General features: G+C 32.3%; 1 protein-coding gene across 1 annotated transcript; it reads right to left on the bottom strand.

Annotated features, from left to right (window-relative positions):
* Nucleotides 1-15,130: 15,130 nt before the first annotated feature.
* LOC127724312 (IgGFc-binding protein-like) lies at nt 15,131-20,064 on the bottom strand. Its single transcript, XM_052231243.1, has 3 exons — nt 19,951-20,064; nt 18,459-18,761; nt 15,131-17,918 (listed from the first exon to the last, which is right to left on the bottom strand). Exon 3 carries the CDS (start codon nt 17,869-17,871, stop codon nt 16,693-16,695), a length of 1,179 nt encoding a protein of 392 aa, XP_052087203.1. The 5' UTR covers nt 17,872-17,918; nt 18,459-18,761; nt 19,951-20,064; the 3' UTR covers nt 15,131-16,692.
* Nucleotides 20,065-72,089: the final 52,025 nt, after the last annotated feature.

The following is a 72,089-nucleotide window of genomic DNA, read 5'->3' as shown; positions in this document are numbered from 1 at the left end:
GGTCAGACGGTTTTTGCAAAGTCTGGCCTGAAGTCACAGGCTGTGAAAAAAACTAAATCTAGAGCAGAGCAAAAAGCCAAAAGCTTTTACAAAGATAAATTTGGACACCCTGGTATCACAAAGTTAAGTGGTGTGCTTGGAGGTTCTCTGAATCTGAATTGAGCTTCCAGACTCATCTGAAATTTATTTCATCATTAAAATGAAGACCCTACATTTTCATTCAAATGTCAAGAAAGGGTGGTTTGTTTACTGTTGAAACAAGTGGAGTTCCAGTGTCTCTGACTGTGGCTCACACCGATGGCGATGAGCTTATAAATTGAAGAAATCTGAAAATAAAATGAATCGGACGTCAGTTATACTTTTTGTTATAAAAGTCTTCAAGCTGGCCCCATTCTGTGGCCACATCCCCAGTAGCTTTTCTTTGTTGATCGGCTAAATAAGCACCAACGTCTCTTGGCATGACTATATGTTTTTGAACAAACGTGAAACGAAAAAGATTTATACAAAGGGAGATAATTCACCAATTTCGTACTTTTGTATGGTACGCATGTTTACTATAATTATATTTATGCCATTTTTTCAATCATTTTTCTACACGTTTCCCATTTTAAAAAAAGTTTTAATTCTTTATTTATTTAAAGAGGATTGCCAACAGCCAGAGGCTACGTGTGGGTCTCCTCAACATAGATATATACAGATTCACAATTAACAATTTTTTTTTTTTTTTTTTTTTAAGTTTACAAACATGTTAAACACAAGACAAGACAATATGTACAGGACAAGACATACGAATGTAATTTGACTACACACCCATCCAATAACTCGCTCATTCTTACTCACATGTACACGACTTTACAGACATGTTGGATTCAGTAATATAGAATAATAATTATGGATAGGCGATTTTGAGTACAATCAGGTCAAATGAAAGAAAAAAAGATAATATAAGTGTATGTATGTGTTTCATACATAATATGTTTTTATTACAAGGAAAAATATAGTACAAATAAGTTATTGAGCTATCGAGAAAATCTTTTGAAGATTTAACATATACGAAACACACACTCAAACAGCTTTTAATTAGTATCATCAGACAAATTGTCACTACCTTCTATTAAAATTTTGCTTAGATAGTTGGGACATAGATCCCGCAACATTGCTATATTTATATCTGGACAAATCAGATTCTTTATATCAAGTAGAAGAGTAATCCGATAGTTCGTGTAACGGACGCAATGAATTGAATAGTGCTCAGTGCTTTCAATACGGATACCTTGGCAGAAATCGCAAAACCTATTAAATGTAAGATTCTTTTGTACAAGTGGTCATTAAGGGCACTAAGCCCTAAGCGTAATCTAGTATGAATCTTTTTCTCATAACCATGCCCTCATGAATATATTTTTTTACTACACAAATTGAGATTCTTCTTTAACAACCTTTTGAAACTCGCCAAAGATGTTGCTGAAATTAGTTCAGCTGACAAGCTATTCCAGTCTCTAATCGTAGCTAGAAGAAAAGAATTATAGTATGCTACTGTTCTTGACCTGATAGGTATCAAGTTGGCATATCGTCTTATATAGTTTTCGGTGTTATGATGGGATAATGGATGAAAATTACATAGATAATCTTGGACAAGATGATTTTTAATTTTGTACAGGTATGTAAGTCTATGAACTTTACGGCGTGTTTTAAGAAGTTCAAGGCCAACCTCTTTCAATAAAGTGACATGTTTTGTGACCATGATTGCTCTAATAGATATAATGCAGGCACATCTCTGTACATGTTCAATGTTTTCAGAATCAGCGCTAGAGCAGTTATCGTAGATGACATCTGCATCGTCTAGCAATGAACGAACAAATGTTTTATATAACTTTTCAATGCATAATATAGGTTTTAAATGTCGCATCCTCAAGATAGTGTTCATTTTACTATGACATTTCTTACAAATATCAGCAATATGATCGGCCCGAGAAAGTTTCCCATTAAAAATAAGACCTAAATGTTTATGGTGTGTAACTCTCTTTATGTTTACATTATGTAAGATCAATGGAGGGTAATGAGGTATATCTTTCTTCTTAGAAATAATAAGATACTCAGTTTTTTGTGTATTGAAAGTTACACACCATTGATGGGACCATGTGTTCAACGTGTTGAGGTCACTGTTCAGAGTTTGAAAACAATCAGACAATCAGAGATGTCATCAATTTGTTTGACAAGAGAAGTATCATCAGCAAACAGTTTAATATTGCTGATAATTCCATCTTTGATATCATTAACATAGATAAGAAAAAACAGAGGACCGAGTATAGAGCCCTGGGGTACACCAGCATAGGTGTTTTGACTCGATGATGTCTGACCATTAATAACGACTCTTTGCGTACGACCTGAAAGGTAATTCTCTATAAGAGACAAAAGTGAACCACATATGCCAAATAGTTTAAGTTTGAAAATTAGGCCTCTGTGCCAAACTTTATCAAAGGCCTTTGACACATCTAAAAAGATTGTACATACATCTTTGCCGTTTTCTAATGACTTGTAAATTTTATGAGTAATAGTAATTAGTTGATTCACTGTTGAATCGTTTTTCTTAAATCCTGAATTTTCAGTGATAGTGAATCATGAAATTCACAGAACTCATAGATAGCCTTGTAGATAATTTTTTCAAGGATCTTGAACACAGATGATAGTAGAGCAATTGGTCGATAATTAGACATCATATTTTTATCGCCTTTATTTTTGTACACTGGGCACACATTGGATACTTTCCAGAGAGATGGATATACTCCAGAACGAAGTGAGAAATTGAACAGTTTAGTGAGTGGTTTATACAGAGATTGAACACAGTACTTTAGAATATGGTTTGATTTACCATCTGGGCTACATGACTTACGTGGGTTTGATTGGCGTAAATATTTAAGAACATCTGATTCAACAGCCACTATCTCCTGAAGACGCTCTACGGTAAGAAAAGATAATGGCGGTAGAGCGGGCAAATCATTTTCATGTTGACCTAAGTGCATCTGAGCAGAAAAATAAAAATTAAGAAGTTCTGCCTTTTCAAGATCATCAGATAACAGATTCACGTTATCTTTCAAAGGGGGGATAGCTCTATCTGAATTGTAACCTAAAACAGATTTACTAAGGGACCAACATTTCCTAGGATTAAGGTTTTCTCTAGAACATGAGCGAATGATATTAATTTCATATCTTTGCTTTGTGTCTCTTTTTAAGCGATTGACCTCTCTCCTAGCAACTATGTGATATAACTTGTCTTCGTCTCTCCGGGTCCGTTGATATTTTTTGAAGCAACGATCACGCTTACGAATCGCTCGCCTAACCTCGTTACTCATCTATGGTTTATCCTTATGACGAGTAGTTACTATTTTATTCGGTATAAATTCAGAACAAGCGGAGTTGATAAGGTCAATCGTATAACTAGCAATGTCGTTTACGTCGTCAAAAATTTCATATGCGGAATCAAAGGGAGCGTTATATAATGCAGTATTCAGACTATTAAAATCAGCTGACTTGTAATCCAAGACACGACGCTGAAAGGCACGTGGTTTACTGACTTTGAGGGATAGTTTACAGAAAATATTGTAATGGTTGAGATTAAGTAAGGGGGGACTAACCCCGAAGTTCGATACATTGTCAGTAAATATAAGGTCTAACAGTGTCGCACTGCTATCCGTATACCTGGTCGGTTCATCAATTACTTGTGATAGACCATACCTATGTGCCAGATTAAAAAGAGATAGACCGAGCTCGCTGTGACTATGACTATCAAACCATGAAGTTGATTCGTTTTCACCGGTCGTTGAAGTCCCCTAAAATCAAGCAAACATGGGCTGTGTGATTACATATTTTCAACAACTGCAGTAAAGCTGTCAATGAATTTTCGACGTTCATTGTCCGTTACGGTCGGCGGTCTGTAAAAAACACTAACTAGGATAGATTATCCTTGGTTTTGACTTTAATGCATAAGAATTCGAGACCCTGTATTTTAACTCGTGACGGAGCATAGAATATAATCGGTCGAAAACATATATGGCTACACCACCGTAACCCGACCTGTCAGCCCTATCTCGCCTGTGGATATCATAATTATCAATCTTAATATCTTCAGATGAGATATCTGGTTTTAACCAAGTTTCACTAATACAGATCACATCATATTGGAATTCGTTACACAGGACGAACTCAATTTTGTCTAGCTTAGTTCGGTTAGACTTTAATACGCTATCAAAGGAATATAAACTACGTGCATTTAAGTGACATACAGAAAGATCCCCGGACGTAAGAAGTTCCCCCTCCTATTTATTATATATTTTGATTGACTGAAAGAGGTGTAGTTTATTTCTGGACTACTAACAAAACTACTGAGTTTGGGATTGTGATTTTTCTTGGGAACCGATACCGCCAGATCCTTGTATATTTTGTAACGATCCAGATTATTCTTCCTGTTGGTCTCTATAGTCCGACACTATGGTAGCCTGACTACGGTCAAGGTCAAAGGTTACGGCCTGTTTGGCCATAAGAGCACTCTGGTCCTCTTTATCCACCATTGGAGAAAGATTCTAGAAGACACTCCTGACTGAATCTCGAAGAGTACTGAACTTCAGACACATCTAGTTCCAGAACACACATTTTAAATCACTTATAAACTGGTGGCATGGACCGGTAAAAAAAATACCTAATAAAACTTTAAAATATTCCAGTCGAGCACAACTATAATAGAAGTCCTAAAGCGAAAACATAGGCCGAACCCTACCCTAGATTTAGACTAAAGGAAACAGTTGGGATGCTGTCTAGTAGATATACAGTTAAGGTCGCATAGACAGTACCCCAGTTTCGTTTCAATATATCTATCTTCTAAAGAAAACGAATCAACTCACGAGAATTTTTTTCAACAACACTATATGTGAATTTAGTAAATAAATCAGCTTACGAAGACCCTATTAACATCAGCAATGTCAATTATTCTCTTTATATCATTGTTTTTGTGTTTAGCAAAAATTTTACCATTGTAAGACCAAGCTTGATCTATAAGCTCGTGTTCCTGGAGACTTTTTAAAAGTTCAAAGTTCAGTTTAGTAAGTTCATTTCTAATAGAAACTTTTAGGCCTTTAAGTTTACGACGGGATGCTATGACTTTCATTTTATCAGTTCTACGGAGCATTTTGCAGATGATGGGTCTTCTGATGTTGATATTTTGATCAGAATCTTTGACCGGACCTATTCTGTGTGCAATTTCAATGTCAATGTTATCAAGAGAGAGCTTTTCTTTAAATAGTTTTTAAACGATATCATGAGTATTTTCTTTCTCCTCATTATTCACAATTACAAATATTCTCACGGTGTTTTTTCTTTTATATTGAGCAGTATCAATTATTTGCAAACGATATTGATTTAAGTCTTTCTGTACCATGTCCAGCTCTGAATGAAGGGTGGATATCTTCAGTGTTTTAGCTTTATTGTCGTTTAGAAGCTCGACGACATCTTTCGAAATTTTGCTATTCAATTCAAGTTGTTTATCGTATTTCTTTTCTAAGTCAAAGGTCCTGCTTTCTAATATGTCAATTCTGTGACTAAAAATGGTTTCGAGACCAGTTTGGATAGTTTTTTGGCAGCTTGGATAGCTGTAGCCCCATTAACGGATTCTTCGATTATCCTCTGAATTTTGAATTTTATTTTTTTGTGAATCAAGATCACGGACGAAAGAATCAACAGATGAATCCGAAGACAATGCTTCACTCTTTCGTTTCTGTTCCTGGTGGGGTTTACTAGATGAAGTTGCATCAGGTGTAGGTGTAATAGGCTCTGGATTACTGGACGTTGTTTTAATTTTATCTTTTGAACACGACATTGCTGTCGGTGTGGACTGAGTGGTTGATGACATAGTTTTAAATCTCTTTTTTGGCTTGCTTTTCTTTCTAGGCATATGTATAAATATTGTTTGAAGATTGTTTACAGTTTTATAAGTATTTTTCCTTTCTGGTGTATAATGTATATAATGTAAACAGACTTACAGTTCATGAGTAGTATTCACATTTGTGAAGATCCAAGACGAAATTCACCAAATAACAATGTGTTTTCACATTTTCTTGCAAACAAATCGTGGTTGCAATCATCAAAGTTAATATTATACACAATTCCTCAATATCTTCATCATTATGTGCAATGAAATATCCGATTTATTTAAGTTTTCATGATGAGCTCAAAATCGTCCAACCTTCCCACATGAGAGATAATACTGTAACCAAATTCTGTTTACTAGTATACATAAGAAAAGCACTTTTTTTCTATAAATAAACGAAACAAAAACAATACCTATAACAAACAGGAACACAAATCTATATTTAGAATCTTAAGGCCGTGTCAACTCAGTTCGTGTAAGGTCTGTTTGATTCATGCACTTGTGCACAACTAAATAATCTCATTAAGAATCACAAACCAAGTGTTCTAGAAACGTTGGAATCGTTATCAAATGAAACGTTAAGATAGTTTCTTGCTGATATGCATTTCAATTCATTTAATTTTATCATGATGAATAAAATAATCTCATGCATTAAATGATACCTCCAAAACAGCACTAACCGTTGAGATACGTACCAACCGTACCTGATACGTAGCAAATCAGGAAACCTCTATTTGGGAATAGGTCGCGTTCGGTACTTAGCAGACCAGACGACGTAAATGGTAAACCACAATCCAAGACGTGGTAAAAAAATTTCCGTTATCCTGTTTACATGTAAGGTTTATGCAATTCAGTTTCATTATAATATCTTGAAAGATCAACCATCTTTTCATGAAAATATGCATACTTCAAAAAATCTAGAAAATGGGCTATTCCAGTTAAAAAAATTAATCAAAACACAATCAAATGTTAAAAATGTAATAAACATGCTAGAATTAATGAAAAGTTTATCAGCTTAAACGAAACAAAGTTGGTCAACAATCTTCAAAACAATGATTGGCGAGATAGACCTCTCATAAAAGCAGTTACATCAATTATTACGCTAATGTCTGTCTCTGTACTTTATAAACTAGCTTCAGTCGGCCAAATTTGATTAAAGTCGTTAGAAGATTTCGTTTTGAATATACTCCAGTCCTTGTTACTATAATAGTGCGGTGACTGAAAGCAGATTTTTTGGAGTTTAATCTCCCCAACGAACACATACCTATATTATATATCATTCGAAAGAGGAAACCTTGTTCTTTAACAATATGCCTGTCGTAAGGACCGGATAAGGTCACATTTTGTTTTAAATTGAGGTCAAAGGTCATCCTTACAAATCTGTGAAAATGTTTGAACGATTTTAATTTTGACATTTGTTTTTTCTTTATTTAACTTCTACTTTAATACAAACGATACTGTTTTGGCTTTAGTAATGTTTGATTTTATAAATGAACCTTAATCATAGATATTTTTCTCCAAAAAATTTCCCAAAACGACGTTTTCATAAACAAAACTTCAAAAATCAAGTTTTCAACCCATAAAATGTTTATAGCACCTGAATCTTACAAATTATTTGAATTTCACGTAAAAATCAAGTGTCATGAAGGAGAAAATTATATTTTTAAACTAGGATATTGGGTGAGGTATCAAGCCGGATACAATAGAAAACTACAGTCAAATATGACCTCATATTGAATTTGCGGATACTTTTTGTTTTTTTCATAGAAAAATGATTGCTTCTGTAACATTATCGGCTTAGCTCCCATACCCCTCCATTTATCCTTGCAACGTACCACATACTTCAAAAGGTACTCAAGCCCGATCTCCAGCATCTTCATTTCCATCAACCATCACAAGACGCGTATTGATATTTACACCCATTTCATTTGTCTGTCATGGACACGGGTCTGTACATAAACATTTCTTGCACCTGAAAGAGATTCATCAATATCACAGTTTGCTAGGTTAAATAAATCGGAAACTTTACTACACACCTGTTTCAAGACTATGAAAACCGATACCAAACATTGCCGATGCGGAGTAACAGTCTGAAATTGCATTCACGGCAAACAAGCATTGACTGACGATGGAATTCAAATAATTACATAGTTTATGTAAAGGAATCAAACGTCTTGTGTCAGGGGATCCTTCCTTCACAGCTACAACTTCCAAACTGTCTATCGTCATATATGGAGTGCAAAATCACACGCGTATCAGCCTCTTCTGGCGTACTGTAAAGGTCGACGTATTCAATGGCCGTTTCAGCACAAATGCGTTTTACGATTTTAGGATCAGAAAAAAAAATCCAGCTAAAGGCAGTTCACTATTATTTTCTAGTGCATTATGTTTCTTTTGGTTGTATAAAACAATAAATTCCAAAGAAACTGGAGCATATTTTTGCTTATTTTCATTGGAAGATAAAAAAAAATGCAGTCTGGAAGGGAGCGTACTTCAATTACTTTGAAGACCTTTAGTGTAAAGTTTGATCTGCAGTCAACGTCCCGTTCTGCTGCCCTGATGGCAAGTTTGATGTCATATCTGACAAATATATTAACAACGAAAGTAACCATTGAAAACCAACAGAGCTGAGATCGGACGATATCTGTCCCCAGGTCACCAAAGGTTTCAAATTGTTAGCATTGATACACCGAATAAGAGACATCCCATCCCTAATCTAAACGGTAAACGATTTATCGAATTCGGGGAGAGAGTGGCAATACGATGTCTCGAAAGAGAGACGAAGGATACCAAAGGACATTCAAACTCATAAGTCTAGAATAGACTGGCAACGCCATGTATAAGAAAATAAAAGAAAACAGACAAACAACAGTACACAAAACACAACATAGAAAACTAAAGACTGAGCAACACGAACCCAACTAAAACTGGGGGTGATCTCACGTTCTCCGAAAGGGTAATCAGATCCTGCTCCACATGTACCATCCGTCGTGTTGTTTATGTAAGTACAAACACGGTACTATGTTTAATTCAGTATGTCACATTCCGGGGGAAAGGGCACGGGACTGTAGTTACGACAATTGGAACATGTGAAACAGATATTTCATAAAGGTCAACCAACTCGTCATGGCGTCCGTAAAATTCACAAAGGCATGATTTCAACTCCCCCACTTGGAACTCTTGGTTTAATAGCTTCCTTGTGAGCAGAACCCTCAATCAAGGAAATGATGATAGGAGATACAAGACCTGGAATATCGTATCAACTGGAAGATATATACTCCGTATGCAAATGCTGATGGAATATTGCTACATAGAAATAGAAAATTCACAATTAGAAAGTTGAAATCATTTGTTTTGTCGTAAAGTTTTGATTTCAACCAACCCTCCTTGTCAATTTATCGATGTAAGTCAAGATATGAGACTGTATCTGTTGTATACTTTATCTCAATGTAGACGGGATAGATGCGTACAACATAGTCACCAAAACTTTAACTATTCAGTGGGAGAGCAATATCTATTCAGCGGATAGTAAATTTAAGATCGGCTTTACATGATTTTCTCATGGTTCTATCAAGTCCACCAATGGGTCTTCAACACAGCGAGAAAATCCCGCACCCGGAAGCGGGATTCAGCTGGCCCTTAAAAATATGTACTAGTTCAGCGAAAATAGACATCACACTAAACCCTAGAGATATAGATGAACCAAATTAAAAAAAAACATAAAGGCTAACAAAGGCCAGAGGCTCCTGACTTGGGACAGGCGCAAAACTGCGGCGCGATTAAACAACCTTCCCCTATACATGTAGCCAATGTAGAAAAAACAAACACACAGCAATACGCACAGTAAAACTCAGTTCAAAAGAAGTCGGAGTCCAATGTCAGAATAGGTAACAGAAGAAACTACTCAAAATGACAATGATACATAAATTAACAAAGGACTACTAGTAGTTACTGACATGCCAGCTCCAGACCTCAATCAAACTGATTGAAAGATTATGTCTGCATCATGAAATTCAAGCACAATCCCTCCCGTTCGGGGTTTAGTATCATGCCATCATAAAATATATGATAGGATCATAACCCGTATCATGCCAACAACTGGTTTTAGAATGAACTGACAACAGTAACGTAACTATATTCCTTCTGAATTAGTTTGCGTAAAAGTTTGCATATCTAGCAGGTAGACAGGTAGCCATCATGAGTAGCTGATCAAATTTGTAACATATATATATAGGGCAAGATGGCAGCAGTGGAGCTCAAGTGAAGAGACCAATTTTCCTCTCTTTTTAATCTAACTTTCTGAAGAGGTATTTAAATGGCTTGTAAAAACTTGTCCCAAAATGTAAATATGGGTGACTTTTCACAACCCCATCTCCGGAACTCTTAAGTCAAAGGAAAATGTTTGGCATCGGCAGTGTTTGCTGTTTGAAACGATGACATGAACGAGGAAAAAAGGGTCCATGTATTTTTTGATTTTCTACAATAAGACTATTCTAAGTGATACATATATTTGATGGATTATAGCAAAACAAAATTAAAATATAAACATATACAAATAAACGGTTTGATTACAAATATTAGTATATAAAGCGAAAAAGGTAGTAATTACATATATCAGTTGAGTGCAAATTATGAACCGTTAGGTATAATAATTCACCAAATGTGATGAAAGGGAAGTAATCAAGGTCCGTAATGAATTTGTAGTTTATAAATTTATTCTGTTTTCGTTGATATCTTAAGGCTTTTTTAATATTTACGTTCTGAAATATTTATCAGTAACAAGTTTTATGAAGTACTATTTGCCTGAAACATTATTAGGTAATAATGACTACTACATGTACTATGAAGAAGAAATTAAAGTTTGTGTCTGAATTTGCAATAAAAATTAAATCACTTCTAAACAGTCAGAACTTTGCAAATTTTATAGATTAGTTGAAAATAGAAAACAGAATAAAACATTTCAACATAATGATACTAGCTAAAAAAAAAACATATGTGAGCAAATATATTCTAATCAAGGGGTTGCAAACTTTCCAATATACTCTAATCATTAAAACGATTTTGTAGAAAAATATGACCATACGAAATTCTTACGACATGGTGGAAAATGAAGTAGACATATGTGTTGAGACCAGATTTAGCCGTTATTTTGGGACATTAAACTCGAAATTTAGACTCCTTTTACACTTCTGTTACTGCACTATAAACAGTGGCCCCCTTTTCGATCGCCAAAAGTAAAAAAAATCTTTTGTTTTTCAAGATATAAACTTTTAGCATAAAATAGGCTGTATATACTCACGTGTGCATACTCAATAATCGGGAATTACGCCACATTTTTAAAATCCTGGATCCGCCCCACAAAAAAGGTTGACATAGTGTAAATAATACAATAAACTTTGATACCAAATAGATTGAGGAACACTCGCCAAAATAATTGACCGGAAAAATAAAGAAAGCACACTCTTTATGCCTGTCCATAATCAGAAGCCCGTATTCAGTGGTTGTCGTTGATTCATATCTATCAAAATTGTTTTTATGACTAGTCTTGATATAAATTAGGCCGTTAGTTTTCTTGTTTGAATTGTTTTACATTTTTCATGTCAGGACCTTCTATAGCTGACTATTCGGTAGGGGCTTTTCTTATTATTGAAAGCCGTACAGTTGCCTATAATTAATTATATCGTTATTTGAACTCTGTTGGATAGTTTTTTTCATTTGCAATCATACCACATCTCGTATTATCATAGTCACTGATATATCAGTGCAAATTTTCTTTTGTGACCGTGACAATCATGAAATCCTCTGAGGAAAATCATTTATCCTTGATAAGATCTTTAAGATTATAAAGTGGAACCCTTTCGACTATTTTGCCATTTTACTCCCCGAAAAGATACACCTTAAGCAATTCTGTTGGTTGAATCCCAATACAGTGTCAACAATACCCAGAAATGTAGGAAAACAAAGTTATAGAAGAATAAAAGAAATCAAGAAAACATCAAGAAAGGATTATTCGTCTCACAAAGGAGTAGGTCCGGTAAGGGCCGATTTTGGCCTCAAATTTCAGATTCATCTGATGAAAGATTTTGGACACTTTTTAAACACTTAAGTGTCTACTTCAGTCAATTCAATTCGTTTATGTGAAAGATTTTAACTGATTTAGTCATTAAAGACGCTCAAATTCAAGCTTTAACATGAAAAAGCTATCAAATATGCCATAATATGTCACTTTTCACATGGTTTTTGTCAAAAATGAAAGTGGCCGCATCCGTGTTCATCCTCAACCTTTATATATGTTGCGTATTATCATCAAATACAACTGACATGTAAATATTAAGAATGAACACAAATGCGGCCACTTCCATTTAAGACGAAAACCGTCTAAAATTTAACTCAAATGCTAAAATTGTGAAGATTTCAGTAATTTAGCATCACTTAACGCTGCTAGTACCCCATATATGTGCATTGTATTGTCAAATACAGCCCATATTTATGTAGCAGAAGTATTCTACTTTCCAATAAATATATAAAAGTTTACATTTCAACAATTTTGTAAAACTGCTATATTTTGGGGCCCAAAAGGGGTCTTACTGAACCTACTCCTTTGTTGAAATATATCTTCGTCTCACAAGATGAAATATTATATGTTATTCAGGTCCACTCGACACATTTTTCTTCCGTATTATATCTTGGTATTATACTACCATCTTTTGGAGCATCCGGAAGTGGTTCCAGGAAATCCTAGTTTATTTACCCTTTTTAGTTGCTTTCACCTTGCATACTCTAATGTTTTCCGTTAATATAAGTGTTTAATAACTGTTGGTTGTCTTTTTGTCAATTTTCGTTTGGACATGTTTTTTCGATAACCACATTGTTTTTTTCATATTTTGAACATAAACTATAGCTAACAACACATTAAAAGTATTCAGAGTACTGGATGCTTTTTATGGCAATGTCTATTTTTTTTACCAACGTAGAATGTTTTGTTGTTTAATTTATTTATTTATTGGCAAAGCAAGTAAGAAAACCACTGCAAACTCTAAGTTCACCACTTAGTAAATGTAAAAATCGGTAGGGGTGTTTTGTCTCAGCTCAATTTCGACGTCAAGTGATGTCGTATAATACATGACGTAACGATGACGTTTAACGAAAATGAACTAAAAAAAAAATAACAAAATTAATAACCACATAATGATTAAAATATATGAAATATATACAAAGAGCCTGCAATTCAGTGGTTGTCATTTGTAGCTGTGTTACATATTTGTGTTTCGTTCATTTTTTTTGTACATTAATAAGGCCGTTAGTTTTCTCGTTTGAAATTGTTTTACATTTGTCATTTAAAGCTTACTATGCGGTATTGGCTTCGCTCATTGTTGAAGGCCGTACGGTGACCTATAGTTGTTAATTTCTGTGTCATTTGGTCTCTTTTGAAGAGTTGTCTCATTGGGAATCATATCACATCTTCTTTTTTATAATAAATGAAAAAAGGGGAAAATATATGGAAAGGGAAAGATAAAATATTCTTTTCCACAAAGGACACATATGTGCTTCTCGCATTAAGCCAGGGGAAGACACATATGTCCCTAACGCAGTAAGGGGGTTTATTGAAGAATTTTTGAGCCCTAAATATATTAGACAATTAAAAAAATAATTACTTATGTTCGAAAGACTAACGTTTTTATTAATATTCTGAAGGATGAAATTTGGTAGATCATATGATGCATAATATAATTTATTTTCAAATTCAAGGAGCGTTTTCCGACCATCTTCTTGGGAGCAGAATATGGTATTTTTATGATTTATGTTTATTTTTTGTCATATTTGTTATGGTCTGAATTTGTTAATTGTATTGGACCTGTAAAATGAACCGATAGGCAGTCTTTTTACACCATGTTCATTTATTTCAAAGTGAAATGTATTAAACATATATAACATATATTAACCTGACCATTCACTGACTTTAGGCTTTGATTGATCTCGTTCCATGTTTAAATGTTTCAATGGGAAAAAAATACACAAGAAAATGAAATTCTGACTAAACTTTTTCAAAAACATAGTTTGTCATGATTGATTCGTTAAACTTTAAATTAATCATCTGTTTAGGCATGTCATACAGTTGCAGTTGATAAGTTATTTATGTTCATTTGTTTGTGTAAGCTTATTTAGTTTTCCATCATAAATTTGATAAATGAAGGAGAGGGTACACTAAACATATACATTTACAGATGATTATAGGATAATCATAGATATGGGAACCTATTCTCAAGTTAAAATTGAATAAATTCTTATTGTTTGTTATTGGTTAATTTGTGCTACTTTTGGAATTATTTCAACTTTACAAACTACTTGTATGTATTTAACAATAACAAACATTGGTAGCCCGATACGTTACAAATGTGACAACCCGCCACCATAGGAAAAGTAACAAGAATGTATGCAATTTGAAGTCATAAACAAGCATCAATGATGAGCAAAACCAATGATGGATGATAAGCTATACTGACTCTGAATAGAAACAGACATGTTTGATGCAATTTAAGTTTATCGATGTTCAAATTTCATGAATCGATTGAGAACATACAAAAGGAGGTAAAATAACCCTGAATGAATCTCATCAACTCAAAAAAGAGCGAGACAGGTTACCTACACAGGGCAAAAGTCTTCTGCAGATCAGACGACTATACTAGCATTCATTATTCTGTTTTAAACACATTACCATATTTTTTATTAAAAAAAAAAGCTTATATAATAATAAAATACTTTCATATTGTGATGTGTGAGTTTGGAAATAGAATTAGCTTTATCATTTATCTTTAATACCCACATGGAAGTAACTTTGATGGATCGTATCCCTATATTTGATGATAAGATATCAAAAACGTATGTTACATGCTGAAAACTGTATTAAATAAATGTACAATTCATTTGGTTCTTTAAAAGGTACCGTGAATTTTGAAATATCAAATGAACGTCATAGAATTTTGTCTGATTGATCGTTACAGTTGAATGTTGGTGAATTATTAGCGAATTTCAAATGGAGTGTTGTAGTTGAGTTATACGCTAGACATGCTAGACCAGGATATTCATTTTCAAAACCCTTCTTTGTTGTTGTGCTATTTTTTTGTGAACATTGTGATATGCGTAGCCTATATTTGACACGTTTCGTACTTTCTCGCACATGTGTAACAAGGAAAAATAACAGCACAACACACAAATAATAAAACTAAAAAAATATTTTTCGTTTTGCATATTGGAAACATGTTTATGTCATTTCATCAACATTTAATGGATAAATGAATTTCAAAAAGTGGCAACAGATATCAATGGAACATTCAAAACTAGAGAGAAATGGCATTACACGAAAAGAGGATGAAAAGACAAACTACATTCTTCAAATCGGATCATAGGAATATAAAGCTGAGCAACACAAACCACACAAAAACCCAGGGTGAATTCATGTGCTCTGAAAGATAAGCAGATCCTTCTCAAGATGTTACTTCCTTCGATTTTCCATGTAAGTAAAAATTAGATATGGCAATGTTACGATCGATGAAAAAAAAAACGGAATTGTTGTTACGAGTATTGGAACACATCTGTGGTCAACTAGGATACAATTTTCAACCAACTTGTATTTGCGTCTGTAAACGTTTTAAGACAATGGCTTCAACTGTACCACATAGAACCCTAAATTTAATTGCTTCCTTGTAGTCGGCAATCCTCTACACGGACATCATCATAGGAAAAGCAGGCTTTGGGATTTTGTGTTCAGGAGCTCCTGAAATGTTGCTCACATTAAATAGACTGTTCATAATTGGAAAACCGAACTCATCTCCGTTGTAAAAACGTTTTGTTCTAAACAGACCCATAGTGTCAATATATATATATCAGTCCAATTATGAGGTAGAATTTACTGTATCTGTGGTATCTTTTATTTAATGTTTGTTGGATTAGATGCGTTTAACATAGTCACCAAACTTTGAATTATTTAGTAAGAGAATATCTTTTATAAAGTAAACATGAAGTTGGTGGACAATGATAGCTTCTTTTTTATTGTCATCAGAAGTTCTTGCATGACGTCTGCCTCATATGACTAAACCCTGACGTCGGCAATAGGAGGAGCACAGTAAAGTCCTACGTTTGTCAGAAAACAAGATATGTTGTAAAGAAACCAAAGCATCTTGACGATGTCATTTCAGAGGGGTTTATACAAAAGGATTTAAAATATGAGCATTTAACAAAGAAATTACCATAGTTCTCTTATTCTTAAAGTTAAGTGATCCCGTTTTAACAAAGTTTATATAGGAAAATGTTTTGTTAGGACAGCAACAGAGATAAAATAAAAGGTGGTACGATTGCCAATGAGGCCCTTTTCCTCTAGGGACCAAATGACGTATAAAAAGATGAAATTATCACTTTGTAAATTTCATGCGTCCGAATGGCTATTCTGGATTTGCCTTATCATCAAATCCAAATATTAGAAAGTCAAGAATGTATAAATACCGAAATAATTCGTCAGTTGTTGTTGCAGCATGTTCATCTGTAGATATAAACGTACTCAAAGGTAGGTTCTCAGCTTTTAGTAATTCATTAAAGTACGTGTGTGTGCAGCTTTGTTAGCTGTTTTAGAATGTTCACACACAACACGCCTTCTGAGAGTATATAATACGTTTTTATAATTAAGACCGTTTCGCTAAAACATTGTTGTAAAATGTTATTTTTCATCTTTTTCACGAGGAAACACCCCAATTTTTATTTTCGCCTTTTAAATGTATTTATTAAGTTCCATTTGAGGGCAACAAACTCATTCCTACTAAATAGCCGAAATTTACGTCATGACGCATTTTAGGATTTTCTGCGAAAACAACCAACCCAAATGGAACATTTTGAATTTGTTCTGCAGTATGTCTGCCAGACAATATTCTCCACACAAACGTAGTGTATTGAGTACCTATCAAATCAAAGGTTCTATTTTGAAGCGTTTCTATTTCTTTTTTGTTAATGCGAATTCCTTTTATTCCATCAGATCGTATAATGATACTTAAATAATTTTTTTGGTAACCATACGGAACGAAGAACATGTAGTAGGATAAATACTGGTTAGTACCGGGCACAGTGGTCATTGATGAACCTCCAAATAAACCTCGGTAAAGTTGAATATGAATGTTTCCAGTTGTTCGTACCGTGGTTAAATCTTCATAGTCAAGCTCTAAAAAGTCTGTGGAATGTAAAGAAAAAGAAATATTGCTTTTATTCAAATAAGAGCAAAACATGTCCGTTTTGACATAGGAATATGCTCTCAACTTAACCCTCTCTGATCGTTCTAATTTTGGAATAATGAATCTTTTACTAAAGTCTTTAATAGCGATTATCATTTCCATTAAACGCCCGCAATAGCTATTTCTCATAAATACACACGTGTGACCGGAAATTACTGCAACTGGTTTTGACGCATTTATGTAGGTTCCACTTAAATCACCTTTGTATTCTGATATTTGCATCGTATCCAAATATGTCATATTCATGAATATTTCGGATCCATTTAAGTGACGTTTGTTATTAAGGTTGACGTTCCCTTTAGTGCCCGATCTTACTGTTATGTTCACTTTCGTATCGGTGTAAACAGCCACCACAGCAAATATACTTGAATGTCCGTATCTATTTGAGGTTGACATGTATGAAGGTACCACATACTCTTTTCCAAGCATTTGCACTGGTAAAAGTAGAAATGTTGCACGTTTGCTGTTTATTTTACTGTATGCAGTAATTGACACCTTTGTATTACAGATAATATAAACTCCTTTACGACTTTTGCTTTCCCTAAGATCTTGCGATTTAGCAAACCTATATATACTAGTTGTGTTTGGAGACACAAATATACTCGAATGAATGTTTTGTGAATTTATGATGCACTTTCCATGATGCATTGACGTAATGTATAATGCATTTGCGCTCATTCCTCCACTATTGAAAAAGGCCAAAATAAATTCGTCTCCTACACTTCCTGAAAAAGATATTTTAAATTATTTATTTTAAAGGTTAATACTTTATTTAATTAGCAAGTCCACGAGTTTTGGCAGATGACGTAAAAATAATCTTCAGCTAATGATCACTCGTTGAAATTGCTGTTGGTGTTTTCTAAATCATAAATATGAAAGGATATATATGATATAGTGATGTGCTGTGTTTTGTTCTTTTGTTGTAAAAGAGAAGCGAAAGATCCTAATTGGACATTCAAACTTATAATTTGAAAATAATCTGACCACGCCATGGCAAAACAAAACACAAAATGACAATCAACAGTACACAAAACACAACATAGAATACTTTAATAAAGACTGGGCACCATGATCCCCACGAAAAACTTGGGGTATGTTAGGTAAGCAGATACTGCTCTAAATGAACAGATCGGGATTTTCTCGAATCAAGCACTGTATATATTTGACATCCCCAAAAATTACGCTTATAAAGTAGATAATGTTGATGTTTGATTCAATTAAAATATTTATGGAACAAGGAAAAATTACAAAAAAAAGATACAAACCGTCAGAAACATAAAGCTTGGTGATATTACTGTGTATAATTCCTTTGTCGAAGACAACAAAACATGTATAACTGCCGGCATCAGTTTTATCGGCATTGAAGATGGTAAGATCTGGTTTAGAGGGTGTACTTCCACTGTATTTTTTTGAGTCTATTACGGATGTTAAATTTCTATCATGGCCATTTTCATATTTATACCAAAAAACGAAATTTGCTCCACATGAACCAACAGCACAATCTAACACAATAGATTCTCCTGGGAAAACAAAATGATGACTACTCTCTCTTTTAACTGTAAGGACATCTGCAATTACAAAATACTAAATGATTGTAATGTTGAAGGTATGTTTTGATATTTTATTTTATTTAAAACACATATTAAAAAAAAATTTGCACATCTAAAATTTCAAAACAAAACCATATAAAACAATATTTTTTCTATTCATTATGAACATTTTGTTTCCTATAATACATCAATTATGGAAATTAAAATATCTAAAATGTATCTAAGTGCATTTTTTAGATTAATTACAAAATTGAAAAGATTTTGGTTCGTGTACCTACGATGCATGTTAAAACAACAAATGAGACATTATGTTTTGGTGGTACGAAGGTTTAATGCATCACTACAGAAAAGCTGAGCGAGGAACAAAATATAAGATAAACTGGACCGGCAAAAAAAAACATTGAACAATATCCTGTTTAAATTGTCAAAGTAACATAAACGGTACCAATTTTTTCTGCACCAGATATGTATTTCGATAATTAATGTCTCTTCAGTGAAGCTCGAGGTCAAAATATTTTAAAATCCAAAGCTTATTAAAAAGATCGAGGGCTATAAACCAAATAGGAGAAAAAGTATAGCCGAAGCCTTGCAAGGGATCAGATCTTTGCATGAGGGAGATACATTCCTTTTTTTTTAATAATTTCACTAATTTTGTAACAGCAAATTTTAATAACTCAAAATCCGTATTTTCATGCCACTACCGAAGTACTGGCTACTGGGTTGGTGAGACCCTCATGAAATATCAGTCCACCATCATAACTGACGTCATCATCATCACAATTATCATGGTTGACCAAAAAGTATAAGAACGATGACACCGATGAGGCTTCAAACAATGAGGTCAAATACTCTTTACCGAACTCTAAAGGTTTAAAAAATACGAACCCTACATGTACCACAAAACGGGGGTTAACTTTGAATATAACCATTAACTCAACCTATTCAGTTTTAAGACCGTAATTCTTTCTACCTTTGACTCCTGCTACTGTATTGGGATCTGTTTGCTCGTAATTGATCATGAATTAGTCTTTTACGAAGATTTTACTTAGTTTGGTACAATTTTACTCATTTACAGTTCAAGCGTTACTTATAAATGAGTTAAAGAAACACGAACCCTGTTTTTTGAAAATTTCAACAGTTTTTTTTATTAAACTTTGACGAAAGATATTTGAAAATTATTTTGTATCTATACAAACAATTATCTTACCGTCGTATTTTTGGGATAATGCTGCTTCATTTGCGTTAATAATACTGCCGTTGTTATTGAACAGCAGACTGCACACATTATAAATACTATACAAACAGACGCTTTTACTATCTTGTGTTTTATCAAACGATCACTTGAATTTCCTTGGTATGCGTACGTTCTCCGGCTAGGTAAATCTTCATCTCTTATCATCCTGCTTTGTGATGGAAACTGATGGTCGAATACATGAGCGGGATTACATTCATAAATCGAAATATAATCGTGTTCGATAGATGAAAGATCATGATTTTCGTTTCTTAAAGAACCCATTATAATAATCCTCTTACATGCACAGTTTAACACAATGTTCAAAATAGTAAATGTTCCTGTCGATTGACTGTTATATTTTTTCAAGTACGTGTATTGTTTTATAAAGTATTTATATTATTATTACCGCCTATGAACTTCATTTTACATGAATATCATTGGTTAACAGCGAACAAGTGGAACCCGTGTTTATTTTATATAAGGTCGGTTGGTGTGGGTTTTTTTCAAGACACGGTCAGTAAGCGTGGTTTATCTTTAAATTCACGGCTAGTAGTAGTTCTTTGATATTAAATAGTAAACTGTTATTGTTGGCATTTGTTTTGTATACATCAGCGCAAGTTTGTGTTAAATATTGAAGACTTGATCAAGATAATAGTCCAACATACACTAACTATTGATTCATATTTATCAGAAAAATATTCATCATTTGTTTTACAAAAATTACTCATACTATTGTTGTAAAATAAGTTCGTTTCACAAAGTGCTAATGACCTAATACAATTTATCACATTTTTGTTACGAAAACGTTTGGTTTTGCATCTATTAATACGTACACGCTGATTTGCCTAAGTGGTATTGCTATCCGGGGCAAATGACCGGGGTAAAAACGGACTTTCCATACAATCTCAAAAGGGGAGAGCATATCGGCCCAAATATGCAATATCAATATCGCCCCTCTTCCTTAATGGAGAGTCATGTACAATCTTTGAATATAAAGTAACCCGATAAAAATTCAAAGAAATAAACTCATCTTAATTACATAAGTTACGTCCTATATTGTGACGTCATTTCTAGAAACATGACGTCTTTGTCGATTGTCAGAGAAGAAACAGGAATTTTTGTATCATTATAAAAAAAAATAATGAAGAAAGAACAAACATAAAAAAAAGCAAACGCAAACAAATGAAATAAATGAAATAAATACGTAATCTGTATTCGATTGTTTATCCTTTTTCTCGAATGGCTTTTTCCATATAGGCGAGCGACATTTTTCAAAAAGACGCCTAGTTAACGACTTTAATGCACCCACCACTACAAAAGTCTAAAAGTCTGAAAAGACCAGTTTTTGTCTTAATTTGCATGAACTTTTACTCGACATTCTCCAAAAGTATGACTTGTGTCTTAATTTTTCTTGACAAATTCTCATTTATATTAAATCTGTTTGAAATTTACTCGACATATTCTCGACATTCTGAATATGGTCTTAAAATTTCTTGACATTTGAATACTGTCTTGAAATTTCTCGACATATTCTCGACATTCTTATTTTTTCTCAGTATGGCTTGACATAATTTCTGAACATTTTGAATCGTGTCTTAAATTTATTTGACAGTTCTGAGTTTTACAAATCATGACCAATATTCATGATATAACTTTAACCTTTATTTCTCTTTATATGATATACTGTTGTTTCAAGTTACACTTCTTTACAACAAAAATAAAAGTTGGGCATGTAAAATAATTGAAAATTTGGGTATATAAATATTTTTACAAATGCAAATATGGCTATGAAATCTAAAGTATAAAATAATTCAAATGTGGTTGTGTTGATATAAAACAATTTCAATGTGGGTTTTTAAATAATAACAAATTTTGATTCCTAAATCTTATAAATTAAATGATTCAAACCAATCATACTGTAGACATATTTCATTCTACATTCATAATATTCAATGTTGATACGGTAAATAATTATTATATCAAAATGTGGTTTATATAAATAGCAAATTATGATGATATACAAATCATTCATTTAACAGAAGAAAAATGTGTGTAATGTCATCTGTTGGAATATATTAAGTATTGCACATGGACAGGATGTTCCCCATAAAATTAAGGTATTCCACACCCCAGAGTACACGCAACTGTCAAATAGAAGTTATTGCTTTACCTGTAATCAGCCATACAACTTATCAGTTGACCGACCATGCCACTAAAATTTAAAAAGTTTGTTGATAGATGAAAATGAAAATCATCATTTTGATGGAAAAAATTGAATTGAAATGGATTTTCTTCATCAAAATTATGAAGTTAATTATTTAAACATAAAAACAAATTGAATAATTCCAAAAGATTAAAAGAAAATTATTATCTACTCCAGGAATAATAAAAAAAATGTATTTATAATGGGTCCCATCAATGATTTCTATAGAAATGGTTCTCAAACAGACATGCATTATATAGATCTAAACATTTTTTTCTTTTCAGGAAGGAGTTTTTTTTATTATTTATTAATATTTATTTTTGATAAAAAATTATAAAATTCAACACTCAAATTTGAATAAAAAAAGGTTTTTGGGTTGTTCTAAAAAATGAATAAGGTTTTTGAATCAAGATGGGAACAAATTCTTTGACCTAAACGAAAGCCCCCCCCCCCCCCCCCCCCCCCCCCCCCCCTCTTTTTTTAGCTACACAAACCCAAAAGATGAATTGTGGGGTCCAAAAGAGATACAAGACACCTATTTTAGTAAAGCAAATTTGACTGGCAGTTTTGCGAACGGCAAAAATCTAAATGCTGTTTGTCAATACCTTCTACTTATATTCCAAGTGAAAACAATTACTTAAATGTTTAATAAAAATAAATCAAAATTAAACTACATGGGGGATTATTCAGGGTATTACAACTTAGTTGCACCAAAAGGGTATCTTACTATATACCAAATTAGTTTAGCCATAATAAAAAGGAGTATATAACAGCAATAGAATGTCATAAACAGTGCAGAATAAGTCTGTTCACATTTCAGGCGAAATTTATACTGTTGAGATAGTGTCAAGACATATTTAAGACATATTTAAGACTGTCAAGAATGTGTCGAGACATATTCAGACATTATTTAGAATGTCAAGAATATGTCGAGACATATTCAGACATTATTAAGAATGTCAAGAATATGTCAAGACAGATCGAGACAAATTTAAGACAGTCAAGAATTGGTCGAGACTAATCCAGACTCTTATCAGATGATACAGGAAGTGTCGAGAAATTTTAAGACAATGTTCATACTGTCAAGACACTTGTCAAGAAAAATCAAGAACCTTATTAGACAAATTCATACTATGTCAAGAATGTTTAAAAATTATTCAGACAAATTAAGAATGTCGAGTAAAAATTCATGCAAATTCAGACAAAAACTGGTCTTTTCAGACTTTTTGACTTTCGTAGTGCACCTAACATACGGCTATATTATATATCATTCGAAAGCTAATTAAAATCTACCTGTACTTCCTGTTTTGCCCGGTCCTCAATAATTCGCAATTTTCGTCAAATTAAGGTCAAAGGTTAAAATTGAACATTCCTAAATTTTGCCAGAATTAAACAAAATTCCATTTTCTGGTACTTGTATGGCATTTTTTTTAAAAACATCATCTAAACCTTATAAAACAAATTACCATTATTCCAAATCAAATGCAAACTTAAATGTTGATTGCGCTATATTTACAGAAAATTGCATTTTTTTTAAAAACTTTAAAAATCAAACACCAACATGACCAACAATCCATCAATCATCTTTAATTACAATGTATGTATATGTAAACTATTCAGGGAGTGTATGTTTTGGTATTACGAATTGCTAGAATTTCCATCTAAAAAATTAATAAAAGTAAATATAAATGCGAAAGTTTCAATTTATTTACAAGAGTTACGTAGTTTGATAGGATTAAATACATTGACTAGGCATAAAGAACATTTCAGTGGCTAGCTTATAATAATGTTCACTTCCTAAGTCAATGCAAAATGCAGTATAAGCAACCAAGAAAATACATATTGAAATATTGAAATATCAAAGTTTTGCTCCAAAACTTTCCCCTAAAAGCATGAATGACTTATGTATTCTGTCGTTTAACATTTTTGCACTTTAAGGATTTGTTTTTCCAACCTAATATCGACTACATACAAATTGTTTAAACAAAGAACAGATAAAAAAGCTATCTTGTTGCAGATGGCGTTATTTTGGGCAACTGCATGGTTGTTATAATTGGCTGTTTAATTTACAGGAAGCGTAATTGCAGTAATTTAATTATGTCAAAAACATCCTTAGCACTAAATAAAGTATGTTATTTGGTTTTATGGTGAATAACAGTTGAATCACAGATAAAAATTATGGTTTTCATGCATTTTTGTCATTTTCAAAGGAATTTCTGGAAAACGGCGTTATTTATTAAACATCCGACATTAATATTCCAAAGTGCTTTTGATAAGTTACTATTAACATCTTTTCTAACAGATTTCCATATGTCCATACAAAATATCATTATTCAGAAGACAGAATATGCAAAAATGTTGACATCTTGTAAAATTAGAAGTTGTCTGTCCTTGACCTTTCGTTGTGATTTGACGGAAACTGCATCATACGAATCGTATCATGTCACTATCACACTGTGGCACTAATAATTATGGTACCGTATGGGATTTTATATATGTTTCTAGTTTATCATTTAAGCGTACGGCAATATCTCAGATTAAAAGAGATATTTTTGTATAATTATATCATTATTCGCAAGTTCAAATAAAATGTTATTGTTGGAATAATCTGGAATATGTACTAAAACTAAAACATTCGATGGTCTCATTCCAAACTGAAACCAATAAGTAAATAGCACAATTTGGATATGTTGATCACGTTTCAGGATGGTATTAATTAGTAGACAATTAGTACCTCTCAAAACCGTAATCAACAAGGAAATGATCCATTTTAGTTTATTTTTTGAAAATTGTATTTTATAGTTCCTGGAAGTAACAAATGAGGAAACAATTGATATATTTTTTCTAACTGATATTAACAAGGAAATCAATGATTAAAATGTATTTTTTATAATAGTTTTTTTTTTATTTCCTCGAAAGTACAAATTTACAGACAATTGATACCTTTTTTAAACTGATATTAACAAGGGAATCGATCAATTAAAATTTGAATACATTCACAGAATTCCATATGCAGAAATATTTTGTTTTTTACATTTAGCATTCTTTAAAACTCAATTGCACCTTATTTATGTTGGTGTACATGTAATTAATAGAAACAAAAATCAAATAGACAATTTTTCATACCATATTAAATGAAAATCACATAATGAAAAAATAACAAGCGAGTAGCAATGTACTAGTATAGAACAAAGGGAGATGTGGTATGATTGTCGTTTGGCAACTATTTATCAAAGTTCAAATAATGCGGAGTTAAGGATGTATTCTTCTGACGTTTCAGTCTCGTTGAAATCTCGTTCTGGAATTATTACCAAAAAATGTGATACAGGTGGAAAATAGCAATGAATTTAATAAATATCATAATCAAACTTAACTCTGTGAAAAAATTCTGTAGTAACAATGAGTAGTTTTTGAGTAATCAATTTTTCAAATTTTATTACAAATCAAGTCAGTCTTTTTAGCCAAACTTTTGAGAAAATTGGTGAGGGTTACAAGAAATGATTTTACCAAAAACATGTACATCCCATATCACTTTTTTCTTTTCAAATTTCTTAGTTATGTATTTTTTCAATCATTAAAAATAAAGAAGTTGATATAATATGCATTTTGTTCTTAAAAAAGAGAAAAATCACAAATTTACAAAGTTGACAGCATGGTAAATTTGACACGAAAAAGCATCAAAATATGATAAAACTTTCTTATATTAACAACTACCTATAACTTTTTTAAGTTAAATTTATTCAGATTGGTCCACTTCATCTTTATTGAAGGTATGAAAAAAATTTTAATTGTGGAAGTGTGATCTTTTTCAATTCACAGTGATAAAGAAAAAATGTAATGTCATTAATGTCCGTTTGAAAGATAGTAGAATGATCTTATTGTCCGTGAACGATTTCCATTTCGGTCTTATTCATCTTTTGGATAACATCTGTTAATCTGTTTAATATAAACAAATATTGTGGGAAATTATTCCGATGGAACTTGCATGTGTTCTATATCTATACGGGTCAACAAACTAGCTAATCATTTACAAAAAAATATGTATTTTTTCACAAAAATTGATATCAGGAGTTTTTTCAGTAAAGTGATCACTTTGATTATGACGTCATAGATTTATGGATTCTTTTTTTTTTAAGTTTTGTTAATCTCAAAACAAAAACATGTAAAATCAACTGTTTAGATTTTCGGTCATTTCAAAAGCAAAAATTAATCCAAATTAGGACCTTATCGCATCCTGTACTAATCATTTGCCTGTTACCTTTTAAAAACAAACAGTATCCTCCGATCACCAGAGAAGAGTACAAATTATTAGTCAATTAACTATAGACAAAATGTTTATACTATGATCAAGATTTACTAAAAATGTAAGGCCGTAATTTCGATCGCACTGTGGATCGAAATGACGCAATTCGTGTCTCCCTTTCTTTGAAATAGTCTATAAAAAGATTCTTTATTCAAAATGTGTATTGTTGGATAGCACCTTGATTTATTGTTACGTATTATCAGTCGATCTAGATTAAAATACGACCTAAAAATCAAATCTGTGAATTAAAAAAAACCTGACTATGTTAACAGTTAAACACTGTCTAAAAGCCACCAGAAAAAAAAACTCAGAAAAAACACAAAGTAAAATGAAATGATGATCAGGAAATGCTCACAGTTAATGAAAGTAACAAGGTTCTTAATTCTGATATATTTGTGAAACAGTGCATCTATTAAGAAAGAGAAAAAAGTATGTTTTGTTATTACTAATCGTAATATACGTATACAGTCAAATTTAAAATTTGTAAACGTACAATTAGTAAGCGTCATATACTAATAACATGCTGCAACCCCAATAAAAAGTTATTAAGAATTCTACGATTGCATATTTATTAAAAATTTTAATACTCATCAATGATATCTAAAGTAGACATCAGTAATATGTTAAAACTAAAGTTTAAAATATATTATCATTACTTTCAGCGGCAGTTACAGCTTGTGTAACATCGGATCAAAAGTTCTCCGATGGTGTAGTCAGATTCTCTACCGTGAAATTTCAAGTAAGAATAAATAACATAAACACGTTCAAATCAAGCGGGAAATTTTTATGTGAGATTCCTGGTTTGTATTACATTTCAGCTCATATATATACAAGCACAATGGGCTATGGTTTAAAGTCAAGAAGAACGATATAGGCATTGCTTTTTCTGCATCTGATTCAGTTAGTTCTTACTCAACCAATTCAATATCTGCTATAGTAGAACTTCAACTGAAAGATACACTATACGTGGATACAAGTGTTCATTCAATTCGAGAAATGCATTCCTGTCTGTCAATAATGAAAGTCAAATAAATCATTGTAAATTGTAGTGATGAAAAACAATTCAAGAGAAGAAGCATTTTGTTTTCTTTGAAAAAATATATAAACAAATAAGTTTTCCAGTCTGATTTGTATAATCATTGTTAGTGTGGTGAAACACGTGCTATGATGTAACAAATGTTTTGCAAATAATTGTCATTTCGGTCTGAATGTGTATGCAATATTTGTCATAAATAAATCATATATTAAGTGGTGTTTCCGTTTACTATATTTACCTAGTCACTGGGGGAAACTTCCGTTACGTACGGCCTAATATGGCAGATGACCGTACCGATAAGATATAATATTTCCTAAATACTTTTGATCAAAAGCATTGTTGGTTTAGAAAATTGGTAAAAGTCTGTATAATATGTAGGATAACACCAATATCAAGCGTTCTGGAGATAGAATACCGAAAAATTTGTTTTATCCGACGGTTAAAAAAACAAGAAGCCGTACGTAACTTTAAGAATGAAAATAAAAAAGTTGTTCGTAACGGATTTTACGGCCGTGCGTAACTTACTTATAACTTCATTTATTTGTCAACTGTATACTGAAAACTGGTTTCAATTTAACAATTTAAATGCACATATTGCGCTGTTTCCAAAATACGGACAAGTCGTGAAATGCGGATACAAAAAAAATTAATATGTACGGACGTTTCCTGTCATGAATGATTTATTTCAGTGAAATAATTACTGTAAATAAATAAGATTTGTACATACTTCTTAATGAGCTTAATTTGCCTTTACAATACAGACACTTTATTATTTTTTTTTTTATTTGCTTGCCAACTGTCCAGCCCCTCCCTCAAGTTATTGACACTTCATTTGAAAATATACATGTTTACATACTTTGGGAAGTAGAATTAATCTTCTATAATAATTTTTCCCAAATCTTCTTAATGAAAAAAGGAATGTAAAATATGTTCTACAGACTGAATGCTAGATTTAATGCCTAACGTTTTTCTATAGAAAAGATTGGTAATTTAATCATAGATGCATGGTTTTTTTTTATTATTTGTCATTGGCTTTGAACTAGCTGTCAGTTACTGCGAGCACTCTCAGATCTGTACTTAGTGTCTTTTTGTTGTTGGGATGTTAAATCACCCGGCCACGTTCACTCTGTGTTTCTGTTAGATGTATTCCAATTTGTATCTATCAAATGAATTAAGTCTTTTATAACTGATTTGTATTGTTCGTTCTTATATTGTACTGTTACACCACTGTCCCAGGTTAGGGAGAGGGTTGGGATCCCGCAAACATGTTCAACCTCGCCACATTCTGTATATATGTGCCTGTACCAAGTCGAGAGCCTGTATTTCAGTGGTTGTCGTTTGCTGCTGTGTTACATATATTTTTTTCGTTAATTTTTTTGTACATTAATAAGGCCGTTATTTTTCTCGTTCGAATTGTTTTACATTTGTCATTGTGAAGAGTTGTCTCATTGGCAATCATACCTCATCTTCCTTTTTATACAAACATAAATGATACCATCATGGAAGCACAATGTGTTGTAGTAAGTATAAATGATAATTAGTAGAATTTTCATTTATATATATGTATGTAAAATAAAATTAAGAACTTTTTGTAAAAAACAGGTCATGTTTTTCTCTGACTGTTTATGACGTCTTTACACTAAATCCGTTGGATGTGTACTGATTGATAATTTAGTCTTAGATGCATGATTTTTTTTGTTAGTTGTTAGTGGCTTTGAACTAGCTGTCGGTACTCTCAGATCATTATTTAGAGTCTTTTAGTTGTTGGAATATACAAGTACCCAGCCACGTCCACTCTGTGTAAAAAGAATCTTAAAAATAACAATGTAGGATGGAACAATAAACATACATACTTTTTATTTGGCCTAATTAAAGATGTAATATCAAATATGAAACACTACTTTCTTTATTCATTTACTGAAATACGGCATTTGTAACATAATATTTCAACCGAATAATTGCTGATAAATTGCCCTGTTTACTTGTCATTCACGGATTTATTAATAAAAAAACAAACCTGTTGTTTTCATGCATTTTTTTATTTTATTTTCATGCAATCGCAATTTCCATGTAACAATGAATATTTCTTTATCCGAATGCTACAAACAAGCGCAATATTTATAAAGTTAAACTTACATATTTTTTCCCCTAGGTAACGTTTCTTTTCAAGACTTTTGCCCAATGCATGAGTATATGTGGGTTGTTTCTTGTCGGAGGTTTATAGAATAAAAATTTGTAAGGGTTCCGCGGAACCCAGTGTCTCGCCTACTTTTGCTGTTAATCGCACGCTCAACAAAAATGAGGAAAGAAATTAATAAAAATATTCCTCTCGATACTATCATTTGATTGTAAGAAGCTTCTGTCCAAGTTTGGTAAAAATCCAGGATAGTTTATGAATCTAATAAATGTTTAAAAAACTTTAACTGCAGAATGTATGTAATGATAACTGGCAGAAAAACTAAGTCCATTTATAAGTAAAATACGGAAAAACAGGTACAAAATTTTAACAAAATTTCCTTCTAGATATAGCTTTTGATCATAAACAAGCTTCTGTCCAAGTTTGGTACACATCCAGGATAGTTTAAGAAAGCTATTAAAATTTTAAAACTTTAACCACAGAGTGAATGTAATGTTTCCTGGCAGAAAAACTAAGTCCATTTATAGTCCATTTATAAGCAAAATACAGAAAAACAGATTTTTTTTTTTTACTAAATTTACTTCTGGATACTATCTTATGATCATAAACAAGCTTCTGTCCAAGTTTGGTAGAAATCCAGGATAGTTTAAGAAAGTTATTAAAATTTTAAAAACTTTAACCACAGAGTGAATGTAATGTTTCCTGGCAGAAAAACTAAGTCCATTTATAAGTAAAATACGGAAAAACAGGATTTTTTTTACAAAATTTACTTCTGAATACTATCTTATGATCATAAACAAGCTTCTGTCCAAGTTTGGTACAAATTCAGGATAGTTTAAGAAAGTTATTAAAATTTCAAAAACTTTAACCACAGAGTGAATATTTGTGGACGCCGCCGACGCCGACGACGAAATGTAGGATCGCTTTGTCTCGCTTTTTCGACAAAAGTCGAAGGTTTGGCAAAAGGCAAAAGATGCAAAATTATCCATAATTTATTTCTTAAAGAGAAGAAAAATTAGGAAATGAATAAATGGTGATTCAGTATCTTTTGCATTTTTTTTATATTTAACTTTATTCAAAATCCATCTGCATACTACTTAAAAAAAATGTTTTACATGGCATATATAGCGTCAAATAAAAATTACGAATACTTTTGTATATTTATTTCTAGCTGTTTATTGGGAAGGTCGTGTTTTCTTATATATGTATGTATTGTCATTCGTATTATCTGTCTGATCTCTATTCAATGTTCTGTTTGTATCTAGAAAAAGCATGTCTTTCTGTTACTTGTCAAATTAAATAACAATACAACATTTCGATGCCTACATCTTGTTGATGTAGTAAGCATACAATTTCATTTTTGTTGGTTCCAAAATACATGTCATAAAGTCATATACGTGATGTGATTAGTTTTATTCTTTTAACGTTACGAATGGTCGTTCTATATAAATACTTTACGTTACGAACCACTACTTTCAAAGTTACGTACGGCTTCGCGTTATTTTTACCGTCGTATAAAAGGAATATTACGGCATTCTATCTCCAGAACGCTTGATATTCGTGTTGTCCTACATATTAAACCGACGTTTACTAATTTTCATTATTAACAATGCTTGTGATCAAAAGTATTTAGGAAATATAAATATAATCGGTAGGGTCATCTGCCATATTGGGCCGTACGTAACGGAAGTTACGAACAGCCGCTTTCCCCCAGTGCTAGTGTTGTCTTGATATTTACAGACAGAAAAGAAACATTTTAAAATGAATTGATGAAATGAAATTCCTATAGTTTCTGGCATTGGGATTTATACCAAATTTTGACTTATAATTTCCATTGTGTGTTTATAGTATTCCTTTTTATATTTAACCAGTTGAATTGATCGCTTGTAATAATTGTATTCTTGAAAAATTATACATCAGTGTAAGATACATGAATGAACCCAGGCCCGTAGCCGGCAATTTCTAAAAGGGGGGGGGGGGGGGGTACATGGACTCGCGAATACAATCATACTCAACTTTAACAGTTCAAACATAACGTCGACTTTAACAGTGTTTATTTGTTTTCAAGGGGGGTTTATACGAAACTCTCGAATACCTCCCCCTGCTACGGGAATGGAACCAAAGTACTGATATGTTTTATGTTTTAATTGATTTGATCTGGCCTAATGATGCATATTAATTCGAAATATACTCATAACATTAGTTCAGATACTTAGAAATTTATACGACTGTCATACAAGTGAGAGGTTAAGCTAGATATAAAACCAGGTTTCATCCTTAATTTTCTACGTATGAAATGCTTGTACCAAGTTGGGAATGTGACAGTTGTCATCCATTCGTTTATTGTGTTTGAGCTTTTGATTATGCCATTTGTTTAGGGACTTTCAGCTTTGAATTTTCCTCGGAGTTTGGTAATTTGTTATTTTACACTTTTTTCCAGGCAGTTGTCATCCATTTTGTTTGATGTGTTTGAGCTTTTGATTTGGCCATTTGATTAGTGACTTTCCGTTTTGAATTTTCTTCGGAGTTTAGTATTTTTGTGATTTTTATTTTTTTTTTACTAATTTGTTGTCCGGAAACTGATTTCATGACGATACATCACTGTAGCCTAGGAACCTGAATCACTGTTCGTTAGTGACTATTGACACGAAAAACAGTCTGAATCTGGAAACCAGGCTAACAAATACTAATGCATGCAATTCTCGTTATACTGACAATCTGCCTTTTTGAGAATATAAAGAAATATGGGTAAATGGAGGCGACAGTAGTATACCGCTGTTCGAAAGTCATAAATCTCATTGTTCGTACACTAAAATGAAAACTAATAAGTTAACATCATTGGTTGAAAATAATACCCAGAACTCAATAGATTCTGAAACGGCGAATTTTACCGTTTAGTTATCAGAGTCACATAGCTTATGATATATTACACCTTACATGATACGCATTGTACGGATCATATCAAATTATGGCGATAAAGCCGAGTATGCAGTTAAACTATAAGTATCTTTATTCATCAAATTACATTTGGATTCATATATACTATCAGTATCGTAACACCCGATTCTCTACAATAAAAAGACAAATACACATAAACATGCATCGTAAGTAAAAATACAAATTGAAACACTTTAACATTAAACTAAACAAACAATTCGAATCACTTTCTTTAACGCGTAGTAAATAGCTTGTTAAAGTAAATTGAAATAAATATTAAAGTTCTGTTAAATTTCATAATAAAAGATACAATAGTTTCTTCTTCAAATAAATATTGTTCTAAAAAATGTACATAAATATTTCTGACCGATTATATTCTCTCTAAACAAATAACGATGTTTCTCCGAATAATAAATAATAACATGCAATGAATATGAGCTCTAGAAAACGTAAAGTACGTCAAAGGCGTAACGTCAGAAAACTTATAAAACAGGAAAAATTACAATTTATATGTGCGTAACGTTACATTTGCGCAAATACTCAAAAATAGTATCTACAAGAACTAGAGATAAACTAAATAAATTCTGTAATAAGAAATGAATAAACCTTACAAGGAAAACTTTTGTGATCTAAGTTTGAATATGTGAAGCGGTTCAAAAGACGTTTCCCAACATGGATAATAAATTTCCATTAGACGTTAACATCAAACTTATTCCCCTATTTTGGAGCACATATTTATCACCATCATACGGAATCGTTCTATCATAATTATTAGAATAACCATTATTGCATTTGGTCATGAGGGGGACATATCATCAGGACCTAGTATGGTTCTTTTATAATTCGCATAATTGGTAAACAATGTGCTCCAGTTACTGATCGGTTACATAGAGGTCAAAGAATCTATCATCATTAATTCAAATATAACGGTGATTTTGTATGATTTCAAATGAGACAACTAACCACTAGAGACCAAACCACGATGATGTTTACACGGTAGGTGAACGTATGACCTTCAATAATGCAAAACACCTGCATTGCCAAATATGGGTAGCGTTTATAAAGCTCTCGCATGACAAAATATAAAAAAAAAAACCTATGTCCTGGTCTATGTTGATAACAATTAACGAAAAACAAATATGGCAGGTAGCAGCCACTAAATCACAGGTTTTTTTAGTGTGAAAGCACATACAGTGAAGCTCTTTTTTAGAAATGACGGTTAAATTGTCGATGTTTAAAAATGAAGTTCCTACTATACCCAGCAATCTTCGGCATGGATATAAAAAGTTAAATACATTAAACAAAACGATAGATCGAGAACAAGATTTAATTTTGATATTCGCCAACGTAGACCCATCCCATGATTATAGGATTAGTCAGATGATTTATTAATTGAAATAGACCGCTTATCCAGAAGGACATCCACGGGAGATGTTGGCCAGTGATCCCAAATTTAGTAGAGTAAAACGTGTGTACCCTCATCACGTTTTGATGCCTTCCATTTCTTTAAATTAGCCTTGCAATTATTCGCAAACCTCTTGCCTCATTAAAAATCTAAGATTTGCCATGGTCTCTTTGTTGTTTTAGAAAAAGATTCATGCAAAACATCTAACAGTAATAAATAAACAGAATTGATTAAACGTAAGAAAATCTCCCTGCTACCCTCCAATTTGCTACCCAAGAAGATATCAGTTGATTAAAGCTTACAAAAGAGTGACGAAAGAAACCAACAGGACATTCCAACCCATAAGTCGAATATAAACCGACAACGCCATGGTAAAAAAGAAAAGACAAAAAATAAATAGAGACTTAGCAACAGGAACCTTAACAAAAACCGAAGTTGATCTCAGGTGTTCCAGAAGGGTAAGCAGATTCTGGTCCACATGTTGCTAATGTAAGTACAAACCCAGTGATTCGACAGGTCACATTCGGGATAAATGAGGACGAGATTGTTGTTAGGACAATTATTGCTAGTTATCTTAAACCTAAGCCGTTTAGTATCCGCCTTTTTATCAATCACAGTTCACTTCATCTCAACAGATGACGCCCCCTGAATTCTGTCCGAGATGTAAAGATTTGTTAATGCTTATTCTGCATAAAATTTCCTTTTTTTTTAGTTTTCTTATCATATGCATGTTATATGAGGGTATATATTTACAAATTGATACGATATTCCCAAGCTTGTCTTTCCTATCATGATTTCAATGATAGAAAATTGCTGCTCACAAAGGAAGCTTTTAAACCAAGAGCTCCAAGTGAAGTTGAAATCATCCCTTCGTAAATTTTACGGATGCCATTACGAGTGTGTTGACCATTATGGGATATCCGTTTCACCGATGATATCCCGTTCCCTTTTCACGAATATGACCTACCGAATTAGACTATTAACCGGGTTTGTAATAACATGTGCAACACGACAGTTGCCACATGTCGAGCAGGATCTGCATACCCTTCCGGAGCACCTGGGATCACCCCAAGTTTTTGGTGGGGTTCGTGTTGCTTAGTCTTTAGTTTTCTATGTTGTGTCTTGTCTATAATTATTTGTCTGTTTGTCTTTTTCATTTTAAGCCATCTCGTTGTCAGTTTGTTTTCGATCTATGAGTTTGAATGTCCCTCTGGTATCTTTCGCCCCTCTTTTTCATAGGTGTGTACTGCTATCATTTTTACAATAAAATGTCATTGGTGGTCTTATGCTGTTGTCTGCTCTTTCGTCGGGTTGGTATCCTTTTGATGCATTCCCCGTTTACATTCTAAATTTTATTTGAATTTTCTTATAATCTTAACATTCCTACATCACAAAGAGAAAAAATGTTATGCTAGGTACCTCGTCGTCAAGTCTTATCTCATACCAATGCATCGAAAATCCTACGAATTAACTTTTGTTTCCAAAATTATTAAATGCGCTTTAAAGTTGTCATATAAAATACATCAAAGATAATAAATGTCATTAATTATACTTTACTTTTGTGATAAATTATATTAAAGATTAAAATTGAGAAACAGGGTAAGACCAAAGCAACAATAAATTGATCAAAACAAAATACTAAATAGCTCTGTAAAACGTTCAGTACGAACATTTTACTTAATGCATTGCAAAACTCTCACGTATGACATCCTAATATTGTATCCAAATCTGTTCAGTTCGTGAAATAAACCTAGAGTACATACGGCTTACTGACTATTTGATTGAGATTGTAATATATAACTTCGCCATCACTATGTGGATTGTATTGATGAGCTTTATTTTGTTTGGGACAACGAGAGGATTTTTATTAGAGCCCGATCATACAGCAATTCCAACAGGAAAGAATGCATGTCTTCCGTTAGGTCATACAAAGAAGACCTCCGACACCAGATGGACAAATTGCAAAAGGGAAAATGAACAAAAATTAGATATACTTACAAGCCAGCTGCAATCTCGACTTTCTGCCTTCGAGGGAAAAATTTCTGGAAATGACAGAAAGAATGAAACATTGGAACTTGAAATTTTAGAAAAAAAATATCAGGAACTGGGGATTAACCATACGTTTTCACAAGAAGAAAATAAACTTCTTCGTTATAAATATACCTACCTTGATAGTGAGATAAACCGTTTGCAAAACACCACAGCTGAAACATCGAGAAACGTATCCGAACTTCAGCAATTAAAAAGTATAAATCAAGCCTTAGATTTTCGCGCTATACAAAACAAAGTACAATCGTTGGAACAAAAATCAAATTTGCTGACAAATAACCAGAATGCTCAGAATCAAGACTTTTTGGCTTTGTATAATGTTACCCAGGTAACCGACAACCGGTTTAAAAAATATCGAAATGAAACTCTGGTAAAAATATTCAATATTAAATCGAAACAAAATGCTTCTAGTTTTGAAATGAGAAATGCATTGTCGAACATCACGACCCTGGAAAGTAAAGTAACGGACAATAGCAAGATAGGTAGTATTAATTATTCAATGATAACCAAATGTATTGCCATTTTTTTTTTCTGAATCAATTTTTCAGATTTGTGGTTTAAAAGATCATTCTTTATTGACTGAAAGTCATAATGGCACAGCTTGTATCCGTTCTTTAAGGTTCGAGCAATTTATGGCTTATTTGTTAACATTATAATAATCTTAAAACTATATATATAGCTGATAACCTTAATTTAAATAGACTTTGCATATGGATAATAGTTATCGAAAAAGAAAAAAATGACAAATGGAAAATCTAGCATGAACTAAATGAAGATATTCAAAAATTTAGTAAAGTTATATATAAAACAGTTAATTAGGGTTAAAATCGTTCTTCAATGCAACATTTTATAAAACATTTGTATTAAAAACTGCTAAAACACTGTTCAACGGCTATATATAGTACTGGATAACATTTTGATTCTTTTAGAAATGTGTAAAATTGTGATGTCCGTGTAAAAGCTCTGAATGTTCAAAATTTCATTTGGTTTTGATATCTTTCTGATTTCTTATAGATTAATTTGCCTTTTTTTTAAGACAAAAGACTAGTTAATTCGGACTTTAAAGGGGCACTAGCTGTCAAATTCATGTTCACCGATTTGACTCAAATTCTCATATTTGTTTTACAACAATGTAAAACATTTATCCAAATTATAAAAAGTCTAAAATAAACATTTACAGGGCATGGGCATTATGATATGTAGCTTCGTTTCTTGTGTATTTTAGTCTAGACGCCATCTAATTAATTGTCGAGTTGACCTCCGAATACCACTGATGCCCATATAAGCGATATAAACATAAATAAAGATATAAATTGATAGCGGAACTCGTGGAATTGGATTCTTCTAGGTCTATTTAATTTCATTTATAGATTCAAAATATATGTTAATCATCATTTTTACCTGTATAAGAATGGTTTTTTTTAGGATCGAATCAGTCAATCAAATGATTTACCTTTGTTTTACTTTCAATGTTGATATTCTTTTCCTTTTAATAATCAAACACGCACACAATTCATGCGTTTTCCAGCTCTAGTTAAGGGGTTAAATTGAAGTTCACATGGATACGGATTCAATGAGGTCGAATATTCACTTGCAAGTGAATAGTTCATCATCAATGTTTCTTGGCTTATTTTGACATAATTGGATCATACTGGTTGCTAAAAGCGAATTATTATTCCACTATTTCACTTTCATTAATGTTTGAATAAAAAAAAATCATATTTTATATCTTTTATGTATCTCGTAGCTAGTGCCCCTTTAAATGGTTTGTAACAGTTCATAAAAGGGTTATTATGTCGAACATTTGTTAAAAGACAGTTTCATGTGTATACTTTAAGTTTTAAGCTACGTTATCACGTGTATTACTTAAATCTATGAAATAATTGCAAGTGCTTGAAGATAAGCAATGTTAAGTAATATCCAAAAATATAAATGATGAAAATTATTATTCTTGTAAAAATCTTTACTGTCTAAAACATGTTTTAGGCGCAAATTATTTCGAGTTTAGAGGACTATATATGTAAAACACGGAAATGTTACTACGCAAAATAAAGACAACATAGTTTTTTTTAAAGTTTTTCTTTATAGAAAAAATGTTTAGTATAAAATATTGACTTTTATTGGAAGCATACCAAGTCCTCCATTTAATACCAAATTATTTCGTATTCTATGCTATACAAATAAAACAATCTCCTGAAATTCACAGAAAAATGCTGTTTTGCTAATGACAAAATATAAAAGTAGTACACAACTAGATAATGTAAATTTGATGTAAAAAATAGCTAATTAGACTGTGAAATATTTGACTGTACGATCTTTTTATGGTATGTGTAATATTAAAAATGTATGTAATTTAGATATTATGGATATTGGCGGATATTTAACGGATGAAAGACTGCAGACTTCTATTTTTTTTTCAAATCTGACTACTTGCACACATCAAAACGAGAAGAAGAAAAAAACACAAAGTTAAATAAAAGCATTATTTCTTGTCAAGGCATGATCAAAGTAAATGTAAGTAACGAGTAACAATGTGCGGAATTCTGCTATTTTAGTGATATAACAGTGTAACTATTAAGAAGAAAAAAAAATGAATGCCATATCATCAGTTAGCGTATAGTGATTACATGTATATAATCGAACTTAAAAGGTATGACGAGTTTAACGAATGCATATTTATCGAAAACGTTTACTGTATTTTTCTAATAAAAACTCATCAAAGATATCTAATGTAGACATCAATAACATATATACATTATAAAGTCTTCAATAAATATGTTTATAACTTTCAGTGGCTATTACAGCTTGTGTATCATCAGATACAAGATTTTCCGGTGGAGTAGTCATATTCTCTACAGTAAACTACCAAGTAGGAATTGATAGCATTGATACTTTCAAATCCAGTGGGATATTTGTTTGTGAGATTCCTGGCATAAAAATTGAGAATGGAAATGGGGAATGTGTCAAAGAGACAACAACCCGACCATAGAGCAGACAACAGCCGAAGGCCACTAATGGGTCTTCAATGCAGCGAGAAACTCCCGCACCCGGAGGCGTTCTTCAGCTGGCCCCTAAACAAATATGTATACTAGTTCAGTGATAATGGACGTCATACTAAACTCCAAAATATACACAAGAAACTAAAATTAAAAATGATACAAGACTAACAAAGGCCAGAGGCTCCTGACTTGGGACAGGCGCAAAAATGCGGCGGGGTTAAACATGTTTTTTGAGATCTCAACCCTCCCCCTATACCTCTAGCCAAAGTAGAAAAAACAAACGTACAACAGTACGCACAGTAAAACTGAGTTTAAGAGAAGTCCGAGTCCGATGTCAGAATAGGAAACAAAAGAAAATAAACAAAATGACAATAATACATAAATAACAACAGACTACTAGCAGTTACTGACATGCCAGCTCCAGACCTCAATTAAACTGATTGAAAGATTATGTCTTCATCATATGAATTATGTATTATACTTCAGCTCATATATATACAAATACACAAGGTTTTGGTTTCTACGTAAGGAAGAACGATAAAATAATTGCTAGTTCTGCGTCTGATTCGGGCGATACTTTTTCACCCAATCCAATATCTGCTGTAGTAGAACTCCATCTGAAAGATACACTTTACTTGGATACTTTATATCCAGTTCGAGGATCGTTTTCCTGTCTTGCAATAATGAAAGTCAAATAAATTGTGGTGTTCAAAAACAATTCAAGGAAATTCAGTATTTTGTTTTCTTGGAAAAATGCATGTTTTATATAAACAAATAAATAGCTTGGTCTGATTTGTGTAATTAGTTTTTTAGTGTGGTGAAACACGCGCACAAAAAAAATTGAATTGAAATAATAGGTCTATACTTGGGTGTAACAAGTTTTTTGTAAATAACTGTCATGTAGGTCTGAATCTGTCGAAAATATTTGCCATAAATAAATCATATATTAAATGGTGTTTCCGTTTACTTCATTTGTCTAGTGTATTCTCGATAAATATTGATGAAACAGAACCAATCGAAGATACGTTCACAAAATGCAATTTGTCGTGAATCCGTCATTGTGTTTTGATTTATAATGTGCATCGTTGCTTCGCATTAAGGTGCAGAGCTATTAGTTTCAGTCGACATTAACGCCATCTTGAAATAATTACTTATCACATATAGATTCTGATTGGTTGCTTAATGATGCGGCTTAGATACAGAAACAGCTATTGGCTTAAATGAGATAAGAAAATTACAGACTTTTCTCGTTTCAGGATAAGACATCAAATGCCGGAAAATTAACTATGTGTATTTCAGTTCCGATCAACTGTCATTAATTCATGTTTGTTTTATCATGCATTTATTGCACACTGAAATTTAATATTGAAATATCAGTTATTAATACGTGTTTGTTTGCTTTGTTAATCTGAAATATGCACGATTTGTTTTGCTAAACAATGTTCCTATAGAATGTTTACAAAAAAAGCATTATCTGTACTTTATAACTTCTGCCAATCTAGGCACACCTCCAGAGTCGTGTCTATTTGTAAATGTTTAAATTTTTAACAAGTGAAGCAGGGACTTTCTATACTAAGTACGAAGTATGGAAAGTCCCTGAGCAAAGTGAACAAAATTTTAAAAGCATGGGTGTATAACGCACACTCTTCAAAGTAAATCCATTTTTATCAATCAAAAATGAAATATATGAAGTAAATTTAGTCTACGATATATAGCAGACTTTTCATATCGGGTATATAAACCGTATTATCGTTGTTTCATTTAGATATAAGAAGATTTGGTATGAGTGCCAGTAAGGCAACTCTCCATCCATGTCACAATTTGTACAAGTAAAACCATTATAGGTCAAAGTTGGGTCTCCAACACGGAGCCTTGTATATTTTTGACATATATTTTGATTAATAACAGTTACAGAATTACTCTTCATAAGAGTATACCTATTATTATACCAATCACTAACTTATTGTATCATACCAAAGCTGTTATACGCAAAGTATTTCACAATTTTAGATCCTCAATGCCTTCAACTTCGTCTTTTTTATGCCCTATTCAATTTCTTTTATCCAAGCGTCACTGCTTTGGCTTTTGTTGTCGAAACGGACGTCTGAGGTAAACAATGGTTTTATTAGTATCTATAATTAGTTTATTTTCATCCTCAAAACGAACGTTTTTAATTTAAAAAAAACTCATTGAATTGCTCATTGAATTACTTGTCCAAATGCTATAAACAAAATTAAATTGGTTGTTTATAATTTCTATTCAAGGAGGAATGTTATTGTTGTCATACAGTTTAACCAAAACTTATTGATATATCCTTTTTTTCTCATCTCAAAACTTGTTTTATTTCCATATTTACATTTGTTAATAGATGCATCAAGTACCGGAATCTTCTCCCTCATAACATTAGTAAACAGTATAGGATATTGTTAGCTGTGCTAGTATAAAAATTCACATTAATCCGAACTGAATTCAATTCTTCACTTTAAGAATATTTTTATAGATGTTTTTGTTAAAACATATATTTGTTTTAATACGTAGAGTGCTATCTATGGTATGATCTGATCAAATGAATTAATCATGAAATTTTCATAAACATTTAATATCTTTAGGTATTCGTTGTATAGAGAATAATACATGGCAAAATCCGTATCACATGCCGTATTATCCCGAGAAACCAATATCAGCCCGAGGGCCTTTGGGTCCGAAGGATGATATTGGTCGAGGGTGACACGGCATGTGATACGGATTTTGCCATGTTTTATACGCTTTATCATATATTTAAATAGGAGAGTATATAGGAACTGTTCAATGATCCAAAACACCTGGGCTACCTTCCGATTTATTTTCGCCTTGTTTTAACAGATTTATCATATACTAGTATTATATTAGAACTGCTTAATTATTCATCCTAAGCACCTGGGTTAACTTACATTTTGCGTCCTGTAGCCTATAGAAATATTTTGTTTATTGTATTTTTTTGTTTATTTGTGTTTTGTTTTCATTGAGTTCTTTTCGTCCTACTTTAGTAGTGTTGTACTATATAAAACACATTCTGAATAAAACCTAATAATAGAAAAAAAGTAACAATAAACCAACAATTTATTAACAAGTATACTGTGATAAACTATAGACTACTTTGAGACTGGTGAGTAAAATGTGCACTTTTAAAATATCAAAATTTAAAGTTTAACCCTCTTGCTGCCCGTAGTTTTTTATGATTGCATTTCGTGTGCTAGAAAATATGAAATCACGACTTCTGTGATGTCTCATGCCAAACAATGACGTCATTCAACAAATGACGTAACGATTGTTCCATTTTGGACCAATTGAAGAAAAATATATTTCTATAATTTTTTGTGCTATTTTCATATTTACGAGTAGGGGTGTGATAAAGGATACACATGCGATAAAAGGTGTGATAAAGGGTCTGCATCAATGTTGATCGATACGGATTAAACAGGAGGCTATTTTTAACAAATATTCAAAACTACTGTATTTACTACTAAATATATGATAAATTATTATTATTTATTCAGGGAAATTTATATAATTTTGTTTTATTATATATATCATCCACATTTAAAAAGAACGACTGCTGATTTGATCAGATCATATAGTTGAAGGTAATATTCAATTACTAAGTGTTCTTGTCCATGTTAGATGGCTTATATTTTGAATATCAATATACCAGTGAATATAAAAATAAGATGTGGTATGATTGACAATGAGACAACTCTCCACAAGAGACCAAATGACTCAGAAATTAACAACTATAGTTCACCGTACGGCCTTCAACAATGAGCAAAGCCCATACCGCATAGTCTGCTATACGAATGGTTAGTTGATAGAACAAATTAAAAACCAAACTAGTAATATCAAACAATTAAACAATACAATACAATTAGCTTTATTTAAATCACTCTGTTACATTAACGTGTGAAACAAGAGGTAAATATATACAAAATACAATCACATACGATCATAGAAAGAAATGAAACAGTTCTAAAATGTAATATATTAGTAATAACTATACTTTAAAATACTGTAAGCAACTTTGAAACGATACCCTTATCGGTACCTTTATATAACCCAATGAATGTAACCCTTTCATTTTTGCTGCACTGGGGTATTTATCATAGTATTCTAGAATGTGATGATTTCGGATCTTTTTTAATAAGATGGAAATGCATTGAAACAGGTAATAGTATTAATTACCAGTAAAATTTGAACACAAATTACATATCCTCTCTTCTTTCGAATTAGTGTGCCATCTATCCAGCTCTATTGGAATTTTCACATTACAGCATCTAAATTCAGAAATGTATTCACGTTCGATTGGTAATAATTGTACCAAAAAAATAAATAAACAAGTGAAACTGCGAGCTGCTGCTCACTGATGATACCCCCGCCGCAACTGGATAATTTTGATAGTGTACAAATATGTAAGTGTTCGGTAAACAGGAAGCTGCTGAGTGATGAATCTGAAAATGCATCACACAGTATAGCTGAAATCAAATTTCAGAAGTTCTTATTATGTAGTTCCTGAGGTAGATGCGACGGAAAATATTCATGGGACGGACTGACTGACGGATGGACGAATGGACAGAAGACAGAGGCTAAACAGTATACCCCTACTTTTTTTAAAGCGGGGGTATAACAAATTAGTAAACACACTGTACTATTCTGTTTGAAAATAATTTGGTTGATGTAAAATACAGCTAATTGTATATAATATCTTCATCACTGAATCATGAAAATTTCGCAAACTCATCTTTCATCGAAAATAAATAGATAAATGATTGAGTAACTAAATAAATGAATCAACTATTATACAGTTTATGAACGGAATATATTTAGGATGCCAATATCTATTTGAAAAACTGTTTAGTTCGTCACCTGTGAAGTTTTATCTCAACAGTTGTTGGAGCAACTCACCTGTAGATATGATTTGTCTAGAATTTGGGGTCTCAGCTTTTAGCATTTCGTTAGAGTACTAGTACTTGTTTGTGTTTTTTGTTACCTTTTCTCGAAAGTTCACACAAGAAACACCTTCTAAATGTATATAATTACATCTTAAGCCTTAATATCGTTTCGCCAGAACAATCAAGTATAGACTTTTGATATTTTCACGAAGAAAGCCTCAAAGGTTTTGATGCCTATTTCATGCATTTATTTAGTTCCTTTGAAAGGCAACTGACTCATTCCTGCTATATATCCGAAATGCACGTCATGACTCATGTAAGAATTTTCTGCGAAAACAAATAAACCAAATGGAACATTGTGAATTTGTTCTGCAGTATGCCTGCCAGATAATGTTCTGCACACAAAAGTAGTGTATTGGACACCTATCAAATCAAATGTTCGATCATTAATCGTTTCTATTTCTCGTTTGTTAATGTGAATCCCCTTTATTCCAGCAGATCGTATAATGATTCTTAAATATTTTTTCGATAACCATATGGCCCGAAGAACATGTAATAGGATAAATACTGGTTAATACAGGTCACAGTTGTCATGAATGAACCTCCAGATAAACGTCTGTAAAGTTGTATATGAATGTTTCCAGTTGCTCTTACCGTGATTAGATTTTCTTAATCGAGCTCTAAAACTTCTGTGGAATTTAGCGAAGAAAGATATATTGCTTTTGTTCAGACAAGAGCATAACATGTCCGTTTTGAAATATGAATATGCTCCCAAATTAACTCCCTCTGATCGTTCTAGTTTTGGAATAATAAATATTTTACTAAAGTCTTTGACAGTGATTATCATTTCCATTAGACGCCTGCAATAGTTATTTCTCATAAATAAACACGTGTGACCGGAAATAACTGCAACTAGTTTTGACGCATTTATGTAGGTTCCAATTAAATCACCTTTGTATTCTGATATTTGAACCGTATCCAAATATGTCATATTCATAAATATTTCGGATCCATTGAAGTAACGTTTGTTATCAAGGAAGACGTTCCCTTTAGTGACCGATCGTACTGTTATATTCACTTACGTATCGCTGTAAATAGCCACAACAGCAAATATACTTGAATATCCGTATCTATTTGAGGTTGACATCTATGAAGGTAGCACATACTCTTTTCCAAGCATTTGTAGAGGTAAAAGTAGAAATCCTGCACGTTTGCTGTGTATTTTACTGTATGCAGTAACTGAAACCTTTGTATTTCAGAGAATATAAACTCCTTTAAGACTTTTGTCTTCCCTAAGATTTTGCGATTTAGCAAACCTATATATATTAGTTGTGTTTGGAGACACAAATATACTCGAATGAAAGTTTGGGGAATTTATGATGCACTTGCCATGATGCCTTGACGTAACGTATAGTGCATTTGTGCTCATTCCTCTGCTTTTGAAAAAGGCAAAAACAAATTCGTCTCCAACACTTCCTAAAAGTTTCAAATTACTAATTTTAAAGTTAATACTTATGTTTCCTTAAATAAGCAGTTCAACATGGAAAGACATATATGATGAACCGAGAAGTTGTCAACAGCCACAAGAGAAAACACAAAAATAGTCAACAAAACAACAGCACAACACAACACATACATCAATAGGAACACAATCAAATATCAATAGGTTATTTAAAATGACATAGAAAATAATCATCAGCTAATGATCACTTGTTAAAATTGTTGTTTGTGGCGTCTAATTCATTGATATGAAAAGATATGAATTATCTGGCAAAAAGATTGAAACTATATATGATATTATCTACAAACAAGTCTAAATTGAAAACAACGTTCAAACCTATGATTGCGTTGGATAAAAACCGCAATTTTTATACGTGTGCATGCAAAACTAATTTCTTGTTAGAGGGGTCTAAATACAGCACAAACAACATTTTCCAAAAGACCAAAAAAGTGAAAAAGTATATTTTAACAAAACGCATTTGACTAACAGGTCGAACAACATAATTATAAATTTAATACTAAACAGAAAAAAATACACTTGCGGAAAAGATGATATACCGCAAACAAAAGGTGCAAAGGTTTTTGTACACCATATCCGGATTTCGACATGTTCGACAATTAATGTCTCTTCAGTGATGTTTGGAATCGAAACGGTATTTGGAAAGCCATACAATTTACCTCAATTTAGGATAGACTCTTGAATTTTGAGGAGTCCAAATAGGATGAACGGATCATATAAACCCGAAGGCAAATATAATACAAGCCCAAACGAAAAAATATAAACAAGTCTAAATTGAAAACAACGTTCAAACCTATGATTGCGTTGGATAAAAACCGCAATTTTTATACGTGTGCATGCAAACCTAATTTCTTGTTAGAGGGGTCTAAATACAGCACAAACAACATTTTCCAAAAGACCAAAAAAGTGTAAAAGTATATTTTAACAAAACGCATTGACTAACAGGTCGAACAACAAATGTTCTTAAACCCTGCTGACTGCCATTGGCGATTGCCAAATAAACGGATCACCGATGTAATTAATGGATCTTAATTATAAATTTAATACTAAACAGAAAACAATACACTTGCGGAAAAGATGATATACCGCAAACAAAAGGTGCAAAGGTTTTTGTACACCATATCCGGATTTCGACAATTAATGTCTCTTCAGTGATGTTAGGAATCGAAACGGTATTTGGAAAGCCATACAATTTACCTCAATTTAGGATAGACTCTTGAATTTTGAGGAGTCAAAATAGGATAAACGGATCATATAAACCCGAAGGAAAATATAATACAAGCTCAAACGAAAAAATATAAACAAGTCTAAATTGAAAACAACGTTCAAACCTATGATTGCGTTGGATAAAAACCGCAATTTTTATACGTGTGCATACAAAACTAATTTCTTGTTAGAGGGGTCTAAATACAGCACAAACAACATTTTCCAAAAGACCAAAAAAGTGAAAAAGTATATATCATCTATATATATTAGAACTGTTATTCAAGAATGTATTATCCCATTTCGGTGTTGAAAGAAACATTTCATTTACCTAATTTTAAAATGCAGTGTACATTAGTGTGTCCTCTGTGGCTTTCTTTACTAAGTATTAGTTCATTGAATAATCGATCAACTGGTAGTTCGATTAATTGGTTTTAAGAGTGATGTGCGTTGTTTTTGTTTTGTTTTTTGTTTTTTGTACAAGAAAGACAATGACATCAAAGGGACATTTAAACAAATAATTCGAAAATAAACTGACAACGCTATGGCAAGAAAAAAGTCAAAATTGATAAACAACAGTACAAAAACATAAAATAGAAAACTGAAGACTGAGCAACACGAACCAAACGAGCCCAGCAAACATCTTGGGGAACCTCATGTGCTCTAAAAGGGCAAACAGATACTCCAAATGTAAAGATCGGGTTCTCTTACGTCAGGCACTTTATATGTGACAACCCGAAAACATTACGCTTATAAAGTAGATAATGCTGGTATTTAATTCGATGAAAATATTTTTGGAACAAGGAAAAATACCCCTAAAAAATATACTAACCGTCAGATACATAAAGTTTGATAATATTACTTTGTACAATTCCTTTGTCAAAGACAGCAACACATGTATAGTTGCCGGCATCAGTTTTATTGGCATTGAAGATGGTCAGACCTTGTTTAGAGTGTGTACTTCCACTGTATTTATTTGAATCTGTTTCGAATGTTATATTTCTAGCATGGCCATTTTCATATTTATACCAAAAAAACGAAATTTGCTTCACAAGAGCCCACAGAACAATCTAATACAATAGATTCTCCTGGGAAAACAAACTGATGAACACTCTCTCTTTTAACTGTCGGGACATCTGCAATTACAAAATACTTCGCAACCAATGAATGTTTAGTTGAAGGTAGGTTTTGTTACTTTATTTTTGTTAAAACAATTAATACAAAAATGTTGGCATCTGTAATTTTTTGAAAAAAAAACCAAATATATAATGTATTCTGACAACTATACCATATATAAAAACCGAGATTAACTAAGAATATAGCCTTTAACCCAAACTTATCAGTTTAATGCCCATAATTCTTTCTACTTTTGTCTTCTTTACCTGTATTGGGATCCTTTCGGTCGTATTTGTTCATAAATGAGGTTTTTTTTACTAAGATTGTACCAAGTTAAATACAGATTTACTCAGTTACAGTTGTAGCGTTTCTTATAAATTAATTAAAGAAACACGTACCTTCTTGAAATTTTTATATAGTTTTATTAAACTATGACGAAAGTTATTGGAAGATCATCTCTTATCCAACAACCGACTAAGCATATCATAAATACTATGAAAACAGACACTTTAAGTGTCTTGCGTGTTATTAAAAGATCACTTGCATTTCCTTGGTGCATTCCTCGGCTAGGTAAATCTTCATCTCTTATTTTCCTGCTTTGTAATGGAAACTGTTGGTCGAATACGTGAACAGGATTACATTCATCAATCGAAATATAATCGTGTTCGATACATGAAAGATCATGATTTTCGTTCCTTATAGAACCAATTATAATTATCCTTAAATGTATACAGTTGGAGACAAGGTATAACATTGTAATTTGTCCTGTCAAATTATTATATTTTTTAAGCACTTGAATGTTTTATAAGTTATACGCATTTGTATTACTTCTAGAAATATCATTGGTTTACAGAAAACACGTGGAAACTGTTTTCATTAAATATTAGATCAGTGGGCGTGGTTTGTTTTAAATACACAGATAGTTGTAGGTTTTTTAACATTGAACAGATAGTGTTGGCATTATTTTTTGTATATATCAGTGCAAGTGGGTATTTAATAATGAAGATTTCGTCACTGTAATAGTCCATCGTACACCAACTATTGCTTTGATCACTGTAACAGCAACTGAAAAATATTAATCATTTCTTTTTTACACTGTGCTAGTGACCTAATACGATTTATCAAATATTTGTTACGAAAACATTGGGTGTTTCATTAATAAATCCATGCTGATTTGCCTAATTGGTACAGCTACAAGGGGCAAATAATCGGGTTAATAAGGCTTTCCATACAATCTCAAAAGGGGGAGTCATATCGGTCCTTACGTGCAATATCCATATAATCTTTAATTATACAGTAACCTGTCTGTAAGTTAGGAATAAACTCATCTTTGTTATAGAAGTGACGTCTTATATTGTAACGTCGTTTCTAGAAACAAAACTTCTTTGCTGAACGTCGAAGAAAATGATGGTGATCAGATGAGGTAACGGCAATTATTTAGGAATGCTTGTATCATTATAAGATACCCCAAAAAAATAATATAAAATAACAAACATGAAAAATAATTAAATGAAATAAATACAGGCTGTAGTATTTATTCGGTTTATCCATAAGGTATTTACTGATAAAGTATATACGTATCATGTCAGTATCACACTGTGTTCCTAATAATTTTGGTACCGTACATGTAAGGGGTTTTTGTATATATCTCTAGTTTATCATATAGTTGTACAGCATAATCTCAAATTTAAAAGAGATATATTGGTAAATATTGTCATTCACAAGTGTAAAAAAGATCTTAATATTGAAATAATTTGGAATATGTACTAAAACATTCCATGGCCTCGTTCCAAACTCAAACCAATAAAGACATAGCACAATTTGGATATGCTTATCCCGTTCCCGGAAGTTATTATTTAGTAGACAATTAGTACCTTTCAAAATTGTTATCAACAAGGAAGTGATCCATTTTAGTTTATATTTTATAATTGTATTTTTTAGTTCCGGGAAGGAACAAATTAGGAGACAATTGATACCCTTTTTAAACTGATATTAACAATATAATCAATCATTTAAATTCATTTTTCATAATAGTATTTATTAGTTCTTCGAAAGTTCAAATTTACAGGCAACTGATACCTTGTATAACTGATATTAACAAGGGAATCAATCAATTTAAATTTGAATACATTCACAAAATTTCCTATGCAGAAATATTTAGTTTTTTTATTACATTTGGCATTCTTTAAAACTCAATTGCACCTTATTTATGTTGATGTACATGTAATTCATAGAAACAAAAAGCAAATAGACAATTTTCCGATACCAAATTAAATGAAAATCACATAATGAAAAAATAACAAGCGAGTAGCAATGTACTAGCATAGAACAAATGAAGATGTGGTATGCTTGTCGTTTGACAACTATTTATCAAAGTTCAAATAATGCGGAGTTAAGCAATCATCGTTTACCGTATGATCTATAAAAATGAGAAAAAAAAAACAGACCATAAAATAAGCTATATAAAAATGTATAAGGCTAAATAATAAAAGAGGGAAATCATTTCAATAAAACCAAAGGCTTCATCTATAACAAACTCTTTATAGGCGCTCAACCATCCCATAACCTGGCACAGCACAGCATAATATCAAGCAGGGCTCAACGAGTCAGATCTGTTAGAAGCTCCTTAAAAAAGAAATACATAAAGTGTTGACTTAGAAAACTCACAGTTACTGAAAGCTTGTCAAAACCAATAACATCTTATAACAAATAATGTTCTTTAAGACTAAAGTATCATTCCGTTAAAGCCCTCCGGACTACGTTTAAAGACAGCATAAGCAGTCTGCGAAAAGTATGACCTTGTGCAAAGCCAGCATATAGGTTCATAATATCAACATAATGATCATAAGTTTTCATACATGAATAGCAATGCATTTTTAGTTATTTTTCAATTCATAAAAAATAGATTCAATATATAAACCGATAAATCCAATATCCAAGGATCTTACCACGTTAACGATTTACCCTTTAAGAAAAAAAGTATTCAATGGCTCGATTGTATATTTAAGAATCCACACACGAATAAGTTTATTCTTGTTTATTGACGTTAGAATATATTATATCCGAAAGAAAAAGTATGAATGTTCCCCAAACAAAACAATCTTCTCATACGAATCAGCTGTTTGAAATACATAGGATAAACTAGTAAAGATTGATCTTTTCGTTAAGCAGTTATGCTTTGCAATCATAATTTCTTTAACATACCTTGTATAAATGAATTGATATTATATCATTACATTTTCTAATCGGTATTACAATGTTTAGAGAAATTGCATGTTTGCGCTCAACCTTCTTGCCATTATATGACAATTTTTTTTCAGAAGCACACTGTAAAAATCATTCTTTTTTTTTGAAAATTACTTGACTCACCAGTTTGCTGCTAAGCACAAATAACAATTAGTATTTAGACACAATATACAAAGAACCAATCTAAAATTCCTGCAGCAACTAAAAACTAGCTCAAACTAATCAAACATTGTGTTCTCCCAGACAAAATAAAAGTAATTTTTTGAATGTCCACTTAATTTCTTGAATTTCTTTGCAAACGATTATTCAACACCTCGTGTGTGTACGTCCTTTGAAACTTTAGCAATATAGAAATCTTTGTAATGAAATTGTTATATTCGACGTTAGAATTGAACTGAACAACTGAAGCAAGTAAAATTCCTCAGCATTGACAAATATTGAAAACGAGCATCGACTGCAAGAGTAAAAATAGAAAGGAAGATTCAATAAAACAGGACAATATCGTGAAATAAAATGTTCAATAGTATACAGCCCCGAGTTTTCTTTCCTTTTAGATATACTACTGTTAGCTGAATATCGGTAAGACACTGTTTCATAAGTAATATTGATTTGTGGTTACTGAAGATACAATAAAATGATCCCATCGCATTGAGGTTTTTGTCTCCTGAGTCTTTCCGCATTTATGAACCATAACCTATTAATGTGACATATGATAAAAAACTTTGATTATTGTTTAGACCATATTTTGACTTGGTAAAGAGAGAGAGAGAGAGAGAGAGAGAGAGAGAGAGAGAGAGAGAGAGAGAGAGAGAGAGAGAGAGAGAGAGAGAGGGGGGGGGAGAGAGAAAAGTAAAATCATAAAAATACTGAACTCCGAGGAAAATTCAAAAATGAAAGTCCCTAATCAAATGGCAAAATTAAAAGCTCAAACACATCAAACGAATGGATAACAAATGTCATATTCCTGACCTGATACAGACATTTTGTTATGTAGGAAATGGTGGATTTGACCTGGTTTTATAGCTAGCTAATTTAAACATCTTATTTGTATGACAGTCGCATCATATTCCAATTCATTGACAACGATGCGTGAACAAAACAAACAGACACAATAGGTAAAAATGTCAAATAGAGAGAGAGAGAGTCAAAATTAAAAACCATGCTAACAATGAAGTTGTTAGTTTGAATCGCGTTAGTGCGGATGTACCTGACTCTAATCTTTATTAACTAGGATTATCAGTTTTCCTATCAGAGGTCTGTGATTCTCTCCGGGCACTGCTTCTTCCTCCAACAACAAAAAACTTACCGCCATAAAATAGCACAATAGTGTTGACAGTGGCGTTAAACATCAATAAATCATTCAATCAATCAAAATCATGAAAAAAAAAGATAATAAAAACTAAGCAAACAGAAAATCAAAAATTGACCAGCATCAAAGGTGGTATACACTTAGAGGTTTCAGGTGGAGATACTTTTCCTGTAAATAATATTCGTCTGTTTATTTATATTCACAATTCACTGCATCTCAACAGATGACGTCGATTATGTTTGCAACAAAACGTTTGTTTAGGTAAACTTACTATCAGCACTGACATGACTTAATGCTAATTCTGCATAACATTTTACACATTTTTATTTATTTAATGATGTTAGTATAAGTCGTAATCGTCATTTGATTTTCACAAAATTGTACTTCTTCCTATTTGACAATGGAATGCAAATATTTAAATGATCTTAAATCTGAACATTCCTGCATCGCAAGGAAAACATAATTGTGCTAGATAATCCATCGTCAAGTTGATTCTAATACCATGTTATCGATAATCTTACGTATTAACATTTATGTCTCCAAATTTGATAAATAATCTTTGAAGTTGTCATTTAATTTACAAGGATAAAAAAAATGTCTTTTATGATTCTGTTCTTTTGAGATAAATTGTTTTAAAGTTGATAAACAAGGCATGACCAACGCAACGAGTTATTTATTAAAAGAAACTCATACGAATGATATCTTTATAGTGTATCTAAATCTCTTTCGTTTACGACGTAATGTAAAAAAAAAACAAAAAACGACTTATTCAACTTTTGAATCGAAGTTATTACGTATAGTTTCGTCATCACTATGTTGATTGTATTGATGTGCTTCATTTTGCTAGCGACAGCGAGAGGATTTTTATCAGATCCCGATTATACAGCAACTCCAACAGGGAAAAATCGATGTCTTCCGTTAGCTAGATAATTGTCAACCAAGGAGGACCTGCTTCACCATATTGACCAATTGCAAAGGGACACTGAACAAAAATTAGATATACTTACATGCGAACTACAATCAAAATTATTAGCCTTTGAGGAGAAAATTTCCTAAAATGACAGAGAATATGAAACATTGGAACTGGCGATCTTACAAGGGAAATATCAGGAACTTGGAGTTAACCATACTACATTAAAAAAGAAAATAAACGCCTTCGTGATAAATATAGCTACCAGGAAAATGATATGAAACGTTTGCAAAATACCACACTTGAACTTTCAAAAAAGGTTTCCGAACTTGAGCAACTGAAAAGAACAAATCCCTTAGATTTTCGCCCTATTCAAAACAAAGTATAATCGTTGGAACAAAAATCAATTTTGCTGACAAATAACCAAAATGCTCGGATCCAAGACTTTTAGGCTTTGTATAATGTTACCCAGGTAACCGACAACCTGCTTAAAAAACATATTCAAAGTTTTGAATCAAGTCGAAATGAAACTCTTGTCAAAATATTCATTATTGAATCGAAACAAAATGCTTCAAGTTCTGAGATACGAAATGAAATTACGACCCTGGAAGGTCAAGTAGCAGCCAACAGCAAGAAAGGTAATTTAAATAAAAAATGACAAAAAAAAGTAATTTATTTTTTCCTGAAATAACTCACAGATAGGCCGTTTGAAAGATCATTCTAGTATATTTACTAAAAGTTACAATTTTACAGCTTTATAAAGACCCCAAATGGACATTTAAACTCATAAGTCGAGAATAAACTGACAACGCCATGGTAAAAATTAAAAAGACGAGAACACTTAAACCTTCATATAGCTGAAAACCGAATGATAAATAGACTTTGCATATGTAAAATAGTTATCAAAAAGATGAAAAAGACAGAAATGGAAATCTTACACAAAGCTAGAAGACGAAATTCGAAAATTAAGTTAACTTACAGGTTATTTTGTTTTTGTTTTAAACAGTTAGATACGTTTAAATTGTCCTTAAATGCGAAGTTCTAAAAATCACATGTGGATACAAAAAGTCAAACAAACTGTCCAACGGCAATATATGGTAATTGATAACACGTTGATTCTTTTGGAAATGTGTATAATGGTAATGTCCGTATGACGACTCTAAACAGTCAAATTTTGATTGGACGGTAATATCTTTCCTATTTTGGTTAGTCAATTAACATGTATCTTAGTAAAATGCAGTTAGCTCTAAAATTTAAATAGTTTGTAATAGTTCAACCCAGGGTCATTTCAAAGCCTCTGTCAGTCATTTACAAAATTTACGGTATAATAGCATCATGTAGATATAAGAAGATGTGGTATGAGTGCCATACATTGGGGTTTAAACTTTATTTTAACGTGAAGTGCCTGAATCTAGGACCACATAGGAAGCGCATAAAGATAGGCAATTCTAAATAATATTCCAATATGTAAATGCTAAACATTAAAACATTGTTAAAATCTATACTGCCTTAAATCAATTCAGTATGGTAGAACTATATAAAACTTGCACGTGCCACATCATTTTTTACATAGACAATCCTGTTTCGTATAAAAACACATTGAGGCAAATTATTTTGATGGAAATTACATGCGTTCTTTATCTACAAGTCAACAAACTAGCTAAAAATTTACAAAAAAATCTATGTTTATGTCAAAATTTTTGTACTACTTTCTGATTTGTGCTTTCTGACCGAGCACGAATTAGTGGTCACGCAAATAAGGCATTTGTTTCAGCAATGTGATTACATTGATTGTGGCGTCATAGATTGATAAATTCATGTTTTAAAATTTTGATTAACCTCAAATCTTAAAGCATAAGTTAAGATTTCGGTCATTTTAAAAACAAGTATTTTATCGCGCCCTGTCTTTAGTCATTGGTTCGTTACCTTTTAAAAACAAACATAATTTCTCGAGCACCATAGAAAAGTTCGAATCAATAGTTACAAAATTTAACATTAATAAAAGAGGGACGAAAGATACCAGAGGGACAGTCATACTCATAGATCGAAAACAAACTGACAACGTCATGGCCAAAAATAAAAAGACAAACAGACAAATAATAGTACGGATGACACAACAAAGAAAATTAAAGACTAAGCAACACGAACCCCACCAAAAACTGGGGGTGATCTCAGATGCTCCGGAAGGGTAAGCAGTTCCTGCTCCACATGTGGCATCCGTCGTGTTGCTTATGTTATTACAAATCCGGTAAGTAGTCTAATTCGGTAAGTCACATTGATTTCGTGAAAAGGGAAGGTTATTGTAGTTACGACATACATTTGTAAGGAACATATCCGATATCATCTGTGAAACGGTTATTCCATAACGGTCAACCAACTCGTGATGGCGTCCGTAAAATTTACGAAGGGATGACTTCAACTTCACCATTTGGAACTCTTGGTTTAATAGCTTCCTTGTGAGCAGCAATCCTCTATCAAGGAAATCATGATAGGAAACACAAGCCCGGGAATATCGTATCAATTGGGAGATATATACTTCGTATGCAGGCGCTGCTGGAATGTTGCTACATAGAAATAGAAAGTTCACAATTGGGAAGCTGAAATCAACTCTTTTGTCGTAAAGTTTTGTTTTCAACCGACCCTCAATGTCAATCTTTTCATACTATGAACCAGATTTGCTATAGATGTAAAATATTTCTATCGGAATGTGGAGTCAAATGACACAATTGATGTCTCCCATTCAATGAAATAATGTATCAAAAGATTCTTAAATGTGTATCGCAGGTTATATGTTCAGTTGTTGAAGTAATCTTCATTTCGACTACTTGATATTTAAATTTAATTTTATGGCAACTCTTTATTATTATTTTTTGTATCAATTGTTCATCATGTGCATGTGGCACAGACTTTTAATATGTACGATATTAGAAACAAAAAAGTGCAAACTATTACGTTCAACCTGAAGACAATTTTCTCAAAACCCAATAACAAGGTAGCATAGCATTTGAATCAAATGATTGAAAAAGTAATTTGCGCAATATTTAAACATTTTGACGTCAAACGATCATAAATATGTCAAAAGAAGACAACAGTATGTCATATGATTACGCCAACTACAATTTCTAACTATACTAATATTAGCGTGAACACAAACAATCGTTGAAGTCCAATTGTCGTTATCGAGATCAACATAAGTAATATAAAATATTGAGATGTGTTTTGATTGCCTATGAGACAACTATCAAACAAAGTCCAAATTAGGCATAGATCAGCAATTATAGATTATTCAATTTACGGTCTTCAAGAGTGAGCAAAACCTATAAAGGCCCCGACACGAAAAAAACTAGTCATCATTGGTCATGCATGAGCTTTTTCTCATCAAATTTATTAATGTTTTATCTTTTAGGGTTTTTGGTCGTGTATTCAATGATAAAGTGAAAGTGAATGAGGTGTGGGATATTGGTCAACGAGACAGAAACCCGACTACCTAATAAACCTAAAAGACATCTAGACGATCTTTGGCAATACACATGATTGTACAAAAACAACATGTCTAACTGTTAATCGGCCTGTTAGTTTTTATTGGTCACTAAGTTTTATAAGTCGAATACGATTAAGTTAAAATACGGGCTTAAAATTAAAATCAGTACATTAAAAGACTAGACCATAATAATAGTTAAATACTATCTATAAACCACCAGAAAAAAACTTAGTAAAAACAAATGGTAGATTATAGAATTGTATAATCATGGTTAATAGACGACTTGATTATTCCCAGCTGTTAAATAGTGCTGATGACTTTTCTTAACCCGTTTCTGCATAATCCGTTACTCGACATTTAATATCGGTTAAGAGGTCACAAAACATATAGACTAGATACAGTTGCGTGCTTGTAGTTTAATAATAAATGTGTCATGTGAAACACAAGTTGAATCTCAGTCTTATAGTAATTGCTCTTTGTGGCAACAGCTTTTAAAACTTATTCTCAAAACAATGCGTGAATGGCCTTCAGAAATTTGTCGATACGCTGATGACATAGAAGCTTTATGATACTAACAAACCGTATAATCTACATCAATGGTACAATTCCAGTAATACCGCACCGTTGATACAAAATACACCGGATGCGCTACCTCATGGATTCAATAGAACAGGATTTAGTTCTGATTATTTACCCAATGTCGACATAGTTTCTACAGCGTTACAGAAACAAATAATACACGGTAAGGACATTAACTTAGCTTCTCTCCTTATTCCTTGTTTCGAGACTCCCCAATCATATACCACTTTGGCAGACGGTATAGAAATTAATGTAAGGAATAAGCCAGACCCGCGCTTAAATCGACAACAAACAATCCAGGAATTCATAAAGGCCTTCGGGAAATTCAAGCGTGTTATGACATCTGCTTTTATAAGGTAGGAGATTTGAATTAGACGCCTACGAGGAGGATATCATAGATTTCAGTAATTTTACGGTCAGAAGTTCTACGACTACCATAAATTATTTTCAGCAAAAGCCTCGACACTTCTTCAAGGGAAACAAATTAAAGTCGATTGGAGTAAAAGGGATCGCGACCTGATGATCTTGATAGCTGCGGGCGTTGAAATAAATATTTGCAAGCTTTGTAACATGCATGGTTGATCATGACACAAAATTCTGACCATTGCAATTATCAGAGAAAAGCGTATCTACCCTATATCTGATGAGAAATGGCGGTAATTCCGATATATGTGGTAGGAAGCGTTTTTATCACAACGGAAAAGAACTACATCAATGGTACAATTCCAGTAATACCGCACCGTTGATACAAAATACACCGGATGCGCTACCTCATGGATTCAATAGAACAGGATTTAGTTCTGATTATTTACCCAATGTCGACATAGTTTCTACAGCGTTACAGAAACAAATAATACACGGTAAGGACATTAACTTAGCTTCTCTCCTTATTCCTTGTTTCGAGACTCCCCAATCATATACCACTTTGGCAGACGGTATAGAAATTAATGTAAGGAATAAGCCAGACCCGCGCTTAAATCGACAACAAACAATCCAGGAATTCATAAAGGCCTTCGGGAAATTCAAGCGTGTTATGACATCTGCTTTTATAAGGTAGGAGATTTGAATTAGACGCCTACGAGGAGGATATCATAGATTTCAGTAATTTTACGGTCAGAAGTTCTACGACTACCATAAATTATTTTCAGCAAAAGCCTCGACACTTCTTCAAGGGAAACAAATTAAAGTCGATTGGAGTAAAAGGGATCGCGACCTGATGATCTTGATAGCTGCGGGCGTTGAAATAAATATTTGCAAGCTTTGTAACATGCATGGTTGATCATGACACAAAATTCTGACCATTGCAATTATCAGAGAAAAGCGTATCTACCCTATATCTGATGAGAAATGGCGGTAATTCCGATATATGTGGTAGGAAGCGTTTTTATCACAACGGAAAAGAACTTTGTAATAATTTCAATAGTATGTTTGGCTGTAATAAAGACGGTCGATGCCTCTTCTTACACATGTGCTCTAACTGTCGTAACTATGATCATAGCTTAACCGCCTGTCATCGTCAATCTACGCATAACGATACCAAAAAACATAGAAAGAACCACGCATTTAAAAACACTGTTGCTAAGACTGGTACTACTGTACCAAAGCAAAGTTTCGGTTCCGAAAAATGACTATCAAATATTAACTTCCCCCTACATGCTACTACTCCGATTAACGTAGAAGTATTACAAAATGAACTTAAAAATCACAGTTACAAATCTTTTGTATTTTACTTATGCAATGGTTTAAAATATGGTTTGACACTAAGGTTTCTGTGACTAGTTTACCAACCCTTGAATGTCGTAATAATTTGTTTACACGATCACAACCGAACGTAGTAAATGAATTGTTAAGGAAGGAATGTGAAAATGGATTTATGTACGGGCCTTTTTATACACTTCCATTTTCAAGTTACCGTGTCAGTCCGTTGGAAGTTGCGGAAGGAAAATATTTAAAGAAAAAACGACTTATATTGGATTTATTGGCACCTCATCAAAGTGATATTCATTTTAGCATCAATGAATTAATTGACAAAGACATCTGCTCTATGTCGTACGTCCAGACCGACAACGTTATAGATATTATCCTGAAATACGGGACAAACTCTTGGTTATGTAAGTACGATATTTCCAATGCATTCAAAAATTGTCCTATTTTACTTTCACAATGGCCTTTGTTTTGCATTAAATTGGAGGAAAAATATTATTTCTATGTGCGATTTACTTTCGTTTGCCGATCTAGTCCCATTATATTCGATACTTTGTCACAAGCAATATGTTATATTGCCACAAACAATTACAAGGTCAATAACATTTTACACCTGTTAGACGATTTCTTGACTATAGATCCGCCACACGCTGACGGAGAGCGGTCAATGGCATTAATGATGATGATTTTTAAACGCTTAAATGTTCCAATAGCAATGCACAAAACTTTTGGCCCTGTAACGTGTCTTGAATATCTTGGCATCATTCTCGATTCACAAAAAATGGAAACTCGTTTACCGCAGGAAAAAATTGATCGGATTTTTGAGTTAATTTCAAGTATAAGTGTCAAATCCTCTTGTTTTAAAAGAGAAGTTCTACAGCTGCTTTGGCATTTGAATTTTGCCTCAAGAATTATACTACCGGGCAGGTCATTTGTGTATTATCTAATCAATTTATCAACCAAAGCGAAAGGATTACATCATTATGTGCGTTTAAATAAAGAATGTCGGATAGATCCCGAATTTGGGTAACGATTTCTAAAGAATTGGAATGGAATTAATATGTTTTATAATTCTACATTTATAGCTATTTACGGTATGGAATTATTCACGGATGCATCGTCGACTATAGGTTTTGCCGGATATTTTGGTGGAAAGTAGTTTTATTCGTCATGGCCGATCGAAATAAAAAACATCACAAACAGTAAACATTCAATGGCATTTCTTGAATTGTACCCAATCGTTGTGGCAGCTGTTTTATGGGGCGCCTCATGGAAAACAAAAAAAGTGTTATTTTGGTCTGATAATATGTCTACAGTCGAGATTATAAGGAAAGGCAGATCAAAATGTTTGTATATTATGAAGTTAATGAGAAAATTAACATGGTGCGCATGTACAAACAACTTTTTTAGTGCAAAACACGTGCCAGGTTTACAAAACGATATAAGTGATGCCTTATCTCGATTTCAAATACAACGATTCAGAAGCCTGGCACCAGATGCAGACCCCCTTCCGGAACCGTGTCCCAAAATCTCAGATGTAATATGTTGTTAAAACAAACTGTCGACAACTATGGACGACATCTATATCCAAAAGGACTAAGGACGTGTATGATATTGGTTTCATGCATTTTAAGAGATATTTACTGTTAAATAATGTGACATTTACAAATAACTTGGCCCCAGTTTCGGAAGAAATCCTTATATATTTTGTTGCCCATTGTCATACAGTTCTGAAACTTCATTATTCTACCATTAAACTTTATCTCTGTGGAATTAGGTACAACTATTTGAAGGACAGTTGTAGTGATCCCTTATAACTACTAACGGCAAACCATTTCCTAGGCTTACATTGATCTTAAATTCTGTTAAACGATTTCAAAATCAGAACAAGAGAGTAAGGCTACCAATCACTTTTGAGATACTCGAACAAACATAAAGAGATTACAAGAAGGAGTTTTTCAAAGTTCATTGACCTCATGATAGAAACAGCTTGCGTGATTTCTTTCTTTGGCTTTCTCCGATGCGGAGAAATAACTGTTATCAAATCAGAACAATCTGAACCTGCAATTAATTTATATATATCAGACATTTCATTTACAGACAGTGTTGCTAACCTTCACTTGAAACAGTAAAAAACTGATCCATTTCGTAAGGGTAAAGATATGTTACACAAAATTAATAGTCATTTTGTCCTTATCGTGTTTTAAAATAATATTCAGAGTTCAGGAAAACGTGTATATCGTCTTGTCAAAACACTGACCCTCTTTTTGTATCAATTGGCAATTCAGCCATGGAAAGAGAATTTTTTATAAAAATAATCAGACATGTTTTAGAATTATGCGGTTATGATCCTAAAAACTTTTCAGGTCAGTCTTTTAGAATAGGTGCAGGAACCGCAACTGGTCAAGCTAACATAGAGGATCACATGATTAAAACGTTAGGTCGTTGGTCTTCAGATTGCTATGTGCGTTATATTCGCACTCAACAAACTCTATAAAACATGCACAACAGCAGCTTGCTGAATCTGTTTATCATTGATTATATTATAGTCAATTTCGAATTTATGGACAGGAGAACTGCATGGTTGCTTTATATGTATATATTGTTTCTTTTATTTACCGTATTATTGTTTTATTCGTTGACTTATTGAAGGTGATCACCGGGGATTCCTCATTCTAAATACTTGGGGGTCACTCAGACTCATCTGATTTCTAATCACTATTTCGTCAGAGTTTCTTGGCACCTTTTCAAATATTTCACTTATCATTCATAATTTTTATTTATTTTCCAAGCATTTTTCATTTAACATCTCCAACCTCAACTCAACACCTTAAAACATTGTAGCCCACCAACACGAGGGCTGGTCCACTGCCACGCATGGACCGTCAGATGAAGCTTCCCTTTGTCATTCTTTTGTCGATTGTGTTGTTCAAGTTGAGCGTAAATGCTTGTCAGCTGGTGTACTTTCCACGAAAGAATCGCTTCCAGACAAAGTCCTGGAGCAAAATTATTCTTCAGATAGTTGAGTGATTTCCCGAGGCAAAACAATTTAATATGTTTTATATATTTAGTACAGAGAATACATTTTCATTTTATTTAGTGTAATATTCATACTAAATATTTTACATTTACACCGTATTTGTTTAGTATCAATGGTTCCGTGAACAGAATTTATTATTGAATCTACAGTCTGCTGACACTACACTAAAATAACATTCACCAGACAGGACCCTTTAACAAATTTGACCTCAAGATTGTAACAGATGTCCTGCGAAGATTCTCATACTAACTGATTGATTGATAAGGAGAACAAAATAATTATTACAGAGACTGCAATGTCGAATTCCTCACAAATCATATTGTGCTATTACACGTGTATAACGAACTGCATAACATGAGACTTCTGGTATAATCGCCTTTGAAATCAGCATCACAGTTTAAATACAACCTTTAAATATGCTATCATTATATTAAATTTTACATGATTTCACTTCGACTGTTTAACTGCAATTAGATAAACAAGATTATCATGTGGAAATCTTGTGTCATTTACAGATCTAAAGTTATCGATTGATTAATTGGATTGGATGCTTACATGGTTAATTGGTTGTTGGTATAGTTCCAGTGGCAAATATTTCATGCATATACACGACGGGAAAAACTCAAAATAGATATTTATAGAAGAAATCAGTAATATGTAAACATTAAAGTTTATAATATAATATTTTTATTACTTTCAGTGGCAGTCGCAGCATGTGTATTTTCAGATCAAACGTTTTCTGACTACATAGTCAAATTTTCTATCGTGAACTTTCAAGTGGGAATAAATAACCTTGATACTTTCAAATCCAGTTGGAAATTTTTTTGTGAGAAATAATACGTCTTCTATGATGTACATGTAACAGGTGCTTTGTAATTAACTGTCATTTTGTTCTGAAAATATTTTCAATATTTGCCATTAATGAATAATACATATATGCCTTTTTGTTTTTCTTTGTAGACATATTCGTTTGTTTTAAATAGTGAATAGGATTTTAACAGAATGTTGACTGACGTACCTCTACTTCAGACTACATATTGTGTTTTTCTGTTTTGTTCACAAATTGTTGTCAAAATAATGGATTTTTATGAGACTGCCATACAAGTGAAAAAAAAAAAGTTTATTCCACCATTTTTAACATCAGAAAATGTCTGTACCAAGTCCTGAATATGACAGTTGTTATTCATTCGTGTGATGTGTTCGAGTTTATGATTTTGCCATTTGATTAAGAACTTTCCGTTTTCAATTTTCCTTGGAATTTTTTATTTTAATTATTTACCTAATACCTAATACTTTAAGTGGTGTTTTCGTTTACATCATTTACCTATTGTTTCTTGATAATGAGAGATGAAACAGAACTGGGATTAAGGTTGTACATAACACAAAGGGGAGATAACTATATAAAAATCAACTAAACGTTTCAATCACGTTTTCTTGTTATGGAAATATTAAGCTTCTCAATTAGTGTTTGTCAAACTGCTATATATCCAATGAATTTTTTCCGATAAAGTGTTTGGTTCAAGTGTTTTGAATTTCAAAAAATAATACCTATGGCCCGATTTTTATTTGATAACAATAAACGAAATTCACATATGACTGACAGCAACTATAACATTAAAGGATCCTCAGTGGGACATTCACATATTTAACGTGGTGGGATTAAATATGTTTGTGAGCGCTCAATCCTTTCCACAAACTGGGATAGTGGTATGGAAGCTCTAATTGGTCATGACGGTTATGTTGAAGATGTTTAAGACTGAAGTTCTCCTTGTATCCGGCGACCTTCGTCAGGTAAATAAAACATTCAATACATGTAAACAAAAAGAGAGATCGAGCATGTATTTTAACTTTTCTACAACACAGTCCTATCGTAAAAATAATCTGGTGCTTAAGTAGATGATTTTTTAAGTTAAAAGCGACAAATTATCTAAATTTTATATCCATCACGACCCTCCCTCAACAATCAAAAGGCGTATGAATGGAATTATGTAGAATTTGTGTTTAGTTTAAACACAATGTATTAGTCGCAATGAAGACGAAAGGAAAAGAAACATTTTTTTTTTCAATTACAAAAGTCTGCTCCGTGTTTTATGGACTGTTGTTTGTATTTTCAAAGTTTGTTTTTTTTTATTTATGATGTTGTCGGTTTTTTTCTAATCATGGTTTGTGTTTGTTATCAAACAGTTCGTTTCTATGTATGTTAGCGGGGTTTTTTTTTGTTGCACTTCAGTGTTTCTGTTGCTCCGTTGTTTTACTCTTATAGTTGATGTGTTTCTCTCGGTTTTAGTTTGTAATCCGGATTTGTTTTCTCTCAATCGACTTATGACTTTTGAACAGCGGTATACTACTATTGCATTTATTTGTACCTTTTTTTAATAACACCAGTAATTCATTAACCTATTGCTTTCTGTGTTAAATGCTGCAGATTTGGGTTCTTCCGCGACTTTGATGTTAAAAAGATTTTTGACACACGATATCGAACAGTGATTTCACTTTTGCAAGTTGACCCTCTATTAATGTTTTCCTATGAGAGTTATATCTCTATAGGTCGTGTTTCTTGTCATCCCTTCTAATCTGAAACCGTGAAACATGACGACATTTTTCACCTAATTGCTCGTTACATCATTAGGATGTTGATCGATACAACCAAGAGACTCCAAATGATAGTAATTTCCCTTAATGTATTTCAAATAAGTGATAGAGTACTGGGGTTTTTAGGTTTTAAGTCCTTAGTAGATAAAAAGTAAAGTGTGGTCCAGTTGATAGGTGAAGGTCAAAGGTCAACTTCTTTTTTAAATTTTCTTCCTATCGCTATTCCTAAAACATTGTAAGAGTTATTGACAACAGATTTTGTCAAACTGTCGGTAACGACATGTCGCAACTTTAATACAAATTGGTTCTAAATGCTTTCGTGAACTTTTATATGCGTTTTGCCCCCTAAGATATTTGAGATAAGCTATTAAGCAGTATATCAAATAACCCTACAAAATAAAAACATATGGTCATTTGATTTGAGATTCATGATCTATGACATTGAATCTAAGATCAGAGTCACAAGAATATTCGACGTTTTAGATTTTGAATTTCTCTATACTTCATACTGTCATATGTTGAAGTCAACTTTTATTTGGTAGGAAAGCATATGGTTCTGACAAAAATGTTAACCGGTAATGACCTTGTATAAACCGGAATTTGTGTTTTTGCGCTTACTTCAGGTGTAGGAACCTAGAAACCATATATATATATTTTGTATAAATTTAAAATCTTTTGTTAACAGAGGAAGCAAATTATCTCACTTATTTCATGCAAAAGTAAATAGAAACCACATATTTTTGGGAATTGTTATGAAAAAAACAGCATATGAAACTGGATGTTATCTACTAAAACTAAATTATGAGATAATTATCTTACTTATTTCAAGAAAAAGAACCGACGTCTATCTATTTTTTGAATCAGTGTGAAATTAGATATATATTTTTCTGCGTTTCGGAGAATAGCGGGAAAATGTTGTCTAAAAGGAACTTTTTTTTTATAAGGATATGTTTTTGCGGTTTGTCTGTAGTTTTACAGGTTACGTGGACTAATCATTTGGATTGTGTCAAAAAGTATTCTTATGTTAATGAGGTGAAGGAGAGTTTTTATTTTCCATGTTTTTGAAAATGATTCTAAACGCAGCCGTTCAACCCTAAACTTCGATATTACAATATTTGATATTTAAAAAAAAAATGTATGAAGTTCGGCATTAATGTCCCGAAGTGTGCCTTGCACTTGCTCCGTAACACAGGTTTCCATATTAATTTTCTTTAGTAAAGTTTTAGTAGTTTTTCCTGGGCGGCGATGTTACGTTAAAGAGGGATATATACATACATTTATAGAGATAAGGGCCTTTTCTGCTTCATGGTTGACATTGTTCAGATGTTTATCTATTCTATATATATGTTCGCATTTTGGAATGTTCTTAGACCTAATATATGTATTGTTATATAAAATATATATATCAAACGTCTGCTCTGTCGGTCTGCACGGCTAAATGCATTATTTTTGTTAGTTATCATTGAAGTGTAGTTTAGACATCTTCTTGCATTAGAATGACTTTTCAAACTGGAAGCTATTATTGTTTACCACATTGTCCTAAGGTAAGACTTTTAATTGTTTTGTAAAGAATTGATTTTTTAACTTTTTTTTTTCTTTCAACTTTTTTATACTTGGATTATCTCCACAAATACTGTTTTTTTTCTTGTTATTGTTATCCTCAGCAGCTGTCAAAGATATTGCTAAAAATCATTTATTAAAAATTCTTAAATGTTGATCGAAGCGGTGCGGTTATTTGAAAAAAGAGTTATTTCACGTTTTATGTTTGACATGATAAGTTTGTTGGGGAAATTCATAAACCATAAGTCAAAGTTCCTAGAAAAGTTATCGACATTAAGATTTGGTCAAATTTAAGTTGCGACATGGCGCAACACCAATACATTCGGTCAAAGTGTATGTTTGACTTAGAAGTTTTCGCCCCTTAAAACAAAACGTTCGTCACTTCCTCAGAATTATTTGTTAAATTTGACAAAAGGCGGTCCTGTTTCATATGATACAAGTTTTATCTCTTGTTTAATTGGTATCATGTTGGTGTAACTCCTAAACCGTTCGCCACGGAGACCTAGATTTTTTTTATATGAGGACCTGCATCTGTAAATAGGAAAGTGAGACATGTTTTGAATGTAATATATCATGTATATGTTTCTATGGTAATTAAGTCCGAAGTATTTTGTATGTCTTGACACTAACAGACACCAAAACGGTAGATACTGATAGTTTGCATGTTAGGACATAAACGGAAGAAAATTGTTGTCCAGTATTGCTCCTTGGTTAGATGTCCCGTGGTTTTAAATGTAAAGATGAACGAACTCATTAAGTTCAGCAGGTAGGTTTCACATACTTGTAAAGGCGATAATGAATACTCCATGTTCTCCTGACATGGTTGCCTGTTTTCATCAGTATAATACCGTATAACGAAACCCAAATGCAGGAGAAATGAAAACTAACAGAAGAAAATCCTTGCAAAAACATACTTAAAAACATTTGGTTTGCAATGATCACTTGGATGCAATAAGGTTTCCGTTGTCAGAGTATTAACCTTCTTTGCGAAAGCAAGATTGTAATATTAACTGGGAGACGTACTAAATTTTTCAGAGCTTTTGATTGTAGATAAGGTATGCAATTTGATTTATTTTTACTAGATAATGAATATTTTGTTTTTTAACAGTTTAAAGGGGCACTAGCTACGAGATATATAAAAAATCTAAAATAATATTTTTTTTGTTTAATCATTTATGAAAGTGAAATAGTGAAATAATAATTCGCTTTTAGCAGCCAGTATGGTTTAATTTTGTCAAAATAAGCAAAAAAACATTGATGATGAATTATCCACTTGCAAGTGAATAATTGGACCTCATTGAATCCGTATTCATGTGAACTTCAATTTAACTCCTTAGCTAGTGATGGATAACGCATGCATTGTGCGTGTATAGTTATTTAAAGGAAAAGAATGTTAACATTGAAAGTGAAACAAAAGGTAACTCATTTAATTGACTGGTTCAATCCACAAAAAAAATCATTCTTACACAGGTAAAACCGACGATTAACATATATTTTGAATCTTTGAACTTATTTGCCCCCAGCAGAGCTATAGAAAAACAGTACATTAACGGGTGTTACACGGACACTTTAAGGATGATACACGGACACTTTTTAGTTGTTACACGGACACTTTTTATGAATAGAATCACTCGTGCATGATCAGTGAGTTCATGGGCACTTTAAATTTCAATTAGATCTGAACTTTTTGTTTCACCGACATATTTCCTGTCTTTTTTATTAAAATATTTACGTTGGCATCAATAACCTTTTTTTTTTCTTCAAACAATTCCAGTATATTACTATTCATATCAGTAAACTAAGGGATTGACCATTTACTTCAAAGGGGGTTATTGTTTTTTTCAATCCCCAATTTTATGAGAAAAAATATATTGTGGTCAAGCAGATGCCAAAATAATGTTCTGATTCCTGATTTTCCACATACCGTTTATAATTATAGTGCTAATTTCGAAAAAAAAATATTTAGGTGATAGCGTTGAAAAACTAAATAATTTTCTTGCTCAGAAAAAAACATATACCCCCCTTTTGAAGCTAAATGGTAAGTCCGTAAATGTATCTTTTTTTTTCAATATATGGACATGTTCAGTATATTGGACAATGCTGAAAGTAAAGAAATGCTGGTACAGACGTTTTTTTTTCAATAAAAAAGACAGGAAATATATTATATAAAAAAATCAAATCTAATCAAAAGATAAAATCCCTATCAACTCACGAATGCACGATTGATCCTAAAATTAAACAGTGTCCGTGTAATACATGTTCAAAAAGGAGGAAATCTTGAAGAAAATCATTCAACTTATGTCACCAATTTTAGACGGTAAGCTGCGCATGGATCATATTGTGACACGTGTTTAATCCTGATCAACACTATTAGAGACATATAAAACCTATAAGCATGAAACATTAAAAAACAAATCCAAAATATATGCCTATATATATATATAATAACAAGACAAAATCCATTTTTTCATAACATTTCAGCCACTAATGAAATAGGAAATTCATTCTTTTTATACATTTATATTGTTAATGAATTCAAATATATATATTGAATTCATATATTTGGGAGCAAACGTACGATTTTTATTATATTTTAAGGGGGAATGGGGGAATGGAATGGCACATCCTGCATTTTTTCAACAAAAAAAAAGGATCAAGCCTGTTTATTTTGAATTTATCCCCCCCCCCCCCTTTCTGTTTATCCCCAAATAAAAATCAAATGTTAGCTTGCTTACCTCTGAAATTTTGTTCATACATTACTTACTTGCGAAGTTGCATTTTAAAAAGTCTAAAATGTGAACGACATTCATCTTTTACTTGACATGGTTCTCTTTTATAAAATTATTGGATTCTTGAATTTCTTGAGAAAAAAACTCTCGGCTGAAGGGAAGTGAAAAAAAATATTTTAAACTGTTAACTATATTAACTGGTATATGCCCATTTAAGTTTCTATTCTGTTTAATTTTGCTACCTCTTCTAAATGCAAAATGTACTACTTCTTTCTTAAACCGTCGTACAAGTCATATACAAAACAAAGATAACAAAAAAACAGGCCGGAAACAAACTGCCGTATAGTTCTTCTGCAGGTCAAGCTGACTACTCGTGCAGAAAAACTATTCGGCAACTGTTGTTACTGGCCTGTTTCTTTGTTACCTTTGTATTGTATCTAATACAAAATATGAAATTAAACAGACCTAGAAGAATCCAATTGCACGAGTGAGCTATATCTATTTATATCTACATGTATGTTTATATCACTTATATGACCATCGGAAGTCTTCGGAGGTCTACTCGATAGTTAATTATATGGCGTCTAGACTAAAATACACACAAAACGCAGCTTCATATTCTCGAGCCAAAGTCCTGTTAATTGTTTATTTTAGACTTTTTATAATTTATATTAAATGTTTTACATTGTTATAAATCAAATGTGAGAATTTGAGTCAAATCGGTGAATATGAATTTGACAGCTAGTGCCCCTTTAATAAATATTAAATAACGGAAAATGCCAAATTATATCTCTTTTTTCGAAATAAGAACGGTAAATTACGGATAGTTATAAAAACTGTCTAAAGAAAAACATGTCAAAAAGCATTTTTGAGAGCTTAATACTATAAACATAAGTTCGACATTCTACTCAAGAGCAAAATACCAAACCAGAATCAAATGAAATTCTGCAAAATGAAACACGGAACGTTTGATTTATGGTTTTTGTGATGATTTTTTTCTTTGATAGTTCTCTCTTACTTATAAAAAATTTGTTTACATGGAATTTACACTCTTGACACTATTTTCTACAATCGAAAATCGTATTTTTCATCTAAATTGTGAATTCAGCTATCAGTGCAATTTCACATAGACGACACATGTGATAGATGTCCATGTAGAAAACTTTATATTTATCCAAAACAATTATAAACATATAGGAGAAAAACGATATCCAGTATAATTTACACTTATAACATGTATAACAAAGCCTCGCTCTAAAGATCAAAGATAAGAATTTTCTCGATCAAATATCGACCCAAAAAATAGGTACATGTACTCCGTCAAAAATGTCCATTTATCCGAAAGAAAAAAAACATATCATATTCTATATTAAAAAAATATCTATGAGGAAAATTATGAAGAAAACAAATATTCAGTATGATGTTGACATTAATCACATAGGCTAGCTCTGCAGTCCATAGATTATAATTTTCTCAATCAAATATTGATTCCAAAATGAGTACATGTCATACCACATCTTCTTTTTTATTTTTACATGTGCTTTGTCCAAAATGTTATCATGTCACTTGTAATAAGTAGAAAATAAATCACAAACTTAAAAAAGGACTACAGATGTAAACAAATATACCGACACAAAGCATAAACAAAGCAAGAAAAAACGTCAAGTTGCAATCTTTAAACAAGTTTAAATGTGTTATTACCTAAATTCACGTGTACGGTAACGTGTACAAAAATGAATTTGTTACAAGTTCAGCACGTTTTGACTGCTTTAGTTTATTTTTTGACTGTAACGTACTTTGTGGATAACTATCAAAGTCTCAATGACCAATATGTAAAACTATTACATGTATATGAATATGACGTTTTAACACTTCATAAAAAATTTTCTGTCCATAAATACAATTTTCAGCATTAAAGAGTTCTTTCTTTAGCACATCAGGAACTGCTGCTGAAAATAAAGAACAAAAGCAGACTTCTGTCGAACACTCCACTAAACAATTATTTATGACTGAACACATTAAAGTGTCTATCTAATTGATCAACGTACAACATTGTAATTAGCTTCTTTACTCTAGAGTACCAGAATTAAAACACATGCTAACCATCAATGAAATCTAATTACTTTCTTACTCGTATGAAATAGAAATGAATATAGTTTCTGCAACATCAAGTAAACAGTCCAATAGGTGTTGTTTACTTTAAAGGTAGAAGCAGGTTTTATTTCACATAGAAAAAATGTACTACATTAATTTTGTTGGTTATTTATAAAAGAAAGATATCAATGTCTATATGCAATGTCTTTTTTGGAAAATGTCTTCACTATTGAAGATTGACAGTCATGGGGTTTACAGATACGGACAAAAATTTACATACAATAGGTTGAACTATGTATAAACCTTTTTTTGGAATAGGGTTCATAGCATTCAAATCAATTACAAATATTAGGGTCGACTATGTCGATCTGAAAGGTATATGTATGCATACATATTTTATGGACGTCCTTTTGAAGATCTGTTGGTTTTTCTTTTTGCATCCAAAGTTGCAAAAAAGTAAAACTGAAGTTTAGCGTCCTAAATCCTACCAAACATAAATGCTGTCACGTATCAGTCATACAAACAGTGTGTAAGAATTATGATTTGCAGACCTCTTTGGGACACACATCGCTAATATCGATGTTTTTTTCTAAATTAATATGTCGTAAGTTTTTTGTGACTAGTTATTTAAATAATATTTTGTTTTGAGTAAATAAATATCTTTTACTTCAAATCAGAGCGAATTCATCAACCCTATACAGCCGTTTGTTGATGTGGTTCATAAATGTTTCTCTTTTCTTGTTTTTTATATAGATTAGACCGTTGGTTTTCCCGTTTGAATGGTTTTACACTAGTCATTTTTTGGGGCCATTTATAGCTTGCTGTTCGATGTAAGCCAAGACTCCGTGTTGTAGACAGTACTTTGACCTATAATGGTTTACTTTTACAAATTATGACTTGGATGGAGAGTTGTCTCGTTGGCACTCATACCACATCTTCTTTTTTCTAAAAATAAGTTGGATTTATTGGATAAATTGATTTTGTTTTGTCATTTATGCGGTATGCTGCTCCATTTATTAAAAAGTCTTGGTCACTGTGA

Source organism: Mytilus californianus, unplaced genomic scaffold, assembly GCF_021869535.1.
Source record: "Mytilus californianus isolate M0D057914Y unplaced genomic scaffold, xbMytCali1.0.p SCAF_14, whole genome shotgun sequence".
NCBI lineage: Eukaryota > Metazoa > Mollusca > Bivalvia > Mytilida > Mytilidae > Mytilus > Mytilus californianus.
This window is presented reverse-complemented; position numbering and strand designations above follow the sequence as displayed.

Bases quoted from the DNA above. Each gene is read 5' to 3' on its own strand.
- LOC127724312 (XM_052231243.1), bottom strand. From the start codon at position 17,871: ATGAGCGCAAATGCATTATACATTACGTCAATGCATCATGGAAAGTGC.